Below are 69,989 nucleotides of genomic sequence, written 5' to 3' on the forward strand. Positions count from 1 at the left end.
GTGATAAGAGCTATATCTGTACACCATGGCTAAGCAGTGACAAGAATACAGAGAGGTGTAAATGCCAGGGTGGGAGATAAGAAGCAAGGAGATTGGGAAAAAAGCCTGTGCCGGAAATGGTGTGTCCTTGTCCTGTGTCGTGCTTTCTGAGAGCTCAGCATGACAACCAGCTTCTCGTACAAGCTTCCCCTTTTAAGATGGTGATCCACAGAGCTAGCAGGCCTTGCTGAGCTAGATATGGCAAGAGTAATAATAGCAAGTACCGTTTTTGAGCCAGACTGGGGAGTAGGTTCGGTCACAGCCACACTGTGCAGTGTTTCTGAGAAGAGTCCAGGGCCCAGGGGTTGGTCAGTACCCTGCTCCTCCATCATTCACTCCTTTTGTACTCTGTCTCTCTAATGAGATGGTAAACTCCTGTGGGAGCAGGGCACTATCTTTTGTGTCCCTGCCCGCCTGTGCCTGGCATAGTGCTCTGAACATTGGTGTTTAGTAAACATTTAAGCAAAAATAAATGTATTATTCTGGAGCACAGTGTCTTCTATTCATTAAGTGCTTCCACTGACCTAAAATTTCTTTCCAAGACAAGTCTGGACAGCTCCTTTGGAGGAGGAGAGTGCTGACTCTGAGAGGGAGTCCTATAGGACTGTTGCTTCCTGCCACAAAATAATTGGGCTAAAAAATGTAAAGCTATTAAAAATAGGGCAATGTGGTTTTTCCCATTTTACAATTGAAGAAGGTGAGGGTCAGTGAGGTCACACAGCTTGTATATGGACTCTTGGTCCAGTGCTCTTTTCACTCCCCTGACCCAAAGATCTGCCTCCTGGCCAACTGACAAGCCAGTCTCCCAAGCTGGGCGCCCATTTGTGGGGGGAGGGTGGGGGAGGGGAGGGCTCGGCCATCCATCGTTCTGCACTCCTACCCTGAGCACCTGCTGTGAGAAGGCAGAGAGCTGGGTGAACCCGGTCAGATTCCCCAGGAGGGAAGGGCCGACTTGCATTTTATGGAGCTCCTCTGGTGCCTGGCACTATGCTGGGCACTGTAACGCCTGTGTTACACAGGAGGCGTCCTCGCCCCCTTTTCTACCCTTAGAAAGAGGCTCAGAGGTGAAGGAACCGCTCGTTGGCCGAAATCCGTTGAGAGCGGTGAGGGAGGGCCAGGGGAGCCGGCTTTGCCCAGGTCCCCAGCTTGAAGGTGGTGGGCTTGGGCCCGAACGCCCTGAGGAAGCGGTGCCCACGTGGGGTTAGGAGTGCGGCCGTGCGGGCTGTGGAAGGGGCCCCTGACCGAGACCCCCGCCCAAGAGCTGGCGCGGACAAGAGGGTCGAAGGAGAGCGGAGCAGGGGCGGCAGCGAGCGCGCCGGGGGCGGGCTCTTCGGGGCAGGCTCCGCCCCCAAGGGCGCGGATTTAAAAGGAGGGAAGCCGCGCGTCAGGGACCTGAGCCGCTGCTAAGTGCACCTGAACAGAGGCGCGGCCGGCACCCAACCATGACCCTGCGGGCGCGGGGCGCTGGGCTGCTCGGAGGCCTTCTGCTCTTCGCTCTGCTCGCTGCCGGCGCCGCCCCGTTTAGCTGGGATCTCCCGGAGCCCCGCAGCCGGGCCAGCAAGATCCGAGTGCACCCGCCCAATCTCTGGGCCACCGGTAAGTCTTCCCGGTACGGGCAAGCGCCCCCCACCCTGCTCTGACCCCATTTTCCTTCTCTGGCCTCTCCTCAGCCATGGACACTAGTGTCCAGGCTAGAGGGGACCCTGGAACTCACCTAACAGATGGGGAACTTGAGACCCAGACCCAATGACTTGGTTAAATCACTCACCCAGCCAGTTTAAAGCAGAGCTGGGGCTGGATCCTAAATCTACCTGCCAGCCCGTGCCCCTTCTCTTAGACAAGACTCTACTGAATCTTCTAACCTCTGGTGTGTGTTCTCTCTGCACCTCCACCTTCCAGACACCTCTTGTTCTCCACTTCCTTCTCTGCCGTTTCCCATCCCTCTTCTAAGCAGACAGCACAACTGGCAGAGTTTCTTCCTGGCCCTGGGGCATCCCACCCTCCTTCCAGCTATGCCACCCCCTCCATCCCACCTACCTGCTCAGGAAAAGCTGAGGTACAGGCTTTGCCACCACCCGTGGTCTTTGTGGCTCCTGGTGACGAGGAGGAGGAAGGTTGTGTATCCTCCTGCCATGAGAACTGAAAAGTGGGAGAGATGGGGAGCTTTCCCACTGGGATAGGATCCTTGCTCCCTGACTTCCTTGTGCCTCGGCATCTCCTTTCTAGGTCACTTCATGGGCAAGAAGAGTCTGGAGCCCCCCAGCCCATCCCTATTGGGGACAGCTCCCCACATCTCCCTGAGGGACCAGAGACTGCAGCTCAGTCATGATCTGCTCAGGATCCTCCTGCAAAAGAAAGCTCTGGGCATGAGCCTCAGCGGCCCAGCACCTCACACCCAGGTGAGCCAGGCCCCCACCTCAGGCCCGGGAGAGGCTCAGCCAGGGCTTCCCCTGGATCCAACGTTGGGCTTACGGTGTGAGTGCTCAGCCAGGGTGTGATAGGCCCACCCAAGAAAGCCAGAGATTCTAGGCTCTCCCTGTGATCTAGAGCTCAAACGGAGAGGATTCTGAAGAAAGAAAGCTGACCTTCCCAGCAAACCCCATGGAACAAAAAGTAGGGGAAGACATTCCCCTCACCCATTGCCCAGTCTAAAGTCACAGCCTGCAATTATCCAGCTTCTTCCAGCAGGACCTTCCGCTACCTCCACCCCAGTCTACACAGACTTGCCCCACCCCAGCTGTCCACCTTTGCTGTGCCCTGTATGTGCCTGTTGGGACCCTGAGGCTCAGAGAAGGGATGAAAAGAGTTAGTCAGCAGCCAAGACAGAGTCTAGACCTTGTTCACCTTGACCAGTGCTCTTCCCAGTCTCTCGTCTGCCTCAGTGACCAGTGGCAGGGTTTCTCAACGCCAGCACCTGATATTCTGGGCTGGACAGTTTTCTGTTGTGGGAACTGTCCTGTGCATTGTAGGAAGCTTAGCTGCGTCCCTCGTCTCTATCCACTAGAGTATGGATAGATACTGTTAGGACAACCAAAAATGCCTCCAGACATTGCCAGAGGTCCTCTGGGGAGGGGACAGGGGAGGGAGCCAAAAATCACCCTTGATTGTAAACCACTGACCTATGGGGTTCAAGGCCCCAGAGTTGGAGCCAAGCCAGCTTTCATCTCCAGCCTGGCAGAGGGGCAGCTCCTCCATTCTCTGTTCCTGGCGCTGTCCCCATCCCACACCACCTTCCCTGGTACTTCGTTGCTATGTGAAGAAGGCAGTGTGATGTGGTAGAATGTGAGCTCTGGTGACAGCATGCTGGGCTCATAAGCTAGCTACTTAGTAGCTAGTGTGACCTTAGAAATGTCATTTAACCTCTCCAAGCCTCATCTTCCTCATCCATAAAATGGGAACAATAGTGCCCCTCTCCTCTTAAATGAGACCGTTTGTGTCACATGCTGAGCATGATGCCTAATGCATAGAAAGCGCTCAGTAAACAGGAGCTGTTGCCAGTCTGTGAGCTTCCTGGCAGCACCAGTGGCTGACTTAACTTTGTGTCCCCCACCGTGCCTAGCATATAGTATGTACATTTTGAAAGAAGGGAGGGGCATTCCCTACAGAAGGTTCATCCCCAGCCCCGTGGGGAACTAAGATCCCACATGCCGCACAGTGTGGCCAAAAAAAAAAAAAGAACCACCAGCCTCTGGAGACCTCAGATGTAAGGGCCAGGTGCTCGGGCTGGCTGAGTCTGAAGGCAGACAATGTCCCCTCCGGGGCCACTGGTCTCGAAGGCCTGAAACATGAAGACCAACTAGAGAATCTCAGAGGAAGCAGTACTTAGCCCTGGGGGGTGGGACTTCAGAAGTGAGGTCTTGGGCAGAGCTGGAGGTGGGGGAGTAAAAACACTGTCCGGCCCAGGGCCAGGCATGGTACTTGGACTTTACTTCTATGATCTCCTTTGACTGTCATGACTACTCTGTGAGGTTGAGGCTGTTATTCTGAGAAAACCACTACCCTGACCCCTCCCAGGCCCTTCAGGGAGAAAAGCACTGGGGGGGCCTGCCCCTGCCTACCTCTGTGGATGCCTAGCACTTAGGAATGGCAGGATGCCCCTATCATCTGTCCCCCTGACCAGGCCAATTCCTCTGTGTGTTCCTCTTCAGTACAGGAGGGTGCTGGTGCAAATGCTGCAGAAGTGATGCCATTCATCAGGAAGACAAGATGACATGGCTTAGATTGTGCCCACCCAGGGAAGGTGCTGAATGGGACCCTGGCAGCCCCATCTGCATGTAAATCATGGGCTCACATCTCTGATACTGTGATTTCTGGTTGGGTTGCCAGGAATATCGCCAATGCAGATGCAGATGATGTCCCTGCTGTATTTCTTGCTTCCCTGTTGAAGTTGTGAATAAAACCCTGCTCTTTACATAGACTGTCTGGTCCTCTCTTTCTACCCATGTTGGAGGGGATGGGAGGGAAAGGAGACTGAAAGACCCAGTGTTCAGTGAGATGGGGCTGGCCCCAAAGAGCCCAGGACACTCCGTGGCACCAGTCTGGCACTGACTGTGGACTCCTACTCATTCACTCATTCAGGAAGCAGGTACTCAACGCCTGCTGTATGCCAGGTCCTCTGCCAGGCGCTTTTCTACTCTCGCCTCTGCCACCTACCGGCAGAGGCAAGTCTCTCCTGTTTCTCACCTGTAAAAGCTCCCACCTACATACACTACGCGGTAGGGCTTTGCTTACCTGATTTCATCCTCACGCCAAGCTTTGAGGGGAGTGCCCAGCACATACCAAGGAGAGAGCTGAGCTGGGATCCAGACCCGAGGTCCCCTTACTCTTTTCTCTAGCCTTGTGGGATTGCCAGTTAGCAAATAAAAATACAACACACCCAGTTATATTCGAATTTCAGATAAACAATGAATAATATTTTCGTATAAGATATCCTAAATATTGCATGGACATACTTAAACGAAAAAAATTATTCGTTGTTTACCTAAAATTGGAATTTAACCGGGCGTCCTGTATTTTATCTGGCCTTTTCCTCTGATCTGCAAATACCAGGTCATAAAACGAGCGTGTATTTGGTCCCTCAGGCCCCGCCCGGAACTGACATCCTGGGAATCCCTGAATTTGCGACTTGTTTCCAGGAGAGTTTATCCGGAGAATCCCGGACCTAGCTAGCTAAGGGTACTGCATGTCCACGGCGGCACTAAGGCACCTTTAAGGCCCCGCCCCCGGGTCAGAGCAGGCCGCGCCCCACTCCTCGCGAGAGGGCCGCGCTTGCCCAGGAAGGTTCAGAGGCGGAAGTGGGGTACCGGAAGCGACAGCTGCCATGGAGCCCGCGGAGGACTGGCTGGTGGAATCCTTGAGCTTGTAAATCGTGTGGGCTTGGGACGTGGAATCCGGGCCTGGAGCTGGCTTGGGGGCGGACGGGCGCGGCATGGAGCACGCAGGGAACTCGCGGCATGTGGGGCGGGACCTGTACGGAGGACTCCGCCTGGGCCTCGGCTCCCGCAGCTGGGAAATGGCACCTTCCTGTGTGCGCAAATTGTGTGAAGTACTAGTAGGGGCAGTGCTTGTGGAGGATAATAATAACATAAGTGACTGTTTATTTTGCGCCAGGCTCTGAGTTAAACCTTAAACAAAGATTATCTCGATTCCTCACGTCAACCTTGGGGAGTCTGAGTACTCTAGGAGTTGCATTTTACAGATGAGGACGAGGCTCAGGGAAATTGTGACTGGCCTGCTCCCAGTCACACAGGGGATGAAATGTGTAACAAGACTTGATCCCGGTTCTGCCTGATTCCAGAGCCTGGGCCCCCAACTGCCGAACCATGCTAACATCTCAGGTTCTTTAACAGCTGTAAAGTGCCATGCATTGTGTGACGTTGTGTCCCTATCATGCAGGTACCAGGATTTCCATGCATTCGACCTCTCGGGAGCCACTCGAGTCCTTGAATGGATTGGTGACAAAGGTGATATGCCCTGCCTGGCCCTGAAGAACCACTCCTCAAGCTGGAATTCAGGAGCTCAGCCCAGAGGGACCCAACCACTCTTCTGGGAGCTTGAGGGCCTCTTGGTCACTTGTAGCAATTTCATGCCCCATCAGCATTATATTTCTCTTATGAAGATCTAGATCTCTTCCATCCCTCAGTACAAGGCTGCATACCAATGGCAGAAGAGTTTATCTTTGCTTTGGAAGATTTGGCAGAGTGTCTGGACCCAGCTGTGGTCCAGAATCTTTCTAGCACTTTGTCACAGCTTATTCTGCTTTTTCCAGGAATCTTGGTTGCTGGCTATGAAAGCCTGAAAAAAAATGAGATTCTTCATCTGATATTACCTCTCAGACTTTCTGTAAAAGAAAACCAGGTAACTTGAAATATTTACGCTAAGTATATGTGTCTACTTCTACTCATTTATTAAATCTTTATGGAGCTCCTATTGTCTACTAAATATTGTCCTGGATACTAGAAAGAGAGAAACTGTAAGCACTGGGCCTGCCCTTATAGTCTAATAAAGGGAGGCAAATGTGCACAGAGGTAAGTTGTACAGAAAGTCCTGTGATTTACAGAGGGCTCCTAGAGCAAGAAGTCAATTATACTTTATCAAGAATAGATTTAGGGGGAATTCCCTGGTGGTCCAGTGGTTAAGACGCCACGCTTCCACTGCAGGGGGCCTGGGTTCGATCCCTGGTCGGGGAACCAAGATCCCATAAGCCGTGCCACATGGCCGAAAAAAAAAAAAATTTAGGGAGCAATTAGAGTATGAAGGGTGGTTGAAACCTTAGAATGGTTAAGATCACCTAGGATGAATGTGTAGTATATAAAGAATAAGAGGAGAAGATGGCTAAAGACAGAACCTCAGGGAGAACATTTAAGAAATGGGTAGAGGAAGATGATGAACCCACAAGGAGTACTGAGAAAGAATAGTCTTTGAAGAAGGAGGAGTCTCAGAAAAGGCCAGTGATCCAGAAGCCAAGAGAAAAGAATGTGTCACGAAGAGTTGATAGCTGCCTAATGTTAGTATAAAATCACTTCAGGCTCATTGGCTAGATCAGTCTGGCCTTTATTGCCCTTGGGTAAATTTCCTTCCTAATATTCTTGATCTTCCTCATCCCTACCCCTGAAGCTAAGTCAGGAGCTCACCAAAATTGAGCCTTGATGAGAGACCTGATTTACCTCCCACCTCACCCCTGGCTTTCGCTCTGTTCTCTTGTGGCCACCTCCTCTTCCCCTGCCTCTGGTTCCTCACGTGGAGATAGTAGAGTCTAGTGGCTAAGAGCATGGACTTCGGTTAGACAGACTTGGGTTCAGATGTATAACATAACCCCTGTGACCTTAGAAAAGTTGCTTAAGCTCCCTATGCCTTGGCTTTGTCATTTTAGAACAGGGATAATTATAGTGCCCAGGTCACAGGATGGTTGTAAGAATTCAACATGATAGAGTAAAGCACTAAACAGGGTGGCTGACACAGTGAGCACTGGATAATTGGCAGTTGTATTTTTTTTAATTAATTAGTTTATTTATTTATTTGGCTGCATTGGGTCTTCGGTGCTGCGCTGGCTTTCTCTAGTTGCGGTAAGCGGGGGCTACTCTTCGTTGCGGTGTGCGGGCTTCTCATTGCAGTAGCTTCTCTTGATGTGGAGCATGGGCTCTAGGTGCGTGGGCTTCAGTAGTTGTGGCTCGCGGGCTCTAGAGCAGAGGCTCAGTAGTTGTGGTGCACGGGCTCAGTTGCTCTGCGGCATGTGGGATCTTCCTGGACCAGGGATCGAACCCGTGTCCCTTTCATTAGCAGGTGGATTCTTTTTTTTTTTTTAATACCATGCATTTTCTTTTTTTCTTTATTTTTTAAATTTTATTTACTTTTGGTTGCTTTGGGTCTTCGTTGTGGTGCGTGGGCTTCTCATTGCGGTGGCTTCTCGTTGCAGGGCACAGGCTCTAGGCACACGGGCTTCATAGTTGTGGCACGCGGGCTTCAGTAGTTGTGGCACGCAGGCTCAGTAGTTGTGGCTCGCGGGCTCTAGAGCACAGGCTCAGTAGTTGTGGTGCACGGGCTTAGTTGCTACGTGGCATGTGGGATCTTCCCGGACCAGGGCTCGAACCCGTGTCCCCTACATTGGCAGGCGGATTCTTAACCACTAGCAGGTGGATTCTTAACCACTGAGCCACCAGGGAAGTCCTGGCAGTTGTATTTTTATTGCTGGAAGAACCCACCTAACTTCCAGTGTGAGGTGTGGGGAGGAATGGGGCTGTGTTAGTTGGCTGATACATTCCACCTTTCTCTGTTAAGCCTCTGTGACTCCTCTAAGAAGACTTGGAATATAACACTTGTGCTGTGGTGAAAGGTTAGAAGAAAGGTTCTGGATGTGCAGGAAAGAAAGGAAGCTATCTGTGTAGGCAGCTGAGACCAACATTTGCAAATAACAGCACCCTGAGGCCCTGCCCAGAGAAGCATCATTGCCACCTGAGCGGCTTCCATGGCTTCCTGCTAGGCTGGGAAATGGCTCCTTACCTAGAACTTGTCTGAAACGTTCCTTTGGAGAGCGGTCCCCTATCTGATTGGCCACCTCTTTGTATTTTAGGGCTTATTCCCTGAAAGAGATTTCAAGGTACGCCATGGAGGATTTTCAGACAGGTCTGTCTTTGATCTGAAGTATGTGCCAGACACCAGGTATGGTCAGCTCTGTGACCCAGACCTTCCATTCAGGATGGAGTGGCTGGAACTTTAGGGGTATCCTGTATCTTTATCACCACTCCTCCCCGTCCCGCCTCAGCACAGGGGCACATGGGAGGGCACGTGCACACACAGATCTGGAATACAAAGAAACCAGTGCTCGGTGGCTTTACGGTCCCTCACGGACCTCTTGACTATGGTAACCCACAGATTGCTGGCGTTGCTCTAGGGAATAGATATAAAGTAGAAGGGATGCTCTTAGTTTCTCAGAGAGCTGGTGGTGGGTAGTTGGGGCTAATAGCTCAGTTGGCAGAGGCCAGAGCCTCTGGGTGAGGGTTCTGTATTCAGGCTGCCTGCTGGGTCCTCTAGAACACGTCATGCCACGTGGAAGCCAGGGCTCAGTCCCACGACTCTCTGTGAGCTGTGGACCTGTCCCTAAAGGCAAACAAGCCTGCTCCTCCTCTGTTAAATGAGGGTGACTGATCTTGAGGACCCCTCCCTGCGTAAGCTCTCCTGATACGGGGAGTGTAGGAATCCCAAGCTGAGTGGGCTGGAGAGGGAGAGGCTGAGGGCTATGTGGGTGAGCTCCCCGCTGTCTGGGCTGAGATTTCCTATCCATCCTGAATAGGTTGCTGGTGACCAGTGGCCTTCCCGGTTGTTACCTGCAGGTGTGGCAGATTGCGGAGGACAGCGGTAAGTGACTTTGACTTGGCACGGTTGGGTTTGTAGGAAAGCCTGTTACTCTCACACTCCCAATCCCTAATCTGAGCCAGTTAAGAAACAGACTCAGAGCCAGTGGGAATTAAAATGCAGTATCTACTGGGACTTCCCTGGCAGTCCAGTGGTTAAGACTCTGCGCTTCCACTGCAGGGGGCACGGGTTCAGTCCCTGGTCGGGGAGCTAAGATCCCACATGCCACATGGCGTGGCCAAAAAATTCTTTTAAAAATGCAGTATCTACTTCAATGCAGCAAAGGTGAGTTAGCAGCCACAGCAGTGCACACAAGCCCCAAGTGGAGCTTCCTATAGCTTGCTTCAGGAATTGAGTTTACCAGCCCAGCCAGAGGCAGAGCACCTGGTGAACTTCGGGCCTCTCCCACCCCGGGCAGGGGCAGAGCGAGGGCAGCAGGGAGGTCACCTCTCATTGCAGCCATGCTGCTCTCAGGGAGGGAAAACAGTGAGTGAGCACGAGCCTGGGCTGACCAGTCTCCCACTCAGAGACGTCACTCTGCTGCCCAACGGGAACAGGAAAGTTGGGAAAGGCGCAGGAAGCGTTAGTCCTGTTCCTCTGGGAGTCGGGGGAGTTCCCTCATAGTATCCCCTCCAGCAGGAGGTTTGCGGTTCCCCTGTCAGGCAGGCACTGGAGCCTGCAGCCCTGATCCAGCCCCTGCCATCCCTCCTTGGGTTAGAGCATTGCTGACCAGCGTGGAAGCGGGCCTCAGAGGCAAAGACAGCCGCTCTTGGAACTGCCCCTTGGCTTGTGTGGTCCTCTGCCTCACTTGGATGCTTCCCAGAAACCGGTAGCAGCTGTTGGCTTCTCCCCAAGCTTCACTGCTGCAGGAAGGCGCTTCTGGTCCTCATTTGGTTTTTGAGGTCGCTGACCCTGTGGACTTTCCTTTGTTGTTTCTTCCTTGTCACTTGTCTCATGCTGTAGCTTCCAGGTGTGTGTATATCCTTATTTGTAGTTATGATTGTTTATTTTTTCATAATTTTATTGAAAGTCACCCATTTTAAGTATACAGTTCAGTGATTTTTTTTTTTAGTAAATTTAACAAGTTGTGCAACCACCACTATAATCAGTTTTAGGATATTTTCATGAGCCCAGTAAGATCCATCATGCCAATTACTATTAACCCCCATGCCCACACCCTGCCCCAGGCGACCACTAATCTGCTTTCTGTCTCTATGATAGATTTGCCTTTTCTGGATATTTCATATCAATGGAATCATACAATATGTGGTCTCTTGTATCTGGCTTCGTTCACTGAGCATAGTACTTTTGAGGTCCACCATGTCGTACAATGTCATAACGTGTATCAGCAGTTTGTTCCTTTTTATGGCTGAACAGTATTCCATTTATGGATGTATCACAGTTGTCTATCTGTTCACCAGTTGATGGATCTGATTTTTGGTTATTAGGAATAATGCTGCTAAGAACATTCATGTACAAGTCTCTGTGTGGACATATGTCTTCATATGTCTTGGATAGACATTAGGAATAAAATTGCTGGATCATGTGGTAAATTTATGTTTGATTTTTTAAGAAACTCCCAAACTCTTTTCCAAAATGGCTTCATCATTTACATTCCCACCAGCAGTGTATGAGGGTTCCTGTTTCTCCATGCCCTCACCAACATTTTATTGTCTGTCTTTTTTATTAAAGCTGTCCTAATGGATGTGAAATTGTATATCATGTGGCTTTCATTTGCAATTCCTTAATGACTAATAATGTTGAGCATCTTTTTATATGCTTATTAGCCATTCATGTATCTTTGGTAAAATGCCTATTTGAATCTTCCTAAGGGTGTTTTGTTGTTATTTTTTTTCCCCCAGCAGGCTGAGATAACATGCTGTCACAGGCCCTTTGATATTCCAGTTTCACTGTATATTTTAATAGATACTTGTTCGGATTAATTAACAATCTATAAGATGTAACAGTAATATTAATGAGTGTATATTATATTCCAGTCACTGTACTAATCACTTTCCATGTGTGATCTCATTAAATTCTCATGAGTCTGAGAACAAACTCTTTCCCAGAGAGGCTAACTTGTTCAAAGTCACAAAGATGGTCGCAGAACCAAGACTTAAATCTAGTCTGACTTCAGAGTCTGCTTATAACTATGCCTGGTGGTAACTATAGTTAGATAATAATAATTGATCTCAGTATAGTATGTAAGGGCTCTGAAAAAAAGGCCGTAGGGTATTTACTGACTGGCAACATAGTCTGTGCCACCATTTTGCTTAGATCTGGTTCCTGGAAGTAAGATCTACTTATGAAAGGGCACATAATAATAATAATTATTATTATTATTATTACTGTTATTTGTAGCAGTAGCTAGCATTTCATCATTCAGTCGTTATTCATTGTGTGCTTCCAGTGTGCCAAGCATTGGGCAAGGTTCTGGGGATATAACAGCAAGCACTCACATAGATGTTCCATGCTTTCTTGGTGCTTATATTTTATCAAATATTTTGCCCACTTATTGATTGGCTGTTTTGTCTTCATTGACTTGTGAGAGTTCTTTGTACATTCTAGATACATGTTATTTATCAGATATATGTTTTGCTAATATTTTCTCCCTGTCTTTTCATTTTCTTAATAGTGTCCTTTGAAGCATAAAAGTTTTAAATTTTGATGAGGTCCGTTTTAATAATAAAACAGTGTCATATCTAAGAAATCTTTACTTAATCCATAGATTTTCCCCAGTGTTTTTTTTCCCAAAAGTTTTATTGTTTTAGCTCCAACATTTAAGTCTGTGATCTCTTTAGAGTTAACTTTTGTGTATGGTAGGTATGAGGGAAGGGTCTAAGTTCATCTTTTTGCATGTGAATATCTGGTTGTCCATTTGTCAAAAAACCTGGCCTTTCTCCACTGACCTGCGTTGGTGCCTTTGGTGAAAATCGGTTGATCGTGAATATAAGGATTTATTTCTGGACTCTCCGTTCGGTTCCAGTGATCTCTATGTCGATCCTTATGTCAGTAACTTATAGTTGTTTTTTTTTAAATTTTATATATTTATTTATTTATTTATGGCTGTGTTGGGTCTTCGCTTCTGCGCGAGGGCTTTCTCTAGTTGCGGCAAGCGGGGGCCACTCCTCATCGCGGTGCATGGGCCTCTCACTGTCGCAGCCTCTCTTGTTGCGGAGCACAGGCTCCAGACGCGCAGGCTCAGTAGCTGTGGCTCACGGGCCTAGTTGCTCCACAGCATGTGGGATCCTCCCAGACCAGGGCTCAAACCCGTGTCCCCTGCATTGGCAGGCAGATTCTCAACCACTGCGCCACCAGGGAAGCCCTTATTGTTGTTTTTTATCTTTCCCTAAAAATAGGCTGCATGGGGCAGCAATGGTTTAAAGATGAGGGGGCGCCTTGGAGCTCTTTTGCCCTGACAGTGCTTGGGGTACCAGGTGCCATGTAGAACCTGTAGCCCCAGGCCCAGGAGAGCTAGGCCCAAGGAGACTTGCTCTGACACCCATATGAGAGTAGGAAATCAGATAGTTACCTTCCCCTGGATATTAGTGCAGAATATTCCAGAATCTGGGGAAGGCTGGCCAGCTGTTTTCCTAGACGCCTAAAAACGTAGCATTATCTTGGTGAATTTTCCAAGGTCCAGGTTTGACCCACAGCTTTGGTATCTCAGAAACCTGATTCTGTCAGCACACTCAGAACAAATCTAACCTGTTATTAGGGGCAGACGCGCTCACCAGACTCACAGGACTGCTGTATAAACCAGAACGCAGATTTATTAGTTTATAATGAAAAAATAAGTATCCCTAAAAGTGGAATATTCCAGATCCTTATTCTTTTCCTATAGAAGACCTAATCAAAGCCTACATGATAAACATAACCATAACAAGAGGAATCAGCTCCGAGGCTTCCAAATGGTGTTTTCATAAGCTGTCTTAGGCAGAGAGTATAGAACTTGTGAAGGCTTGGCTCCCCAGGCCTAGGTGCTGCCCAGGCCCCTGGAGGGAGGGCCTGTGGCCTCCCCTCTCAGCTCTGGGGCTGAGGAGTCCACTGAGAATGTCTTTAGATGGAGACATACCTAACAGCCTCAGCTGAATGTCTCCCGCAGCCTCTACTTGGAAGTTAACTTCAGTCTGGAGTGGCTCTGCCGTGGACGGGCCCCAGCATTTTCTTTGCCGTTGTGGCTGAACAGCCCCCTCTCATGGCCACCACTTTTCCTTTCGACGTGGTAATATGTTAGCTCAGTACTGCAGGTCTGGAGCCATTCTGACTCCTTAAGGAGTGTGCCTACTGCAGCTCTGACCCATTCTGTTGGTTTAATCTTCAGACAGCCTTTCTTTTATTGCCCAGTTCTTGGAGGTGCCTCACTGCATCTTTTGCTTTGATTTTGTAGTAGTTTTTCTTTTCATTTGGCTAGTTGGTGTGGATTTCCTAAAGGGGGCATTTTAACACTGACAAGAGAGGGGATGAGGAGGAACCTGCATTTCTTTCCTGTTGTAACTACGGAGCACAACCCTCCAGTAAGGAGCTCTGAAGCCTTTGTCTTCCAGTGCATCTTTGAAATAGGTCTTTGAAGGCTTTCCCTTGACCTCCTCCTTCCCCGCCATCAGGGGACAAATCATATCTGAGAACCACCCCTGGCTCAGAGCAACAGGTCCTGGGGAATCTGTTCCAGGCTCCTCAGAGTCTGTGGAAAGGGAAGAGGGAGCCACTTAAGTGGGGCCCGGAGGAGTGAGGCAAGCTATGCTGGGCTGGTTTGAATCGCAGCCTCACCGGCACTCCCCGGAGACACATGGTCCTGAGGCTCAGCTGTTTTGTCTGCTCCGACCTCTGCGGCTCCTAGGGTAGAGCAGTTATGTTCAACAAGTCTAGACGAAGTGCACTGAGAGTCTGTGGCTTGGGGAGCAGGACTCAAGGGGCCTCTGCATCCTAGCCCAGTCTGGCCGCACCTTCTGTGACTCCTTGTATGTGAACTGTCTCCAGGGAGCTGACTGCCACGTGCTCGCTTGATAAGCCGTGTTAGTGTTCCTTCTCTCATCCGTCCCTTCCTCATCCTCTTACCTATCCTCTAGAATTTAAAAATACCTAGATCTCCATTTTCTTCAGAGAATGTGAAACCAAACAGTGAGCTCCCTCTTGGAGCAAGAAAATATAAAATGGAAAATATGCATCTCCCTTTAAGTAGTTTGTACAGCAAACTACTTGTTCTGAACTATGTTATAAATGGAGAATGCAGAGACGGGAACCTGTCTGCTGTCGAAGCAGACTGAGGTGAACAAAGCTAAAATTTGATTTAACCTGAGGGCAAGTATGTCTTTTTAACGTTCAGTGTAAAAAAGATGTGGACTTTCTTGCCCTGTTTATGTTTGAAGACAAAGACATCTGTGTTATAACCTTGACCTGTTAGGATTCGGCCAATTGCTTGAGGTCATGGGACATTTTTTTGAAGAAATAATATTACTTCATGAACTCCGTTCCTGTTATTTTCAGTTAAGGTGTAAACAACATCATCGGCGTGTTCTTTCCTTTTCTCTTCCTTTATTTGTTCTCCGCAAAACTATAAAAAGCCAGAGTTGCTTGGGAGGTTTTGAGATGGCTGCTGTGATTCATTATCTCCCATGTGCGAAACAGTTCATAAGACAAATTATAGAGAAACTACAGTGCTTCTGACAGTTTCCAAAAAGTAAACACAACGCACAGTGATTATGTCTCCACATCCTCTCTCGCCAGCTGTGAGCCCCTGTCTCCCCTGACTTTCTGGCAGGCCTTCACCATGGAATGTTTCAAACCTGTTTCAAAATTAACATTCTGGACTTTAGCTGCTTCCATCTTCCCCCAGATGTCATTAAGGCTGTCAGCACCATTGATGTGTGCGAGAAGGAGGGGTGTCTCTGGCCCAGGGTGGCCATCTTCTCGTCGGCGGCACCCGGGGTCCTCCACGGGGCCAGGCTCAGCAGTCTGAAGGTGGTGGATCTGGAATCACAGAAGACCACGTACAGCTCAGGTACCGCAGCCCCTTGCCGGCTCCTCCAGCCCCACCCAGCCACGCTGGAAACCGAATCCAACCCTGTGTGCCAGCTGCTGGGGAAACGAGATGAGTGAGAGGCAAGGCCAGGCCTCGGGGGCTCCTGTTCCGGGGCTGCGGAAGGCAGTCCGGAACCAGCACCCAACCAGCCGGGCGGACCGTGTGAGATGAGAAGGCGGCAGGACGTGGCCAGGGGCTGGTGGGGAGGTGCCCAGAGGAAGGGGCTTGGACCAGCCAATGCCACCAAACCGCTGGACCCATCTGACTGCAGCCACTTTTCTCCTCTCGCCCCGCCATCCAGGTGTCAGTGACGGCGAGTTGCTGAGTAGCCTGCAGGTCCTGGACGCAGACACCTTTGCTTTCTGCTGCACCTCGGGCCGCCTGGGGCTTGTCGACACCCGCCAGAAGTGGACCCCGTCAGAGAACCTCAGGCCCGGCTCTGGGTCCGCTGGAGGGAGGTGGTGTGCAGAAGCTGGGGGCCGGGGCCCTGGGCCCAGCATTGCCAGCCTTGGCTCGGACGGGCAGCTCTGTCTTCTTGACCCCCGGGATCTCTGCCAGCCGGTGAGCTTGGTCCAGTGCCCAGTGTCCACGCCTAGCCCTGACCCAGAGCTGCTGCGAGTGACTTGGGCTCCAGGCCTGGACAACTCCTTGGCCATTTCAGGTACTGCTGAGAGGATTTTGTGTCTGTCACTTGATCTCTCTCTTCCGGGGACACTTGAGTGCTCAGGAAGGAGCCCGTAGTCCCGTAGTAAATCTGGCCCCAGAAGTTAAAGTTGCTCACAGAAAAGCTCCAAATTAGCTCTCCAGGTTCTTCAGCGGCGGCCCTTCCACATCCTGGCTACCAGACTTCCCCACGTTGGTAGCAGGCCTTTCCTGTCCCAGCAGGAATTCAGTTCTGAGGTTGGTGGAGAGGCTGCGGATGGTAAGACACTAGGACAGCCACGGGCTGCACCAGGGAGAGGTGATAGGGTCTCAGCGGTGCCGCTCAGTCTTCTCGCTTTTAGAATTACAGCAAGCTAGCTAGGTCAGCAAGCTCCTGGGTCTGGCCCGGCAGTATCTAGTTGAATGAGGGTGTGTAATGAGGTATCTGAAAGCCGATGGAAGGATCCTCTGACGGGGGGAGAGGTTGAAAGAACAGTTGAGAGAGCAAGAGAGGGTCATTGGTCATGGCGGGATCCAGAAAGAGCAGAAGAGCAGAACCAGGCTTGGGTAGTTCTCTCTAAAGGCTTCTCTTTCCCCCATCAAGTAGGAGACAAGGCCATCTGCTGAGAGGGACTCACATGTGGAGGGATTAGAATTGGGGGCAAGTGGAAGAGGTTTGAAAAGTCTCTAAAGCCTCTGTTTCTTGGGGAAAATAATAGTACCTACTTCATACAGTTGTGAGGGTTAAAAGAGAGAATGCAAGATTAGCCTCGGGCAACAGATGCTTATTGTTATATGCTCCAAGGAGTCATCAGCCGCCGACATTGACGGCAGATGTTACATGCCCTTCCGTTGGCCTTTAATTTTATTTATTTATTTTTTTGGCTGTACCGCGCAGCTTGTGGGATCTTAGTTCCCCGACCAGGGATAGAACCCACGCCCTCAGCAGTGAAAGCGCAGCGTCCAAACCACTGGACCGCCAAGGAATTCCCTCAGTTGGCCTATAAGTATCTTGTGGCTATTTGATTCCTCATCCTCTAGCCTGTTTTGGTTCCGTAGAGCATTCAGAGATTCAGCGTCAGTGCTCTCTTTTCTTGTTCTTCCTCAGGTTTTGATGGGACGGTCCAGGTCTATGACGTCACGTCTTGGGGTGGAATGGGGCGCCAAGTAGAACCTCTCTTCACTCACAAAGGTCACATCTTCCTAGACGGCAATGGGATAGACACTGCTCCACTGGTCACCACCCACACCTGGCACCCCTGTAAACCGAGGACTTTGTTGTCCGCAGCAAGTGATGCCTCTCTGCACGTATGGGACTGGGTGGACCTCCATGCTGCCCGCTGACTCCAGCATCTTTCCGCCCAGTCCCTAGGAAGCTGCTGTGTAGCAAGGATATTGATTCAGGATTCAGGTGACCACAGAGCCCTGTTACCAGCTGAGTGGCCATGGGCAAGTTAACCAGCCTCTCAGTCCCAGTTTCTTTATTTGTAGAATGAGACTGGTAATAACTACCTGGCAGGACTGTTGGGAAAGTTAGAAGTAACATATTTAAAAATAACTGGTAAGGGGACTTCCCTGGTGGCACAGTGGTTAAGACTCCGTGCTCCCAGTGCAGGGGGCCCGGGTTCGATCCCTGGTCAGGGAACTAGATCCCACATGCATGCCGCAACTAAGAGTTCGCATGCCACAACTAAGGAGCCCGCCTGCCGCAACTAAGACCCAGCACAACCAAACAAATAATAAAAAATAATAATAATAACCGGTAGGATGCATGGCACAATAAATATTTGGTAGCTACTCTTAGATCTGGGAGCCCCATTTCCCCCAAGTGTAAAATGGCAGCGTTTTACCCCTGTCTGCATTCACAGTATCATGGAATCTGAAGAGCCAACGGATGTAAACAGGTTTTGTGAACTTTTTTACAGAAGTGAAAATGTATAGTGACAGATAATCATGAAAAAAGTCAACCCCAGTAGCAATGAAGGAAATAGCAATTAAAATAAGATTATGCCATTTTTATCTACTAAATTGCCAAATTTTAAAACATTTTTGCCTTGAACAGCTGATAGAGTGTACATGGTACACAATTCACAAGGTACAGAGGAGCAGCTTGGTTCTTTATCCCAGTTGTATGATGTACCATTGTTCAATTGAACCATAATTTATATATCCAGGCTTCTGTTATGTGGCAATTAAAATTTTCTAATCCTTTGAAATTACACGTAGTGAGTACAACTTTTGTATCCATGAACAATATGTCTGTAGAATACATTTCTAAAAATAAAACTGCTAAGGCAGAGGATGTGAGCATTTTTCAATTTTATAAATACTGTCAAAGTGCCCTCCATAGAGATTGTGCCACTTTATGATGGCAACGATGATGATTGGTCTGATTCTCTTACCTCACCACCACTCTCCTTAGTGGCTTTTTGACCTTTGCCAGTCTGATAAATGAAAAATCGTTATTTGTACTTTTAGTCTGCATTTCTCTTATGTGTGAAGTTGAGACTCTTCACATATTTAAAAGTTTGGGGGCAGCTGTTTTTAAAGGTGGTAACAGCCAGGGTGGGGAGCTAGGCATTCTCATCAGTACCACCTGCAGCTGGCGTTCAGGCAGAGACTGGCCACCCTCCTCTCGGGTGGTTCTCACTGGAACACGGCCTTCACCAGGGTGATGCTTTCCAACCCCTGCCCCCCAGGGGAGTAGGCCCAAAGGACATTTCTTTTTGGTGGCCCGTAGCAGATATGAAAGTGTACCTGCATGTGATTCCTCACTGTCACATTTGTTAAAGGATTTTCAGCAACTTTCTTATTGAAATTATTTGACTACTAGTCACAGTTTGGGCTCTGCTTTTTTTTAAAAATAGCTTTATTGAGATATAATTCACATACCATGCAATTCACCTATTTAAAATGTACAATTTAATGGGTTTTGGTATATTACTTTATTAGTTTTTAAAGATTATGGTAAAATATATCTAACAATTTGCCATTTTCCCCATTTTTAAGTGTACAACTCAGTGGCATTAATTACATTCACAGTGTTGCATGACCAGCACCACTATTTATTTCCAAAACTTTTCATCACCCCAAACAAACAGACTATTGTGGGCTCTGGTTTTTTGGCTTTCAGTTGGGCCTACTTGGTGTATTCTTCAGCTCGGCTCCTATAACAAAATGCCACAGACTGGGGTCTTAAACAACAGAGATTTACTTCTCACAGTTCTGGAGGCTGGGAAGTCCAATATCAAGGTGCTGGCTAGGTGGGTTTCATCCCGAGGCCTCGTCTCTTGGCTTGTAGGTGGCCACCATCTTGCTGTGTGCTCACATGACCTCTTCTCTGTGCTCATGCAGAGAAAGGTCTGGTCTCTGTTCCTCTTCTTATGACACCAGTCCTTTCAGATTAGAGCCTCACCCTTATGACATCACTTAACCTTAATTACCTCTTAAAAGCTCTATCTCCAAATACAGTTACATTGGGGGTTATGGGGGTGGGAGGGGGTATAATTTAGCCCATAGCACTTAGGAATTATTTTGAAGTAAGAAAAACCTAACAAATTTTCCAATGAAATGATTTTTTTTAATTAATTTAACAATTTAACAAATGTAATGAATGAGCATTACATTTTGGAGAGGTGTAATTAAAAAATTTCAGACTCAAGATGTGATCCTTCTTACCATCGTCTGGAGTCTTCTTTTTAATCCTTTTCTTCCCCTCCATCGCCCCATGAGAACTGATTCTATAGATTCGTTTCCAGAAAAAGGTAATTTCTTCTTTGCTGTGTGCCATTTCGGCTTATTAAGCTTCACAGGAACACTCTGCTTTCAGATAGAAGAGGAAACCTGTATGACAAATCAGGGATTTTTTTTTTCAGGAGAGTTGGATTACCAGCATAGCACTGGCTAAACTATATTGTTTCACCAAGTAAAAGAGATGAATAATTTAGAAAATAGTAGAATTGTTACATGAATTGAAAAGCTGCTTTTCTAGGGACTTCGCTGGGGGCGCAGTGGTTAAGAATCCGCCTACCAATGCAGGGGATGCAGGTTCGAGCCCTAGTCCGGGAAGATCCCACATGCTGTTGGAGCAACTAAGCCCGTCCGCCACAACTACTGAGCCTGTGCTCTAGAGCCCGCGAGCCACAACTACTGAAGCCCGCGCACGTAGAGCCCATGCTCCGCAACAAGAGAAGCCACTGCAATGAGAAGCCCACACGCAGCAACGAAGAGTAGCCCCTGCTCGCCGCAACTAGAGAAAGCCCACGCGCAGCAACGAAGACCCAACGCAGCCAAATTAAAAAAAAAAAAAAACTTTAAAAAAATAAAAGAAGAAAAGCTACTTTTCTGAAAAATACTGATACATCAGTCGGTCATGGTCCAGCCAGGAAGACTGAATCCACACCAGATAATTCAGTGGAGGGAATTTCATTATGTGGTATCTGAAAGAGGATGCAAGGGAAGGTGAGGCCCTAAAGGAGGTGGTGGGTGTGTTGCCCAGAGCCCAGGAATGGGGCCTCGCAGGGGGAACTGAGCACAGTGATCTTGCCTGGCTGTGGCTGGGGCCGTGGCAGGATCTGAGACTGCAAACAGCTAGACTGCAGGAAGTACAGAGAAAGAAGTCCCCAGGCTTCTCTCCTTCCACCCTCCAACATCCTGCCTGTGCCATGGACCAAACCTGGCAGGAGCTTGTCAGCAAGAGAGCCTGGGAAATGCAGCAAGCAGGGAACAGGCCCGGGATGGATCTGAGGACAAACAGGCAAATGACTGGCACCACAGCCAAACCTCCTCAAGCAAGAAAAAGGAAAAAACTGAATAAAGAAAATAGAACAAGGATATCACAACAGATCTAGAGAACAAGAATTATAAGAGAATATAGTGTGCACAATGATATTAATTTGAAAATCTCAAGATAAACAGTTAATTTTCTTGAAAATATACATTGATTTTTATAAATTTCTTTTTTTAGTAGAAAATCTGAACTATCCAATAAGAAAGAAAAAACTACTCAAGGAATAACACCAAAAAGAATATTGGCGGGTGGGGGGGGGACAATTTTGTAAATAATTTTTTTTCAAACTTTTAAAGAACAGAAAATTCCCATGCTATAGAGACTATTTCACATAAAAAATCTAAAAACTCACTTTATGAAGGTACTATAATCCTAATAACAAAACGTGGCCAAGAAACTGCTCGAACACAACAGCACACTCTCTCAAGCTCAGGTATCCACACTAGACAGTGGCCTCAACACTATACTCCACAACAGTCCTTTGATGACCAATATACATATTTTTTTCAGTGGGGAGAAATGTACTCATTTTAATGGAATTCCAAAAGATAGTATAATTTTAAATAAAATAGCCTAACAGGCATAGGTTATTAGAAACAGACACAAGCTTCAAGCTTTTGTGTATTCTTCAAAAAGACTAAAAAGAAAGGATACACAAATAGCTTTTAATATATTGGAAATAAATGGCTTCATTCTCAGTTTTGTTTTTTTTTTTTTTATGATTACAAACCAGGAACATTTCTATTGTTTATTCCCCATAGACAAACAATATTAAGATTTTGGTGAAAACACTTATTTTTTTTTAACATCTTTATTGGAGTATAATTGCTTTACAATGGTGTGTTAGTTTCTGTTTTATTCACAAAATGAATCAGCTATACATATATATATATCCCCATATCTCTTCCCTCTTGCATCTCCCTCCCTCCGACCCTCCCTATCCCACCCCTCTAGGTGGTCACAAAGCACCGAGCTGTGCTATGTGGCTGCTTCCCACTAGCTATCGGTTTTACATTTGGCAGTGTATATATGTCCATGCCACTCTCTCACTTCGTCCCAGCTTACCCTTCCCCTTCCCCGTGTCCTCAAGTCCATTCTCTAGTAGGTCTGCGTCTTTATTCCCGTCCTGCCCCTAGGTTCTTCATGACCCTTTTTTTTCTTTTTTTTTTAGATTCCATATATATGTGTTAGCATACGGTATTTGTTTTTCTCTTTCTGACTTACTTCACTCTGTATGACAGACTCTAGGTCCATCCACCTCACTACAAATAACTCAATTTCATTTCTTTTTATGGCTGAGTAGTACTCCATTGTATATATGTGCCACATCTTCTTTATCCATTCATCCCATCAATGGACACTTAGGTTGCTTCCATGTCCTGGCTATTGTAAATAGAGCTGCAATGAACATTGCGGTACATGACTCTTTGAATTATGGTTTTCTCAGGGTATATGCCCAGTAGTGGGATTGCTGGGTTGTATGGTATATAACCAATATTTTAAACACCCTTTACTATCCTGAAATAAAATTTTACAGGGAATATTGATTGTTTACAAACCTAATATCAAAATCACTATAAAATATAAGGGAATAAAATACAAAAGATTCTGTATTTCAATATAAATGTTCATTCTTTCACATAATGAGGTAATCAGATGCTTGCATATATGTAGTAAAATCATCAAGGGCAGGACAGCCATGATTATACACCCAGACCGGTGTGCTGCATTTGTGACTAACACCCAAGAGTCAAGGACATGATTTTTCTGAATTGGTGAACAACTCTTTGGAAAGTTCTAAACAAAAGAAAGTACTGTTTTCTCCAATTTTACACAGTAGTTGAGTTTCTGGGAAATTCAGGTGTATTAAAGCTGTGCAAAACTTTCCTTGTGTATTTGTAAAAAGTTAGGTTCAGAAAAATGGTACAGATGAACTGGTTTGCAGGGCAGAAACTGAGACACAGATGTAGAGAACAAACGTATGGACACCAAGTGGGGAAAGCGGTGGGGGGTGGTAGTGGTGGTGGTGGGATGAATTAGGTGACTGCGAATGACATGTATACACTGATGTGTATAAAATTGATGACTAATAAGAACCTGCTGTATAAAAAAATAAATAAAATAAAATAAAATTTTAAAAAAGAGAAAAAAAAAACGTTAGGTTCTAGGCACACATAATTGTAAAAAGGTTTTCCCCTACATCAGTGGTTCTCAAACTGTAATATGCATAAGAATCACCTAGGGGACTGGTTAAAACACAAACTGCTGGGCTCCGTTCCCAGAGTTTCTGATCACTAGGAGTGTTACCCAGGGTGTTGTGAGGGAAGCAGACCAATAGGAGTTATTTCACACACACACACACACACACACACACACACACACACACACACACAGAGTACTTGTGGGAGCTGGGCCCACAGTCTCTCTAAGGCTGCTGTCTTCCCGTCCATCTGCTGCTGGAGCTTGGGGCCCACAGGGCAGGCAGGAAGGGGACGGCAAGGACCAGCTGGAACCTGTCAACTCTCGCTGTCTCCAGTCTTGATGCAGGTCACCTGCACGATTCATCACTGAGCTAAACACGCCCCCGGCCTAGGAGTGGGAGAAGCTTAAGGAAGATCACGGTAAGGTGGAGCAGCTGCAGGCGGATAATCCACACTGACCGTAAGTCACAGCCGCACCTGCCCCATCGCCCGAGCGTGAAACCAGAACGGCTGCGGCTTCCCTTCCACCCACCACATCTCGCTCAGAAACGTCTCTCGTGGCCCACTCTACCCGGAAACACACAGAGGAGTGAATTCTGGGGCATGTGGTTCCGCCCAGCCAAGTCACCACATTAAAAAACCACCTCAAGTTTGAGGGTGGGGCTGGAGAATTTGCACTTCAGACAAGCTCCCGGGTGATGCCCACGCTGCAAGTCTGTGGACCAGGCTGAGGATCACCGCCCTCCACGAATGCGCGGCAGGACCCTCGTGCAGGACTGCCTCAACAATTGCATTGCATCTACGTGGCCCCCGTCACCGCACACCGGGTGTGCCCCCAATTTTTATGACAAGCACAAACCCCCACCTCCAACTGCCAAAATGCTTCTTTGAGAACGGACATATTCTACAGGGAGGAACTCCTGGGGTTCTCTCAGCAATTCTAGGAAGATGCCCCAGAGAACCCCTTAAGGGACCGAAAGAATATCAGCGATTCACGTTGACATCAGCACAGGATCCACTCTGGCAGCGGGACAGAAGACTCAGCAGCATGGACAGCAGAGAAAGTTCAGGAACTGTTTTGGCCTCACAAAAGCTCAAGGATACAAGAAAGACCAAGCAGCTATTTAGAGAGGATGAAAGAGGAGCGAGCAAGAAACCCTGCAAATAGCAACGTAGAGAAGGTGAGTAATTCGATTTGGGGCAGCTCTTGCATATGTGTGCTCAGAAGGATGTGTTCCAGAACAGAATGTGTCAAGGTGAGAAGGGTGTCACCAGGCCAGAGGAGGAGGCATGTTGAGGCGTGTCCAGGGGAGCAAGGGATACTTTTTTTTTTTTTTTTTTTTTTTTATGGCTGTGTTGGGTCTACGTTTCTGTGTGAGGGCTTTCTCTAGTTGTGGCAAGTGGGGGCCACTTTTCATTGCGGTGTGCGGGCCTCTCATTATCGCGGCCTCTCCTGTTGCGGAGCACAGGCTCCAGATGCGCAGGCTCAGTAATTGTGGCTCACGGGCCTAGCTGCTCCGCGGCATGTGGGATCTTCCCAGACCAGGGCTCGAACCCATGTCCACTGCATTGGCAGGCAGATTCTCACCAACTGCGCCACCAGGGAAGCCCAAGGGATACTTTTAAAGGCTGTGTCTTTAGGGCCTCAGCCCAGGCCCTTCTCTGGAACTGCCTCCCACTCTTCCAGGTCATCTGAAAGTGTGAGTCAGCCATCCCCGCCCGGCCACAGCGGCTTGGCCCAGGGAGGGACATGTGACCCAGGGACCCAAATCCTATCACTAGGATGAGCCAATCTGAACTTCTCTCAGAGAATTTGAACTACATAACACAGAGCTCCAGTCCACCAGGGAGAGTGGAGTCAGGGCCAAGGTCGGCTCCGTGTGGGCGGGGCTGGGTTTCTGGGGAGCAGGAACAAGGGTCTGTGGAAGAGGCCATGCCTCCGAGACTGGGACACCTGTGGAGAAAAGCAGAGGTGAGAAAGAAACTGGCCGGCGGAGACAGGGAGACAGAGAGAGCACAGCACAGGTTGAATGAATGAAGGAAACATGAATCGCCCCTCCCACACGTGATCTCTGTGACTGGTTATTGTGAACGAGTCGAGTCACTGGAGGTTAGGGTGGGAAGCAGGTGTTCCCACAGCCCTGAGAGGAGGTGATGCTATAGGTTCTGATTCTCTCAACTAGCATTTACTGAGCATTGCTGTGCACTGAGCACCATGCTGGATGCTGGGATAGGAGATATAGAGATATAGAAATATAGCCCCACTAGTGGGGGATTTGGGGGGAACACCCATAGAGGGAAGGGGTCGTGTGTTCTAGGAGCACAGAGGGCTGAGTATCTGCCTCCCCTTGGCTAGAGACCAGGTGTGATCAGGGAAGGTGATATTTGGGTTGTATCTTTCCTTCAGGCCAAGGAGAGGGTAGGGTGTTCCAGGCAGAGGAAACAGCAAAGGAAAGGACAGAAGTGGGAAAAGGCAGAGCCCCGGGCTGAGGAGCAATGGAAGTTGGAACTGCAGCTGAGAAAATGGGCCGTAGCCGGTCAGTATTGGTCCTGCGTGCTGTGCCCAGGCGCTGAGCTGGGAGTCCCTCAAGGATTCGGAGTGAGAGGGCGGGTAGCCATGGCCATGGTCTGGATGAGGGGGTGTAGGCCTCCTCCAGGCAGGAAGAGCGAGGGCCTGTGATACAGCGTTCACACCTGCGGCAGCCTGCCTTTATAGCTCATCTGCTGTTCTGGATTCATTTCAGTGTAACAAGCCAATGAGTGGTTTAGATCTTCTCTGCCCAGTGCCACCCTTAGACTTGGGCAAAATGGATGCCATGAACTAAGCCAGACCCAAAAGGACAAATATATGATTCCACTTACATGGGGAATCTAAAATAGGCCAGTTCATAGAGACAGAAAACAGAATGGTGGTTGCCAGGGGCTGGGGGAGGCGGGCATGGGGAGTTCCTGTTTAATGGGTACAGAGTTTCAGTTTGGGATGATAAAAAAATTCTGGAGTTGGATAATGGTGATAGTTGCACAAAAGTGCAAATGTACTTAATGCCCCTGAATTGCACACTTAAAAATGGTTAAAAGAGTAAATTTTACGTTATGTTTATTTTACCACAATTTTTAAAAAGTGGATGCCAGGGTTCCGTGCTTTAGAAGGCCCGGCCCCCCTCCAACCCTCCTCTGGCTGCGCCCTTGTCCTATGGGCTTTCAGCATTCAAGCACCTCACAGGCCTGAGAGAGGCTGCCCTTCCCTAATGGGCTATGGAAGGGAGTCCACACACTAACTTTGACCATACACAATCATTCCCTTATGTACTGACTTCACAGCCCGACCCCACATACACTGTAGCTACCAACAGTTTGCACGGTTGGGAGTCAGACAGATCAGGGCCCAAGTCCCAGCTCTGTGTTCAGTTTCCCCCTCTGTAAAATGGGCCTAATTATAGTAGCACCTCATGAAGTGGCTGAAATGGGTAAATGAGCCCCTGCAATAACGTGGTTAGGGGCCTGACACACAAGAAATGTCAGGAAACTTGGCTCTTACTAGAATATTCACTCTGCGTTCTTGACTGGAGGACTGATTATAGCTGTGTTGAAGAGAAGTGAAGGGAGAAGGTCATGTTCTCTGAGGGTAGTGCAAAGTTATCCAAGCAGGCGAGTGGGAGCCCCCTGCCCTGGGCTGAGTCAGCTGGGAGGCCTGGGTCACGCTCACCAGACAGTGGTGTCTGCAAGTCCCATGTGGCTTATTATACTCTTTGGAGACATCAGTCTCACACAGGTCTCCGCCCTGGGGCTTAGAGTCTCATGATAAATTTGATTAAAATGTCTCTCCCTTTGACCATTCCACTCACAGGATTCACTTAGAATTCATTTATTTAATGGGTTAATATTTTGCATCAGCTTTGGCTAAGCAGGATCAGTGCCCTGAGACCCAACTCCAGTGTTTCTTGCTATCTGTAAATGAGAATAAGGACAGGTATTTTTGCTATGAGTTTCTTCGATAAAAATTTGGCAATGCATAATTTGTCTCACCTATTGCAACTTTCATAATAAGTGAATTTTATGCATCCCCAGTTACAACTTTTATTGTTTTTTTCTTGAGGGATTTTCAAGTAAATAGCTTCCAAAAGCCACCCTGCTTGTCTGGTTCGGATACTTTAAAGCCATAATTATGAGTTTGAATTGAGTTAAAAATTAGAGCCTCCAGAGCTTAGCTCATGCTGAGCACAGTGGTAGGCAAAAAGGTAAATCAAAACACTTTTGAGCAAGAGAATGGATGGCTACAGTTTCAAATAAAAAATTAGAACACTGTAAAAATCATATTACATTTGGTTCACTGGGAAACATCTCCATGCGACTACTAACCCACACTTAACTCACTGTTGTTAAGTACTCCATGTAGGAGTACTAACAGCAAATGTTACTTAAAGCAACTAACATGTCACATTGCTCTAAGGACGGTAAAATACATATGAAATATCTACAATCTCCAGCTCAACTTTCCCTTATTTTGCTAAGGGGAAAAACACATGTGAGATGAAATTGTATGGATATTATATTTGAATCTTCTGGATCATTCCAAAGTATGACGGCAAATTTTCTAAAAGGAAATCTGGTTATTTCCAAAGTATTTTTATAATGCAGAGCTACACTAGGTTTTAGTATGATGAATTTCCACCTAAGTGAAGACTTTCTCATTGAAAAGAGTGAAATTATTGAAAATATTCCATATCAGATTTATTTCCTGGCTATACAAAAAACTCTAAGCTCAGATTTCTGGGATACCTTTGTTGCTGTTGTTTGTTTGGCCATGCTGCACAGCTTGCAGGATCTTAGTTCCCCGACCAGGGATTGAACCCGTGCCCCCTGCAGTGGAAGCATGGAGTCCTAACCACTGGACCACCAGGGAACTCCCAGGGATACCTGGAAAAACCATCTCCCAAAATAGGCTCTTTGAAAAGTCTCCTCGATGGCAGCAGATTGACATCCTTTGAAGGGATGTCAATCCCTTTTTGGAAAGGAGATACTGGGCAGAGTCGCCTGTCATGGATAAGGGAGGTGATCAGGCTAGACAATAAGCAAGCTGTCTTTTCTGTCGGTGTTTATCAAGCCTTCCTCATGTGTATCTCTGTGTGCTGGAGATACATGGACACGAGGCTTTCTAAGGCGGCTTGAAGACAGTTCTTAAAGGAAAACCCAAAGGATGTCTTCAACAATGGCAATAACATATAAAGTCCACAGTGCATCAAAATGACTACTTTTGACAGATACTTATTTAGATAAGTTCTTTTATGTTTTTTTTAAAAGAAAGACTAATTACTTCATAATCATACTTTATAAATCTACTTAGATAAAATTGTACTATGTGTAGATTGTGCTTTGTTTTATAATTGATGGGTTTCTGGAAAGTTGTGGGAAAATACTTTAAAATCAAACACACAAGGAAATTATTTTAAGAGGGAGAAACTGTGTTCCATTTATTTCCAAGCACCATTTGCTGTGTATGTCAGAGGCCCTCCAGGGACTCTGCTCCCACAGAGATGCCCAAATCTCCAGAACCTGTTGACCTGCACTCGGCCTCCCCCGTAGGACCTGGACACCTGAGCACACACGGGAACTAGTGAGCTTGTCAGAGGCAGGTGACATAGCGGTAAATCCTCCAACCAGGAGTCTTCTTAATCAACGCCATGGTTCCTAGTTATTGCTCTGGACATACTGACAAACAGAAAAGACTTTACCCACTTTATTACCCTGGTTCACGATCTTCTAGACCCGGTCTCACATTTTTAGGGTACGGTATGAGCTTTAAAGCTCTGCAGCAGTCCTGCTGGCAGTTTGGAGTAATTCAACCATGCAAAAATTCGACTTCGGGTGAATCATGAAATCGCTAGTTTTATAGACCAAAAATGGCAATCTCCCATGGTTCAACCTAATATGTTGGAGGAAGAGTAGGGTATGGTTTAGAAAGTCAGCCTTTAGCATTGATCTTTCCTCCTTTTCCCTCCTCCAAATAACCCAATAGAATGCTTTCCTCTCAAGTAACTCCATGTAAATCTAAGACAGGGGATGTAGGGAAACACAGACAGTTCCTGGGCTCCAGTCCTCCCCGAGGGAGAACAGGGGAAGACCTTTAGAAATGTATTTAGTTCATAAATAAATCCTTGTCTAGCTGCCCAGTGCTGGGAGGAAATTGCTCAGCCACTGCTGGTTCTACATTATTAATGCCATCACCATTAATGAGGGAGGGCAGAGCCACCTCCGTCCTGGAAGGAGGATAAGGATAAGGATCTCACCCTCACATTACCATGCTGTGAAAATTAAGGCACAGAATCACAGTGAAGACTCATTGAGATGGTGATACAGTCAGATTCAGAACTAGTCTCTGAATCCTCTGGAAATCAGCTTCCATTTTAACAGCATGGACAGGAAAGGCTTGAGTGGTATTTCATAAGCCCAGTGGGTACTGAGTGAGAGAAACAAAGTACAGCCTGTCCGACTGGGATTTGAGCTCTCTCTCCTTCTTCTGTGGGTGTCGTGGTATAGAATCCAGGGCCATACAAACCCTTTTTTGGGGTAGATTCTGCAGTGTTTTCAAGATAGGTCCCCTACCCCTGGAGTCTCTCCCTGGCGTGGGCTCTCCGACGTGCACTAATACGTGAGCTATTGTTGAATCGGCTCCCACACTCAGCACATCCATAGGGTTTTTCTCCCGTGTGCATTCTCTGGTGAATAATAAGACTTGAGCTCTGACTGAAGCTCTCCCCACATTCCCCGCATTTATAGGGTCTCTCTCCAGTGTGGATTCGCCGGTGGGTAATGACATTTGAGCGGTCTCTGAAACGTTTCCCACATTCCAGACACTCATAGGGTTTCTCTCCTCTGACGGCTGGTGAGAGCGGAACTCTTACTGAACTTTTTCCCACGCTCGGGGCACCGGTAGGGTTTTTCGCCAGTGTGCGTTCACCAGTGTGTCCCAAAGTGCGAGCCGTTGGCGAAACTCTTTCCACACTCACTACACTTACGGGGTTTCTCTCCTGTGTGGATCCTCTGGTGCGTAATAAGGCCTGCGCTCTGCATGAAGCCTGTGCGGCACTCCCCACGTTTATAGGGCTTTTCTCCTGTGTGGATTCTCTGGTGTGTGATGAGGTCAGAATGATCACTGAAGCCTCTCCCACATTTGGGGCATTTGTAGGGCTTCCCCACCGTGTGGATTCTCTGGTGGCAAACCAGATATGAGCTTTGGCCAAAGCTTTTCCCACATTGGCCACATTTATAGGGTTTCTTTTCTCCAATGTGGGCTAATCCGTGGATAGCTAAGTGTGAGCTCAGGCTGAAATATTTTCCACATTCACAGCATATATTGGGTTTTTCTCCAACATAGGCTCCCTGAGGACCTATGAATTTACCTAAGTCTCTTTCTGGAGGAGAGAGCCACTCTTGTCCATCTTCTAAGGATATTTCTCACTGCTTCTCTGCCCCATATTCACTTTCCCAGTCTTTCCTCCAGTTGAGGTATTGGGAAACATCCATGTTGGATCTTCCTAATAACACCCCAGGTAGTTTTACTGCCTCTGAAATGTCCTGGTTTGGATCCTCCTCATTCTCTGTCCTTGTTTCAAGATCTGAAAGAATGAAATGAAACTGCAAAGGTTACCTATTTTCTGATTCAGAAGAATGGAAACAATGTGAAAGAGGTCCTTACTGGTCACTTAAAAACAAGTTATTGGTGGTGACAGACCTTAATCAATTTTCCATTAACCAGGAACAAATAAGCTGGAATATGGCTGAACCATTGTCAAGACCAGCAGACATCCAGGCCTCACTCACTCCCCCAGCTTCTAAGCAGGAAGGTCACGTGGAGAAAGGCTGGAGGCAGGTCCAGGCGCACTTCTTCCTCTTCAGTCAGAGCGGCTCCCCGCTCCTCAGAGGCTCTGTCCCCAAGCTCAGCTCCCCCCCTCCTCCCATCACCTACGAACTGGCAATCGGTATTAAAAAGCCACCTTTCTCTTCCTGATACTGCCTTCTGGGTAGAGGGACGTGCCTTAGAATACTTCTCCTGGCCATTCTCCATCCCCTTCCTTACAGGTGGGAGGAATGACTTCCTTGGTTAACAAGCAGTTGGTGCACGTGGCTCAGAAGATCAGCAGTGAAGGCTCTATCCCTGCAGGGCGAGGCGGTGGTTGTCCAGTGCTGCCTGCAGCTCAGTTCTGGGGCTCTGTGCAACCCCACAGCTTAGCCCCACCCTCAAGAGCTCCACCATTTAGAAAGCTTCCATTTTTTTTTTTTAAAGCTTTTTTTTTTTTTAATTTTATTTATTTATTTATTTATTTTTGGCTGTGCTGGGTCTTCGTTTCTGTGCGAGGGCTTTTCTCTAGTTGTGGCAAGTGGGGGCCACACTTCATCGCGGTGCGCGGCCTCTCTTGTTGCGAAGCACAGGCTCCAGACGCGCAGGCTCAGTAATTGTGGCTCACGGGCCTAGTTGCTCCACGGCATGTGGGATCCTCCCAGACCAGGGCTCGAACCCGTGTCCCCTGCATTGGCAGGCAGAGTCTCAACCACTGCACCACCACGGAAGCCCCAAAAGCTTCCATTTTGATCTCAATGTCTTACTCATGTCTCTCTCAGTCGGTCTAGAACCTGAGCAGGAGAAGAACAGTTCTATTTATCAGATCACCTGAAATTCCAACAAAATGACGGAGCCCCACCACGGAAGGGAGCTCATCTTAATCATGAGAAATTCACCCCTCCAATAATCTAAGGTTGACTGTAGTTTTAGTTTGGGGTCATCCATGTTCCCTTTTTCTACTAACCTGGTTAAGTGACAGTTAATTAAAATTATAATTCAGATAGAAATTTAAGAGAGAAATCATAAACACTAATACTTTGTTTATAGCTACACATTCCAAGGTAACTAAAGAGACCAGGCTTTCTTTTCTGTTCTTCTCACAACTCCTGTGGTTTCAGCACCACAGAACAATAACCCGGGAAGATCAAGTGCCTGGGTTCCTCTCCCGCCCTTGCCCAGTGCTGGCTTGTCCATGTTCAGAATTCCAGGTCTGACTTCTTTGTTGGTGAAATACTAGCTTTCACTCATTTCCCACCTGCACAGGAAGTTTTCCGAATTTCCTTGAAATCCTGGAGACTGTCCTTCCAAAGTTCTTCACTTCCCTCCAGACTTGAGACCCCATCTGACGGGGGAACTGGAGGTCCCGCCCAAGAAAAAGCAAGAAGGGACATGGGGTTCTTATGTAATTTGCCTTCCGTTCTCATATCTGGAAGTGGTAGGTGGGATGAGAATGGAAGCACGTCTCAGAAAGGTCTAGTTTTCAAAAGAAAAAGTTAATGACTTAGGAAATTTTCCCCCCTAAGTTCAGCATACAGGGCAATGTGCTTATGTATTTTAACAATAATTATAACAATGATGACAATGAGAACTAACATTTGCTGAATGCAAACAATGTAACAACCCAGGGAGGTAGATACCATCACTGTGTCCATTTTGCAGATAAGAAAATGGGGGCTCAGGGTGTTTAACCAATGTACCCGGGAACAGACAAGTCTTTAAAGTGGCAGACTGTTATATATAATATATGCAGAGTTCACATCTATGGGGCACTTTAGGTGGAAACAAACAACTGACACTTTAAGTAACTCTCCTGTTTCTCTAATATTGTTTCTAAAAGCAGGCAGGGAGATCCCTTTGCTGTCGAGCAGAGCAAAACCCTCAAAATCATCTTCCTGAGTCACCCTGGACTATTGGTTTCTATCAGTATTTAAAGATAGGCTGTAAATAGTGTTCCTCTATAGAAATCAACAATTTTCCTCCTGACAAGGCCATTCAGATACAGACTAGTGATAGCAGAGTGACAGACGATAAGCATGTCTCCTGATTCACGGTCCCTAATCTTCCTGCGGGGCTTCCTCTCTCCCACTGTTCTGAAGTGCACTTCGGGGAAGAGAGCTTAACATTGGGGTACCCCCTCAAAGCCTGGGGGCTGAGGTTCCTGGGTTCCTCTGTCATCTCATTAGCATCCCCTGTCACTGCCTTCTGCTTCTCTTTGGAGTCCCCTCTAGTCCGCAGAACGCCTCCTGCCACCTCAAAGGCATCAAAGGTGTTGGCCAGGGTCCAGGGACTCATCAGGGCATCCATCTCATCGTAGAAGGGGCAGGTGCCTGGAGTGTGGGTGCTCCTGGCTTTGCGGTAGTTATTCTGGAGGTTTTTGAACCGGTAGCAACACTGCTCCAGGGTCCGCAGGAAGCCCCGTTCCCGCAGCCGCTCAGCCACAATCCAGTACACCTGGCGGTTCGAATGGCAGGTGCGGAGCTTCTCATGAATGTAGGGCTCACCAAGAATTCCCAGGAAAATTTTAGTCTTCTCATACCCCCAGTGCACATCTGGGGAAAGGGACAGAGCTAAGCTAAGCTAATGCTGCTGGTTTTGTAATGAAGATAGCAGAAGATCCCCTCACTTCCTACAACAGCATTTTAGTGATTTCCCGAGAAGTAATCAAGTAGGTTTTTCCCTCTGTGACAGGACTGGATCCAACAATATGCACACGCATATTTATTTTTATGCTGATGATCATCATACTTATATAGTGGTTCTTCCTTTTTTTCAGTTACACACATGAACAAAGCGCTCCACCTTTTGTATGTAAAAATAGTCTTTCCTTGCCCTTTCCAAACTATTATAATATGCCTTCAATCCACATAGCACCTCTGAAATAGCTGGTTGCGATGAGGCCCTCCCCAAACCCTGCTAACAACCAGAGCCCTCCCGTCTTGCTGGTGATAGGGGCTTACCAGTAGGACTCCAAAACAGGGCTGGGATACCAGGGCTTCCAGACGCTTCTTCAGTGCCCAGTTCTTCCCCCTCAGAATCCTCCATCATGGCTCCTGAATGCCCTTCTTCTAAAGATGCTGCTGTATGGCCTTGGTTCCACCCCTGCTTCTCTGACCCACCTTCTAACACGGCCTCGGCCAGCATCGCCTCCTCCTGCTCCCAGTAAGCCCTCTGCAGTTCTTCCTGCTCCACATCACGGTACCTCTGCCCAAGCAGACCCCCGGCCACCTCTGGAATGGGGGTGGCGGCCTGTGGACACATCAGGGCATCCATCTTGTTGTAGAAGGGGCAGGTTCCTAGCACGTGGGTGCTCCTAGCTTTGCGGTAGTTGGTCTGGAGGTTTTTGAACCGGTAACGACACTGCTCCAGGGTCCGCAGGAAGCCCTGCTCTCGCAGCTGCTCAGCCACAATCCGGTACACCTGGCGGTTCCGATGGCACGTACGGAGCTTCTCACGAATCCAGGACTCATTGAGAATTCCCAGGAAAATCTTGGTTTCCTCGTAGCCCTAGTGCATCCCTGCCACCTTCTCATCCTCCAGGCCCTGCCACTCCAGCTCATCCCCCGTCTTGGCTTTTCTCAAGATGGGCACCTGGCCAGGCCTGACTCTTCCCCAACCCACCAGGGAGTCTCACACTCTCCTTCTCTCTGGAGCACTGAAGATCTGGGCTCTGTGGGTTTTCCTCCTGCTCCACGTGGGAGCTCACACAGGGTCTGTGGGTTGGAAAGGCTGTTTGCAGGGAGACAAGAAGAAGACATAATGGTTGGGTGAATCTAATAATCCCAACCACTTTATATGCCAGGGAGGGGAGATATTAATTTTTTTAAAAAAGTCCAAGGGAGGGCTTCCCTGTGGCACAGTGGTTAAGAATCCACCTGCCAATGCAGGGGACATGGGTTCAAGCCCTGGTCCGGGAAGACCGCACATGCCAAAAATAAATAAATTAATTAATTAAAATAAATAAATAAATTCAATGAGTGGGACAGGGAGGAGAGAAAGCAAAGGAAGAACTAAGCTACCATTTACTGAACACCAGGCACTGCTCTGGAAACTTCACATTTGCTCAAAATTTCCGTTAGTATGCGGCAGAGCTGGGATTTGAACTCAGGACTGTCTGAATCTGAAGCTTTTGTTTTTCTCCCACTACACAATCCTGCATACCATGAGGGCAAGATCCAGATACCGAAAGAAGGAAGTAACCATTACTTTTAAGACAAACAAGCAATCTTAGAGTCAAGGAAAAGAATGACTTAATACAACCCCTCACTACCTCAGCTGTGGCGCTGCCTTACACAAGGAAGGAGATTTGGGCAACATTTTGCAAGCTGATGAAATTTTGGAGCCTAATCTATAAAGTTACTGGGCCTGCCTGCTGGGTAAAATTCCTTTGGAATTTCCGATAGGCAAGAGAATTGGTGGAAAGGGCCCCACTCAGTAGTAGAAGGTGACCTGAGTAAGAGAAATGTCTGGCCCACCTGGGAGCTGCTCATGGTCCCCTGGTCACAGCTGTTCTCCATAGAAAGACCCAGAGCCTGAGGATCAGGCAGGCCTGGGGGAAGAGAAAGGAGCCATTAGAGGAAATACTTCTTGGCTCCTCCCAGGGACCAGCCCAACTGGTTTGGAAACAGAAGAGTCTTCCTCTTTCTCTCAGTGTCTGCTTTGTCCCATCAAAGAAGGACTGGTGAAAAAGCAAAACAACACATTTCTCAAAGGAGAGTTCCAGATTTCCCTTCCATATCCATCCACATTACTGTCAGCGTTTTATGCTTTTATTCTTCAGTTTTGATAACACATGTGAATCATCTGAATTGGTCTGGGGACACGTACCTGTTTTGAGAATTACTGCACTTTAGTTTAGCCCTACCTTGTGCCTTTCCTACCACCCAGGCCTAAAATTGGTACCCACACCTTACCTACTGGGACCAGTAAGGTCTCACTCACATAAGGAGAGGCGCCACCAGCTCTGCTGTGTAGTTTTACAAAACATGCCGACCAAGGTTCTTCTTCCCTTTGGAGGTGCCTGTTGAGGATCCCACAGATTCACGTGGTCAGCCTCAGTTTACATGCCACACCCTCCCAGGGAAAGGAGCTGTACCCGCTACCCCACTTCCTGCACTCAGAGCGGGTTTCACGCCCTCCCCACAGAAGGGTCCCTTCTCCCTCCCTACACTGCTGCTGCTTACCACTCTCGCGGAAGCATCCAAGTTTTACTTTGGGGCTGTGGTTCATTTGGTCTTCTGGTTCTGGCTGTGAGTTCTTCACCACTGCCTGGAACAGATACATGGATTCTGTCTGTGCTTGCTTCAGATGGATGTTTAGGGGACCTAGTACCGATCCTGAGGGTTCCTTCTCCTCTGACAGCACCTCCTGTCCCTGTTCAAGGACTGGAAATGGTCAGAATTCTGTAGGCACTAAAACTTAATCATCCCCAGACATAAAGAAGCAAAGGGGGAACTCAGTCTTACGCAAATCACTGCAGGGGCAGTAAGGGGTGTGGATGTGTGGGAGATGCCATGGAGATAAGATCTGGAACCCAGGCCCACTGCAATCTGCCCACCCAGCTCTCCCAGGGCTGCTCCTGTCAACCTCTAGGCAAAACTAACAATACAGAGAGAGCAAGCAACAAGGCAGCTATTTTGCAACAGGACCTAAAGGTTCAATAATGTTAATAAAGACCAGTGAAACCCCTTGCTTCAGGCTGGCTGCTGCTGAATGAGAGCTGTTCTCCAAAGAGAAAATAGGTTGTATCTGCTCCTCCTGGATCAGAGTGGTGCTCAAACTATTTTAAACAATTCTCTTATTTACTGGTGCGGACCAACACTCAGAGCAACCAATGTTGTGCGTCCTCTGAAAAGTTAGCCTGAAAATGGAAGGAAAGTTGCAGCTACCAGGCCCAGGGAATAAGCAAATTCCATGCTGACACCGACAGCAAAGTGTACACATCACCCATACTGCTGGCAACCCAAGGTGGCTCTGTCTCTCACATTCCTCTATTTTAACTACTCAGAACTAAGTTTCCATATCTCACCTGCAGCCCCAGTCTTCCAGGTTCTTTCTGCAAGTCTTCCACCAGAGCCACTGCCTCCTCTCCACTCTCTGGATGTTTTCGTCTAACCCAGATCTGGATCTCCTGGGGAAGGCCAGCCAGGAACTGTTCCAGGACTAGCAACTCCAGGATCTGCTCTTTCGTACACTTCTCCGGTCTCAGCCACTGATGACAGAGCTTCTGGAGTTGGATGAGTGCCTCCCAGGGTCCTGATGCTTCTTGATAGTGGAAATACCAAAAGTGCTGGCAGGAGGTCTCTGGTCCAGGGATACTCCCTTGAAAGAAAATTTCCTGCTCCCAGTGGGAATCTTCTTCCAGCTTCACTATTTGGAGCTCTTCTTGTACTTGAGGAGTCTGGATTTGTTCATCCACAGCTACAGCCATTGTTCAGATCAGAGAAGAACCCTGCAGCTGTGCTCTGAAGTTCAAACCTCTTCCTTTACTTCACTGGGAAGCCACCTTTAGATAGGAGTCTAAGTAGAACTTGAAATTCTAGAGCCAGAGACATACATTACAGAGTGAATTCTAGTGAAAATCACAAGGGTTAGCCCAGTGGGATTGAGGTGAAGAAAAATCTTCCTGTTCCTCCCTCCCCATGTCCTGATGCCCATGGAGTCTGGCCCTCTGTCACTGGGGAGGCAGCTCCAGAAGTCTGACAGTAGGGGTCAAGGGCTGGTGGTCTGGTTGGAAAGCAGAGGAGCGTGAAGCTGTGTTTGCATAGCGATTTACTTAATGCCAAGAAAATGCCAATGACCCATACTGAAGAATGAGGATGAGCTGATGGAGATAATGGGGACAATAAACTGCCCATTCTCCGAAGCCACTGGTCTTCAGAGTGTTGCCAAGTACACGCAGTACAAGAGCCAGATGGCACACAAGGTAGCAGCACCTTGGAGAGCAGAGCCTGAGTGGAGCCCGCTCGAAGCTTCGGAGATTCAACCGCTCCAACCCTCAACTGTCCTCGCCTCTGGGTGGGTTCTCAGATTTGTTCTCTCTGGATTCCTCAGTCTTGGCATCATAACTCTCTCCCAAACAGGGAGATTCACCCTGGTTAAGGTTACAAGATATAACAGCAAGGCTAATAAGATCACAGACTCACAGGATGTTACAGTTGGAACAGAAGTTAAGAGATATTCAGGCTTCAACTCCCTCAAAGCTGAGGCAGTCACTGCTCAGAGACCCCCAGGACCTTGCCCAAGGTCACAAAGCTGGCAGGAAACGGGCAGTGTCTCAGCCCGGTGACGGTGGACCGGGTGACTGGCCCGCAGAGCGTGACTTACACTGGAAGGCTACTCTGCTCCGCGGGCGACCTTCTCTGGAAGCTTTATGGGGTAAACGCGGGCCCTGGGGACAGGGTCGCCTCGTTGGCTACGGGGCCAGGGTCATCCCCGCCGGGCCAGGTGGGTAGGGAGAAGGAGGACGCCGCCAGCATGAGGGGCGCATCCTGCCCCGGGGTCTGCTCGCGGGGACGCGGGACCCGGGGTCTCCGCCCGGTCACGCCCAGCCTGAGCGGGCCCAGGCCCGAGGTGAGAGCCGCTCCCGTCCGCCGAGGCCCTGCGACCACTGGAGGGCCCCGACTCCGCGGTGCCTTCTCTGTGGGCACGCAAAGTCTCCACACGACACTCCCACCCCGAGCCCAGACCCCAAGTCCGGACCTTCGGACAGCCATAAACACCGGGAGCGGAAATGCGAGCCCCAGAAAGACTGGGGCTTGGCAGGACTACATTTCCCATAGGCCTCCACCAGGGCCTGCAGACTGACAGCAGGATTAACCAGTAATCTATGCGGATGGCTTGGGCTTCCATTTGTTTCAGACGAATCATTGACGATGGGTGGGACTTTCCTACACGCCGGATTTGGGGGTGCGGAGCCGCAACTATAATCGTCGCACGTGGAGCGGGTGTAGTCCTGCCTCGCTTCTTCCACCCCCGTGAGAATTTGGGGAGGTGGCGGCTTCTCGCCTACTCCGCCCGGGGACCACTGAAAGACCCTTTCCAAAGCGTTTTCCCTTACAGCTGAAAGCGGGTGTTTATCCCTGTTAATCCGTATTTAATCCTATTATACAGGTGAATAAACCCAGGCAGCTTGGACCCCAGGTCTCTCTTAGAGTGGCGCTGAGACTCCAATTCAGATGTTTTGCCTCTTAAAGTACTTTTCTGGCATAGTTGCCCACTGTGGTAATGCTTCACCACTATCCTCCCCCTTGCCTAACACACACACACACACACACTTCCTCATTTCCTGCGTGCACGGTCCTGGGTGATTCAAGATGAATATCATTGACGCTTATTCATTTAACAATCAATTGTAGAGCATATACTTTGGGACAAGCGAAACACTTCCTCCTCTTAAGGAGTGCAGTCTGGCAGAGGATGCATTTTCTAAAATGAAATGGTGAACAACTCCAATGCAGTGTGGTAAGTGCTAAATGGAGGCGCTTTCAAAGTAAATGACTGCAAGGAAATACTGGAGAGCAGCTGGGAGAGCCCAGGAGGAAAGAAGGTGCACCCTCAGGGAAAGGGGGCAGGAAACTATACTTCACTTTTGCATATTTTATTTGGTTTGCTTCTGACAACAAATTTTGCGTAGTTAGGTCTCACTCCCTATTAAACTGATAAAAGGTCTAAAATTCAACAGAAGGTGGGTGAAGCTACAATTCCCCCCAGGAGGGGCAGCCTGCGGTGGGGCAAGGGAAGGACAGAACAACAAGGACTCTCTCCGTAGAGTCCTAAATCCAGTTACAAGTCTGGGCCATGGAGATTCCTTCTAGCCTCTTGATTTTAGTTCCAAGAGGGCTAATGTGAAAAACTCAGGCCAGCGCTTTCAGCATGCACACACAGCTAGCTTTCAAACCAGCCCAGCCCAGAAGTTCCAGAGAGCTGCCTCAGGGACCAGTGAGGTGGGGCAAAGACCCAGCCGGGAGAGCGCTTTGGGTTCTCACCATCCAGTCACCAGAGCACCTCTGCTTTTACATGTTTTCTATTGTTGCAAGATTTCACTTGAAAAAGTGGTTCCACTGTTACAAAAAGAAAACTGAAAATGACTAATCCAAGTATTCCATGTGCCATTCCCTTAACTCAGGGATCTCCTGAGCCAATAGAACTTTCACTGGAAGCGAAATCAAACCTGGAAAGGGACATCCCAAACCTAGCTCCTATCACCTTCACCGTCAACACCACATCCAGTCCTCCAAACGAGAAGACTTGCATACGTGCCCTCGAGCTGCAAGCCACACTCCCCAAGGACTGGGACTAGAGGCCCCCGAAGAGTCTACACAGATGAGATGTTTTCCCAGCTAAAGCCTTCTGGTCCCTCAGAGGACAGCTGGTCTCAGAAACCTAGAAAGGTCCATTCTTTGGTGAAAGCAGGTTCCATTTGATCTGAGTTATCAATATTACCACAGACAGTAGGATTTCGACGTTCACCGCCACACCGAGTGATTTCGAGCAGCCTTCTGGAATGGGAAGGGCAAGCACAGGCATCAGCTGAGCAGGTGAGGAAAAACGAGACCTCCAGAAGTGATTTGCCCTAGTCATGCTGCTAGTTAGGGGCACAGGGGTGTCTAGAACCAGGCCTGTCAGGTCCCTTTGGCTCCCAATACCCCATCCGCTGCGCCACAGATCTCAGGACAGGAACAGGAGGGAGACAAGCAGGAGCTAGTGACTCAGAAAGGCGGTATCACATGGGACAACTGAGAGAGGCAGGTGACAATAGTGCTGAAACTCTTCAGCAAGAGTGTGGTTTCTAGACCACTGATATGTTTAGAAAAACATGGCACAGAGGGATTTACAAGCAGTGTGTAAGGAGACAAGGATTTTGAGATGAAAGAAATAAGCGTATCCTCTAAGAATTCAACTAATTACAGCCACGTGTACTGAGGGGAGACCACTGTCTCCTAAGCCCACTGGATCGTCCACTTAACTCCAACTTAACCAGTGACACTAACCTGTCTGTGGAAGGGGGTGTGTTCATCAGGGAAACCTGGAAGAAAGTGTTAACGAGGGCTTCCCTGGTGGCGCAGTGGTTAAGAGTCCGCCTGCCAATGCAGGGGACACGGGTTCGAGCCCTGGTCTGGGAGGATCCCACATGCCGCGGAGCAACTGAGCTGGTGCGCCACAACTACTGAGCCTGTGCTCTAGAGCTCACGAGCCACAATTAGTGAGCCCGCATGCCTAGAGCCTGTGCTCCACAACAAGAGACGCCACCACAGTGAGAAGCCCACGCACCGCAACGAAGAGCAGCCCACGCTCGTCGCAACTAGAGAAAGCCTGCGCACAGCAACAAAGACCCAACGCAGCCAAAAATTAATTAATTAATTAATTTAAAAAAAAAAGAGTTAATGAGGCAATCTTGGGCACGGAGCCGACAGCGCTGGGGGGCAGGGAAGAGAAGGGGATTTTGAAGTGCAGCATTCATCACCTGAGGGGGGTGCGTCACAGGACCCCTTTCTTTCAATCCGTGCTCACCAGCCACTGTCTGATCACAAAGCCACCATTTCAGTTTTCAGTCACTGGAGACCAGGAACAAGGGGTGCTCTGAAAGTGGCTTGGGATTGGAGATCCCCAGTGTAAATGAATAATAACTGGGCTTCTGGAGTATTGGTCTCTTGGAAATTTAGTTACCAGGAGCCTCCCACCCAGTGTCTGGTCATCTCCGGGTGCCTGCACCACGAAACCTGGGGACTGGAACTCGTGAGTGGTAAATCTGCCAAGATGTGCCACCCCCTGAGGCATCCTGGCAGGCCTCCTACCCCGCCACCGACAGCGTAAACAAACGGCAGAGACACTGTGCCTGCCAAGGCCTGTGAGCTGTGAGGGGCCTGGGCAAAGTGTTTCCTTGGAGCCAGACCGTCCTCCTCCCAGCAGCCATTCTTCTACAGCTGCCGTGGGCCTTTGAATGGATGGAAAAGTCACAGAGTTGGGACACTGGGAAGACTGAGCAGGGGAGAGGGAGTGAGGGGCAGGTAGGCCCAGGAGCCACAGCCTCTGCTGATGACAGAGGCAAGAGCTCAGGTGCACCAGTGACTGGGTGGAGAGCCGAAGGGAATTAACCACAGGCCCTACTCTCCACCAGGCTCTGCAACCTTCTGTCTCAAAATCTGAGCATCATCCGTGCGATTCTACTTTCACTTCCTCTGTGGCCATGGGCTATTTTATCAAGTCAAGAGGGTGAGAGAAAGGAAAGACTCTAATATTCTGTCCAGAGATTTGAAATAGCTTAACAGGGCCAGGCAGCAGGGAGGTTAAAATGGCCCTGCATTTGAAAAACTCCAGGTCTGTGAGAGACTGTGGGAAGGGCAAGCCCAGCACACCGGGCCCCTGCACAGCTCCCTGGTTATGAGACAGGACTCCCCATCAGGGATAAAGGGTTGGGGAGGGCGACCATCAGTCACGTGCAAGGAAGGACCAGTTACAGTTGTGGATCATCTTGATACTAGGGGAGTAGCCAATATGCTGTTTTTATTTTAATGTTTTGTTATTCTTTCCATTTGTTCCTTAGGTGTTTCTCGTGGCTGTAATAATGCAGCGGGGTTAATTGACTTCAGGAGTAGAGTGGTTAAGCTACAGGTGCTGGGCAAGGTACATACTGAACCTCTCCTCTGAGTCTCCACTTCCTTATCTGTAAAGTAGGGATACTTACCTACCTCATAGGGTTGTTGTCAGGATTGAGACCCACATGGAAAGAGCTTAGCACAGTGCCTGTGCAGAGTAACCCTTCCATAAATTGTGTTACACTAAGCTACTATGGCTTATTGTAAACCAGAAATGCAACCCAAAAGGAAATAAAATTCCATGAAAAACAAGAGGAAGTCTCATGATGACCTGCCTCAAAATGTAAAATCTCTATTAAAAGTGAGGGTGTGTGGTTAGTGGCACAAGTATGTCTAGAGCCAGGTCGGTTCAGCTCCCAACACTCCACCTGCCCCACTGCAAACTTCAGAACAGGGTCAGGAGGAGACAAATTACTGACCCAGAGGGGACCTGACGGGGGGACTTCGGGGTGCTGCTAAGTTGCTTCTTGACCAGGGTGCTGGTTACACAGGTGTATACAGTTTGTAAAAATTATATGAGCTGTACACTTATCTATGTGTTATATTTCCTTTTTTTTTTTTTTTTTGGCTGTGCCGGGCAGCTTGTGGGATCTTAGTTCCCTGACCAGGGATTGAACCCGCACCCCACGCATTGGAAGCGCGGAGTCTTATCCACTGAACCGCCAGGGAAGTCACTGTGTGTTATGTTTCAACAAAAAGTTAAAACAAGAAGAACTGTCTCAGGATATAGTTATACAAATACCCTGGGATTAAAAGGGTAAGAGTAAGATAAAGTCTCCAAGCTTCACTGCTTGCCCAGAGAGAAGAGAAATAGATGGTGTACTATGGACTCAGCTATAAGAAAGGGGATGCATGTTTTTCACTGACTTTTGATGATCTGTGACATTTTGAAAATAAAAGCTTTTTCGTTAGGATGCTGGTTGGTGGGTCGGTTTTTATAAATGTCTTTCGCTGTGTCTCCATTCACTGATACCAATAAATTGTAACTGAGGTGAAAGGTCACTGAAGTTAAAACTAACTTAATCATCTTACCAAAGGGAAGTGTAGGAAACCTAACCCATTTTCCGGGTCAGAATTTTGGGCTCCATCCGCCTCTTGCATTTACATACACCTGTATGGAGAGACCCAATTGGCAAATATTTATTGACTTCCTATCACATGCCAGGCCCTGCTCTGAGTGCTGGAGAGAGAGTTTGGAACCTCAGTATGGGTGTCAGCATAAAAACTCGAAGAGGGACAGGGCAGAATCACGTAACAAGTCAATGCAATGAGAGTCACAGGCACCGAAATTGGAGAGCTCAGGGGTGTGGTGGGCGGGGTCACGTCTGCCAGGCAAGTGCAGGGAAGACCTCACGAAGGGGTGGTACCCAGGCTGAGTCTTCAAAGATGTGCAGGTGTGCCCTGGGCAGACAGGGCAGCCCAGCAATCCACAAGAGGGAACAGAGTGAGCAGAGACGAGGCCCAGCAGGGCACATTGAGGGGAGCTGCCAGGGGGCCAGGATGGTCAGGCATAGAGGTGTGGTGACGAGGGCAAGGCCAGGCATGAACGTGAGGTTCCACAGAGGCCCCCATCAGGAAGACCTCATCTACCCTCCAAGGACTGTGGCCTCCTTAGGGGGATGGGGGAGCCCTGGAGGGTTTAAGCTAGGTAGTGACAGGCTCAGTTCTTTGCTGTGGAAGGATGCTCACTCTGGCTACAACATGGAGGATGGAGTAGCGGGAAGCAGGGCCAGAGGGAGCTTGGGGCACCAGGAAGGGGGCTTTTGCAGTGTCGGGCAGGGGTTTGAACTAGGCCAGGGGGGTCGGGGCTGGGAAAAGTTGAGAAGGGCTTGGTTCCCAAATGGCTCTAAGGGATTCGAGGGAAGAAGAGTCTTGGACGACTCCTAGGTTTTTGGGTTGGGTGACACCGAGTGGATGGCAGTGCTACTCACAACGAGGAAACACACCTGTGGAACCAGCACCCTGATCAAGGGAGGCAGGTGGGGGACTTGAGTTCTGAACATGCAAGTTTGAGGCTCTAGGAACAAGGGCAGGAGGTGAGTAAGTTGCAGGAAGAAGCCGTAGAGAGGGATAGACTGGAAATCGAGAGAGGAAATAGCAGATGAGCAAGGTCCTGGGTCCTGGAGGGAGGTGGAGGCAAGTGACTGGTGGAGATAGATGACTATTAAACCGAAAGCACACATCTAGGCTGAGCCCGGAGGCAAGGAAGTGACAGGGTTTGATACACAGAAGTTTGTTGGTTGGGACACTGAGGGAGGCCACACTTGGCAGGTTCAAGGTTCTCAGAGGTGAGCAGAGCCTGGGGGCTAGCATGGGTCTGAGGGCCAGTGGGTACAGGGCGGCCACTGCGGGGCCTGGGAGAGGGAAGTGACCAGTCACGTGAAAGACTTGCTGAGGTGGGCCTGGGGGCCACACTGAGGGTAAAGCAGATGCCTTTAAAAAAAACCATTTACTGTAGGTTTTTAATGGTCCCAAGGCTATTCCCATGAACTTAGAAAGAAACTGGTAACAAAAACTCAGTCCCTAAATATATGTACCTTGAAGGGGAAATCGTCTTTGTTACAGAGACACAGGTGTAATTGAGTTGTGAACAAAGATGTGGCAGAGGTAGATCTGCCGGGGGAGCTGGGGCTTCTTGACCTTTTTTTAGGGGAAGAAGGCCGTGTCCTTCCATCCAACACATCCGGCATGAAGACCCCTCCTTGCCTCTGCAGACCCCCTCTAGGTGCAAGCAGGACAGGAAGCAGTGGGCTCGCAACCTTTCTAGAACCACCATTTGTCATTTCCCCAACGTGGTTCCAGTCTAATTCTGCAATTTCAGCTAATCTGGTTTCCTTTTTTTCCAGGACATTTTGTGTTTATACCAGGTAGGGAGGAATAAAAAAAGAAATTTAGTTAGAAAGGTTTAAAAACCTTAATATCAATTCTTTTCTCAAGTTGAGCTTAAGGGAAAGAGAAAAACCACTATCTTCTACAACCCAAATTCCAGAACTGAACGCCACCTAGGAAACCCTCCTGTCCACTCTCCCTTACAGGCAGGGCAGCTCTTGTATCTTCCCAGACAGATGGAAATCTTTCTCCTAGTAAAGCGGCATGACGACGGGTAACGGAACTTCTTGTTCACAACCTTTCTCCAGCACCTAGCATGGTGATGGTACACATGCCCTCAGTAAATGTTTGCCCTGTAAGTGAAGGAATGGAATCGGTGACAGGGATTTCACAGCCTACATGGTTTGGTGTAACAACTGCTACTGCCCAGAGCTTCCTTGTGTCTAACTTAGTTGATTCTGGATGGAGATGGCCTCCCAAGGAGACCACTGGGAATCATCTGGCACCTTAGCCAAAGCTGCCGCTCCAAGTGTTGGCTGACAGACTGGATGCAGAGTTAGCAAAGAGCAGTGGAGAGGTGTGTGCACTGGTCAAGCACACAGGACTAGGTTCACCCAAAGGTGTGCTCTTTGAAGCAAGTGATTTTTTTCCCCCTAAAGGTCTTGGACCACTTCCAGCCTGGGGCAGGAGGTGGGTGGGGTGGGGAAGTGAGATATGGGTTTGTCAAGTTTGGGTTTTTAACACATGTGAAAAGACAGACTCAGGAAAAGAATGGGACTCTACTTTATTAGGCAATTTGGAGCATCCACCCTGTAAGAACCAAGGTGCCTTCTGAGTGCAGGCCCTATGTGTAGGAGAGAAAAGCCTATTTACCCTCCTCTTCCCTCCTAACAAACCCCTTCACCTGCTATCATCCAGTCTTTACTGTTTCACAGCTCAAGGACCCAAGAACAAAGCCCTGGTAGCATCCCAAGATCAAGGGCAACATCTGTAGGACAACTCTTGATTCAAGCCCAAATCTCTCCAGGGTACAGGTGATGTGTCCTCAAAATCAACACTTCCTTAAAAATAACGTTCTTTGTATACAAAAGCTACCAGACAGAATTCTAGATCTGTATATGTAAGATAAAATCGACAAGTGCACAGAGTGATTACGGGGCCATGTATCTGGGGGGTAAAGACACAAGGTGACCCTGCAGAGTGCAGGACGGTTTCACCCTGAACAAGATAGAAATACCATCCAGCGGGGGAGGCAGCTGGCGGCTCTGACTTCACCTCACACTCAAAAACTGAAACCCTGCAAGAATAAATGTGTCCCCGCCGACCCACAGCCGACTTACCCCAGGACAGTAAGCAGAGACAAGAGCAAACATATACATCTCCTCCGTTTATGGCTTCCTTGGCAGGCCCTGGGCAACTCCTATCAATGGAAAGGTACTGGGACACTGGTTCTGGGCCAGACTCCCTCGTGTTTTGGTGTTCTGACACTTTCTAGAACGAGAAAAGGGCTTTAGCTTCATGTGGATGACTCAGAATTGGAGAAGCCCCTCCACCTTGACCCGAAATCAAACCCCAGGACACAAAGGCAGGAAGGGCCAGTTCTGCCATGGCAGGGGCCCTGGGATGCTAGCAGCTCGGGTGAAGGCACCTTAGCCCAACAACTGGCAGCAGAACGACCAGCCAACACAAACAGGTTCCTGGTATTTCTCTAAAATGCGGGCCATGCTGTCTTCCGTTCCACACGGAGAAATATCCCCCCTGTTCTACCAAAGAGGAAACTGGGGCACAGAGGATCAAGAGCGAAGGAGCCAATCAAGTCGAGAAAAGTGACAGAAAAAGCCCCAGCTTTCCGACCTTCCATTCCTACGCTCTGTTCTCGGGGTTTGACTGACCACTAAGATGATGGGATCCTAGAAATGAGGGTGAGCAGGGGTAAGATTCTGGCAAAGATCCCCAACAAGCCTTTAGGAAGAATGGCTCTTCTACAGACACATCCCTGTCTGGGGGCAGAGTGGCAAGTGCCCTCCTGGGCCAGTCCCTCACCTTCCCTCTATGCCCCTTCAGTAAAGTTTCTCCTTCATGTGAGTTCTCTGATGTGTGATAAAATTGGAGCTGTTGCTGAAGCCTTTGCCGCACTCGGGGCATTTGTAGGGCTTCTCTCCGGTGTGGATTCGCTGGTGTATGATGAGGACTGAATTCCAGCTAAAGCCTTTCCCGCACTCGGGACACCTGTATGGCTTGTCTCCCAGGTGGGCTCTCTGATGCATGACCAAGATGGAGCCCCGGCTGAAGCTCTTGCCGCACATGAGGCATTTATAGGGCTTCTCACCCGTGTGGGTCCTCTGGTGCACCACCAGCTGGGAGCGCTGGCTGAAGCCTTTCCCACACTCACTGCATTTGTAGGGCTTCTCACCCGTGTGGATCCTCTGGTGCTTGATGAGGTTGGAGCTCCAGCTGAAGCTCTCCCCACATGTCAGGCACTCGTAGGGCTTCTCACCCGTGTGCATCCCCTGGTGTGCAATCAGGCTGGAGCTCTGGCTGAAGCTCTTCCCACACTCCCCGCACTTGTAGGGCTTCTCCACCAGGTGGGTCCTCCGGTGCGTGGCCAGGTTGGAGCTGCGGCTGAAGCTCTTCCCGCACTCGCTGCACTGATAAGGTTTTTCTCCCGTGTGAGTTCTCCGGTGGGTGATGAGGGCCGAGCTCTGGCTGAACCTCTGTCCACAGTCAGGGCACTTGTACGGCTTCTCTCCTGTGTGGATTCTCTGGTGCCTGATGAGGTTGGAGTTGTAACTAAAGCTTTCGCCGCATTCTTTACATTCGTAGGGCTTTTCTCCCGTGTGGATCCCCTGATGCGTGTTCAGGCTGGACCGGTTGCCGAAGCTCTTGCCGCACTCGGGGCACGAGTATGGTTTCTCCCCCGTGTGAGTCCGCTGATGGGCGATGAGGTTGGGGCTCCTGCTGAAACTCTTGCCACACTCGGCGCACTGGAAGGGTTTCTCTCCCGTGTGAATCCTCTGGTGGGTTATGAGGTTTGCACTCCGGCTGAAGCTTTTCCCACAGTCCCTGCACTTATAAGGTTTCTCCCCGGTGTGAGTGGTTTGGTGTCTACTGAAGTTGGAACCATCACTAAAGCTTTTTCCGCACTCGTCGCATTTGTAGTATTTCTCTCCTGTGTGGGTCCGCTCGTGCGTGATGAGGTGGGATTTCCGGCTGAAGGTTTTCCCACACTGGGGACACTCATAGGGCTTCTCACCCAGGTAGGTGCCCTGAAGGCCTATGAGCTGTCCAACTTCCCTGCCCTGGGGTGGCACCTCCCCATGGTCCTCCCCTGGGGTGTTTCCCCGGGGCCCCCGGGAGCTGCAGTCTCTCTCCAAGTCACTTTCCCAGTCAGATTGTGGAATGCCTTCCCCTTCAGGCATTTCGGAGAACATTTCATGTGATTCAACATCCTCAAATATGTCTTGGTTAGAGTTCTCCCCATTTTCACTCTGGATCTCAAAATCTGAAACAATGAAGAAAATTGTACAATTTGTACTCAATTTCCTGTAATGATGAGAAAAGAAAACCAAAGGGGAAATTTAAAATGAATTAAACTTGGAGTGAAAATAAAAAGGCTAGAGAACCCTCAAAACTTAAAAAAAAAAAACAGGTTTATTTCCTTCTAACTGGTTATTCAGTTGCCAGGTCTCATATCTTTATGATGATCACCCAGAATTTCTAAGTCTTAAAGATGTGGGTTCCAGGTCTCTACCTGTTTCTCAACTAGGAAATGAGATCAGGTGGGAATTTCCAAATTCCTGATCAAAGGAAAGCAACAGGGTACACAGTCCCTGATACTCACCATGGTGCTCGATGCTTAGTAGGTGCTCTATTAAATTTGATGAATGAATGAATGAGTTTCTTATTGGTACCACAGATATTCCCCTAAAGCTCAGTCTCCTTTCAAATGGAGCTTATATAATAATTCTGTGCATTAAAATGTCTGATGCTTATAATATTATTAGTTGGCATTTAAGTAAGACACAGACAAGATGACAGGGCACCAGCAACAAGGACTCTAGGTGTCTATACACATGACTGGAAACAAGTAAGTGGGCAGTTAAAAGAGCCCTCAAATTTGGGGACTTCCCTGGCGGTCCAGTGGTTAGGACTCCGCACTTCCACTATAGGGGCACGGGTTTGATCCCTGGTCAGGGAACTAAGATCTCACATGCTACGCAGCCAAAAAAAAAAAAAAAAAAAAAAAGAGCCCTCAAATCTACCTGCAATGAGAGTCTACAGATAGATCTCCCATCGGTAATACAAAATATCTACCTTCCAGAAACTTGCCAAACTACTGCCCAATACTTAGCAAACGTTTGGGTGAAACAAATCATGAGGGAGGACTGCTGGAAGAACATGCATTCCCTTCCTTAAATGAGAGACTCTAAAGTCTATCCCAGGATTAAGCCAGCAGAGCTGTGGGCCTGGATCACACTGCTCTGACACCAGCAGAACTGTGTTCACTGAACTGCGTGTTGGTTTAATGGCTCTGGCTGACACTGATGAACACTCTAAGAAGGGTAATTAGAAATTAATCACGGACTTCCCTAGTGGTCCAGTGCTTAAGAGTCTGTGCTGCCACTGCAGGGGGCACGGGTTTGATCCCTGGTCGGGGAACTAAGATCCCACATACCGCGCAGCACAGCCGAAAAGTAAAAAATTAAAAAGAAATGAACTTCTATCAACTAACACGACATTGTTAATCAATATAAAAAAAAGTAAAAAAAAAAAAAAAAAAGAAATTAATGGCTGTGTCAGCTACAAATTGGCACTTGCCATCTACCTCTACAAGGACTAAATCACATGCTGCTGCAGCTGCTGACTTTCAACTCCCCCTGAAAGGAGTTCAGGGTGGAGAGCAGAAATGAGGCCCTCCGTGCTCTGGGAAAAACTGGCAGAACAGGTCTTCAGATAGTTACATATTTTCAGGAGACCATTTTATGAGCCCGATTCTTGCATCTCCTCGTATCTGGAAAAGCACTCAATTCCTTCATGGTGACGTCTGCTCCTCGGGACTAGCAGTAACCTTCACGAGACTAGCAGAAACCTTCTGCAAAAAAATATGTGCTTGATTGCATATACTCCCCCTTCACCAAAATCACATATATACTGACCTCCCCCATTACGTCTTTGGAGCAGTTTCTCAGAGCTACCTCAGATGCTGTCTCCCGAGCTATAGTTCTCATTTTCTCCCAAATAAAACTTAACCCTCAACTCTCACACTGTGCATTTTTTTAAGTCAGCAGCTGTCAGGAACATTAATGCTGCCAGGAAGTTGTTGACGACATTGTTTATACCACACAATATCCTCTTGATCGGCCAGAGGAGGAAATTTCTCTCTGATGGAAATATCAAAAGGAGCTGCTCTTCTGAGTGATCTGTGTCTGCCTCACGCCCCAGACTGTGGCTCCTTCTCTGCCTTGCCTGCTTGGAAGCTTGAAGCCAAAACCTCAGAGCAGGAATACTGGATGTTTTTACAGCATGCAATTTGTGTTCTTTCATTTCATTTTTTCCTTCCCAATATTTTCTTCTTTACTATAATTTCTTTGTGCTCTATTTCTGTAAGGTATCTTCAACCCTTTTTAAAAATTCTATAGAGTATACAGAAGTCAGTCAATGCTTTTATTGATAAAGGTGATAGCCTGATTATTACTAAGACCTAACATCACACATTAGACCTCATAAGAAAGTAGTTCCATTCATAGCAAGGAAGACAATTACCAAATAATTACACAAAGATCTAGTGACATTTCCATTGTTAATGCTGATAAACTGTTTAAGGTTAGATGCTCAATTCAGTGATTATTAGTCTCTATAAGTTAATGTATATTTCCATATATGCACATGATACAATGTGGCCTCCATCTCTCAGGTTGAACCTAGGTTCCACTCATGTCTTTAGTCAAAATAAGATCTACTTAAACTTGCAATTAAGCATATAATTACATTTCATGCTCACACTGACATATATGCTGCTGGTAATCTGTGGACTCCTATAATTGCCCTCTGGCCCCCCTCCCCCAGATCTCCAGGGGATGGATACAGGAATGAGGGGCACCATGCAAGCTCCTGCCTGGCTAGGGCCAGGAATTCTGTGCTTCCTCAACGTCCTGCAAGACTGCTCTTTTGCAAGTTTCTATCACAGAGCTCTGCTATTATCTCTTCTATAAGAACCTCCAGGCTGAGGCCCTGATTCATTTTCTTCAAGCTAACATGACCCAAAACCCTTTTGTGATGACCTTAGTAGTTGTTCTCTTCCGAATAAGGACAGTAGTTAATAAGGTTTTTCATTGCCCTAAAATCAGAACTGGTATGTTCCAGGCTGAGCTCAGAAGCAACAGGGAAAACAAAAACTCAGACTTCGTTTTCAGTGAGATAAGGAGGGAGATTAATTTGCAGACAACAAAATACATGTAAGGGCTTCCAAAAACAGCAGAGACCGGGCAGAAGCCAAGGAGGGAAAAAGTGAAGAGAACAAGCATGGAAAGTAGGAGGGGGGCGCTCTTGGGGGCAGTGTCTCAAAAAGCTCAGGCAGAAAATCACTTCCTGAGGGTCAGGGACTCACCCTCAAGTGCATCGGTACACTTGGGAACTAGGGTGAGCAGGGCTGGCTTCCTTGGTTCGGAGAAGCAAGGGAGGTGAGGCTACAATTATATAGAATCACACAGATGAGCTGTGTGTGCAGGAAGCTTTCTGTTTCTGTAAAGCAGCGGAGAGAGCCTTGACTCTCCCAAGTGAATCATGGGAATTTTTGTTATTGAGAAAAGTGACCATTTTTCATCCCTAAAAAATGTTAAGTGAAGCAACCGCCTCTATGAAGGAAGACCACAAAGTAGAAGTTGAGGAAGAGACAACAGGAAGAGAGGAAATGTGAGCTGGGAAGAAGGGGAAAAAATCCAGAGAAATGAAGACAAAACGGGGAGGAACACAAAGGAAAATAGGCACCTTGGAAAGCACAGGAAGGGAAAAGGAGAATTGAAGTGAGATGGAAACAAAGAAAGAAGTTAAAAAGATTAAAGACCAAGGGGGGAAAGTGGGGCGGGGTGGTGGTGGTGGGATGAATTGGGCGATTGGGATTGACATGTATACACTGATATGTATAAAATAGATAACTAATAAGAACCTGCTGTATAAAAAAAAATAAAGTTCAAAAAAAAAAGATTAAAGAGAATGACAGAAACCAAAGTGAGATAAAAGGAGAATCAATAAATATATAACTAGAGTTCTCAAAAAAGGAAACTAAGCCAAAGGAATAGAACAAATCCTTCAAGTATAATCTATAAAGATAGAAGAACCCTTGATGGGACTTTCCTGGCAGTCCAGTGGTTAAGACTCTGCACTTCCAATGCAGGGGGAGCAGGTTCGATCTCTGGTCGGGGAACTAAGATCCCATGTGCCCCGTGGTCAAAAAATTAAATACATAAATACATTTAAAAAAAAAAAAGAGGAACCCTTGAAAGGTACACTGTGTGCCAAGGAAAACTAACCCAGGTTGGTTACTAATGAGACAGGGGACAACAAGGCAAAAAGATCGAATCACTTATATGGGGGAAGAAAATCAACCAGTCTCAAATTTCTCTCCGGTAACATTCAATCCCTGCAGATCATACAGCAAGAGCTACAAGACATGCAAGAAAAGAAAACGGATGTCAAGGATTTTACGTTCAACAAAACTGTCCTTCAAGCATAAAGTTTACAGGCCAACAGCTTTGAATATACACAAGTTCGCAGAATATTGTTCCTATGACCCCTCTTGAGGAAACTATTGGGAGATGAATTTCGGTCAACCACGAGACAAAGGCAATGCTAGAGCAAAAGGACTGGGGCTGAACAGATACATTTAACTTTAGAACAATGTCTAAAACTACTGTGGCGATTAGAGTGAAGAAAGAGAATGTAAACGTTACACAGCCATGTAGAAATGACATGCTAACCAAAATTGGGGTTGTGGGGAAGAAACTGGGATACAGGATATATTCATTAACTGCCTCATCTGTATACCTGGGAGTTCAAAGGTTATCATTTAAAACTGGCAAATCATGTAACTGAAGTATAAGAGTCTTTAACAGTACAAAAATAAACATTATTGTAGATAAGATTACTGACTGAAATCAGGGGAGTAAGGCGGGGAGCAACTATCTCTGTCAAATGTTAAAACATAAAACCTCAATACAGTAAGTCCCCTACATACGAACCTTCAAGTTACGAACTTTCAAAGACATGAACGTGCCCCTGGATGCCAGCTGTTGTACTGTACTACTGTACTTTTCAAGGTACTGTACTTTAAAATTAAAAATGTTTTATTTTTTGTGTTTATTTGTTTGTTATGTATTATTTGTGTGAAAAGTATTATAAACCTGTTACAGTACAATACCACATAGCCGATTGTGTTAGTTGGGTACCTAGGCTAACTTTGTTGGACTTAATGAACAAACTGGACTTAACGAACATGCTCTCGGAACAGAACTTGCTTGTATGTAGGGGACTTACTGTAATTAAAACATTAATAGACAATCAAACCAATGAAACAAAACCAAACCTCCAGAAATAGACTCAATAGACATGTGAATTCAGAATTTAATTCAGGTGGCTCATGAATAGACAGACCAGTGGAACAGAAAAAAAAAATCTCTATGACCATGGGAATTTAACATATGTTGAATATAAGGGTAGCCTCTCAAATCCATGGAGAAAAGACACCACATCCAAAAGACACCAGCATTCATGATGCTGGGAACAACCAGTTAAGTCAAATGGAAAAATTTCAGTTGGACCCATACTAGGACAAATCTCAAATAGATCAAAGATTTAAAGGGAAAAAAATTAGTACTGAACTATTAGACAAGAATATGAGAGAATTCCTTTATAATCTGGAGGCCTTTAAACATGATGCTTAATTTGTGTGATTATCTTCCTCTGTCACCTCACTGCAGAGGCCCATCTGAGCAGAATCCAGACCCAATAACCCCCTCACTGTCTGCTGCTTAAGGACCAGTCCTATCCTCCTTTACGTAGACAAAGATTCAAGACTGTTATACTCCAGGGAAGGCCAAAGGAAGATTGAGAGTTCTTTTAAGGTTGATCTCTGATAACACAGAGGCACGGGAGCCTTTCTAAAGGACAGAAAAGAGCACCCTTCCGGCGATCTGCCTTAACAAGGGCCTCCAAATGGGAAAAAAAAATCACTGAGCTGGGAAGGATGAGGGATCCTGGTTCCTCCAAGCTCCTCCTCAAGAAAAGCTGGCACTGGTGAAATCAAGAGTATAGAGTACATTCAACTGCAGGCAATTCTCTCCTTTTTTTGTTGGTGGTCAATTAAGAAAGTGAAAACTCAGAAGCTGATTTGGTCAGATAAAAGGGGAATAACTTCATCAACATGTTAATGAGTAGAGATGGGATGAGATGGTAGGAGCTGGGAATTTTCTTTAAAAAGGAACTTCACCAGTAGAAAGAGTGTTTGCTATTTCAAAATGAGCATATTTTGTGGATGAGACTGGATACAGGGAGGCAGGCTTCTGAGGAAGCAGGCTTGTGAGCAAGCGGTTGGACGGCCAGATCTCCAGTAGGGAAAACTCAGAGATGAGTCAGGCATTAAGGAAATAGGAAAGAAGGGGTCTCATTTTCTAAATGTTTTGATCTCCCCCGAAACTACTAAAGCAAATTCATAGAGACAGAAAGCAGAATGGTGGTTGCCAGGGGTTGTGGGGAGAGAAGGGGAGTTAGTGGGTTTTTTTTTTAATAGATTTTAGTTAGTTAGTTATTTTTGGCTGCGTTGGGTCTTCGTTGCTGCGCGCGGGCTTTCTCTAGTTGTGGTGAGCAAGGGCTACTCTGTTGCGGTGTGTGGGCTTCTCATTGCGGTGGCTTCTCTTGTCGCGGAGCACGGGCTCTAGGCACGCGGGCTTCAGCAGTTGTGGCGTACAGGCTTAGCTGCTCTGCGGCATGTGGGATCTTCCGGGACCAGGAATCGAACCCATGTCCTCTGCATTGGCAGGCGGATTCTTAACCACTGTGCCACCAGGGAAGCCCGGAGTTACTGTTAATGGGTATAGTTTCAGTTTGGGAAGAGGAAAAAGTTCTGGATATGGATAGTGGTGACGGCTGCACAACAATGTGAACGTACTTAATGCCACTGAACTGTACACCTAGAAATGGTTAAAATGGTAATTTTATGTTATATATTTTACCACCATAGCAAGAAAAGAGAATTTATGGCTCTTATATATCATTTTATGTACTCTTACCAAATTTAAAATAGTTGATACATTACTTACAAGAAAAATTCTGGAATTAATTTTAAAAGATGAAGTTAATGCTCAAAAAGGCAGAGAATTCTTAGAAACACTATTCAATTTCTGATGGCCTAACAGGAAAAAGAATAGTATCTTGCTTTAATGGGTATTTCCCTGGTAATTTGTAAGGTTGAACATCTTTTCATATGGATATAATTTGTTTTTATTCATTTCTAAATTGCCAGATCATATCTTTTACCTTCTATTCTACTGGGTTGACAATTTCTTATGAATTGTACATGCTCTTACAGAGCAAGATTTTGACTCTTATCTGCTACACTGCAGACTTTGTTGCAGATATTTCCTCCCAGTCTGTGCATTGTCTTTGAACTTTGTTCATAGTATCTTATTTATTTATTTATTTATTTTTGGCTGTGTTGGGTCTTCGTCGCTGCACACATGCTTTCTCTAGTTGAGGGGAGCAGGGGCTACTCTTCTTTGCGGTGTTCGAGCTTCTCATTGTGGTGGTTTCTCTTGTTGTGCAGCATGGGCTCTAGGCATGTGGGCTTCAGTAGTTGTGGCATGCAGTCTCAGTAGTTGTGGCTCACGGGCTCTAGAGCGCAGGCTCAGTAGTTGTGGCGCACGGGCTTAGTTGCTCCGCGGCATGTGGGATCTTCCCGGACCAGGGCTCGAACCCATGTCCCCTGCATTGGCAGGTGGATTCTTAACCACTGCACCACCAGGGAAATCCCCACCGTATCTTTTTAATATAAAAGACTTTTTTTCTGTTTCCATGAGTCCAATTTAGCTTTGACGATTTCTGTCTTGTTTACAAGATTAAGAAGTCCCACCCCACTGCAAGATTACAAAAATACTCTCCTATAGGTGATTCCAGATCTTTTACAGTATAGAGCTATAACTCATCTGGAATTGATTTCTGTGTAACTTGTGAAGTAGAGATCCAGTTTTAGTTTTTTCAAAAGGGTCAGACCACTGTCCAAATACCATCCACTGAACGGTCCATCCACTGAACGATTCCTGAATTGCCATAGGGCCCTTATTGGTTACTAGACAATTGCAAATCGGTCTAAATCAATGGATCTTGTATTTTCCTGCCCTCGACATGGGCTCTAGACTCACATGCACAGCACATTCCCATGGAATGCACAGGGCCACGTGTGTCCCCCTGCCTGGCTAGAGGCCTCTGCTTTCTCTCCCATCCTAGAAAGCGTACCAGAATAAGTGTAAGGAAAATTGCTGTCAATATGGGGATAAGCCTGAATTTGCTGTAATTTATCTATAACAATGAGATAACTGGTCACAAATTTTGGTGCTTTAATGTGTGTTAAGCTCAGAATTCTTGTAAGGTCCCTCCCCCCTGATTGTGACATAACCGCTGTGTCTCAACACCATGGTCAGAGCCACTGGTCTAAAATGCAGAAATGGGTCTGTAATTCTGATACAGCTGATGCCCAAGTGGGGCTCTCCCTATCAGGGCGCTGCCCTGGCAAGACTGGCGGGAACCTGATAGCACCTGAGTGACTGGGACTGTTGTTCCCCCCTGAGCTCTGACTGCCTGAAAGACAAAGTGCTGGTAAAAACAGCAAGGAGCTGTTATCAGTTTAAATGAATTATTGCCAAACAGTTACAGTTATAATGTTACATCTCTCTGAGAGTTCTGTATGGTATACACTTCAAATATTTAAGTGAATTGAAAGTGATTTTGTTTGGAAACTGAGAATCGTGGCTTTAAAAAGACATATACCTTTACAACCCTGCACCACTCTTCACTCCCCTTATTAACAAAAATGAAAGTATTTGTTCATTTGCTGTCACCAAGGGAGCATTTTTGCTGGGCCAGCAAACTCAAAATAGGTAAGCTGCTGCCTGTGCCCACCAAAAGCCAGGTGTGATGCTGAGGATGGCTGGAGAGGTCAGCTGTGACTCTCAGCTCACCTGTTGGACAAGAGTAGGTTTGAAGTTGATAATCTCCATTCCTGACTGGTCTAGAGGAGTGCTTCTCGAACTTCATAGTGCATATGAATCACCTGCAGATCTTGCTAAATGCAGATTCTGCTTCAGTGGGGCTGGGCTGAGACTGAGGTATGCCTTTCTAGCAAGCTCCCAGGTGACACCTATGTTTTTGGTGCATGGACCACATTCTGAGTAACAAGGCTCTAGAGCAGTGGTTTTTAAACTTCACTGCATCTTAGAACCACCTGGGAAGCTTTCAAAACTCCCTTGCCTGGGCCACACCCCATGCCAACTAAATCAGAAAATCAGAATCCCTGGAGTGGGTTCCAGGACCCCAATGAGAAGTCTGAGAACCAGAGGTCTAGCACAGTGGTTCTCAAACTGGTGGCTGAATCAGCATCACCTGGAGGGCTTGTTAAACCCATAACAAGCTGGACCCCACCCCCAGAGTTTCTGGTTCAGTAGGTCTGAAGGGAGGCCCGGGGATTTCATTTTTAACACACTTCCAGATGATGCTGATGGCACAGGGACCCCACACTAATGGTCAGAGGATTTATATGTCACGAATCTATCAATTTTGAGCCCCATAATTTCCCCTTTGCTCCCCTCTGATGGCAGCAGTTTCTTTTTCGGGTGGTGGGGCTTCTATGAGATAAAATGAATCTGTTAGGGACTTCCCTGGCGGTCCAGTGGATAAGACTCCAAGCTTCCACTGCAGGGGGCTTGGGTTCGATCCCTGGTCAGGGAACTAAGATCCTGCAAGTCGTGCTATTCGGCCAAAAAAAAGAAGAATCTGTTAGGAGAGGAGCATTTCCCCTTTCAGCCTGATGCTGCAATCACACTGGTCTGGGGTTATCTTGGGGAGGCCGCTGCGGCATGAGTCCACTGGTCTCCGGGCTCTAAAGGTATTTTTCCGCTTACTTCATACAGAAAGTGAGATGAGGGTGGGTAGAGCAATTAGAGAACAGTTCAAGGACAAGCTGTCTCAACTCTAGTGACTATACTTTCTGAACCGAAAATTAGGCCATACAATTTGAGAAATGACTTCTGGCCCCAGGGCCCAGGCCTCTTACAGACCGATGTGAAACATTCTGAGAGGTATGGTTTGGCTGCCAGCTATTGGAATTTGAGACATTTTGATGCTTTACAAGGACAAATATTTTATACTCAAGACTGCCCTGGAAAATTGGGGTTCTCATTCTCCGAATCACCAGAAAAAAAATGGAAGTGTATTGGGTTTTACATCAGTAATTTGTAACCAGCAACACAGGTAACTAGTGCTTTTCATAAATGGTCTTTCAACAGGCCTGTGAAACACAGGCTAAAAACACAGCTGCCAGGCATGAACCATGTGGGCCAATCTCATCTAAAAAGAGAAAGCGTAGGACTTCCCTGGTGGCGCGGTGGTTAGGAATCCGCCTGCCAACGCAGGGGACACGGGTTCGGGCCCTGGTCCAGGAAGATCCCACATGCCGCGGAGCAACTAAGCCTATGCGCCACAACTACTGAGCCTGCGCTCTAGAGCCCGCGAGCCACACCTACTGAAGCCTGCGTGCCTAGAGCTCATGCACCGCAACGAAGAGTAGCCACTGCTCGCCGCAACTAGGTAAAGTCCATACACAGCAACGAAGAACCAATACAGCCAAAAATAAATAAATAAATTTATTTTTAAAAAAATAAAAAGAAAGAGCACATCACTGGATGGATGGTCTCCACAGGACCAGTGATGCCCTACTCCGGCTTCCACGTCCAGCCCACAACAGTTTCATTTTCTCTGGCATTTGTGCGCTGGTGGCTACCTCCAAGACCAGCTCCCCGGTGCAAGAGACCTCCAGGCAAATGTCCTCCCTGGGGTGTGGATTCACCATACCTTAGGCTTCCAAATCCAAAGCTTGTCCCTTCAAGTAAATGCTGCCAGTCCCATGGACTACTCCTACCTGTTTGGCTGGATAACAACAGGTGAAAAAGGCCACCTACTGGTTTATTCTCAGGCCATGAAGGGAGGTACCCTTGAGCCTTTGGAATCTGAGAAACGGCAATAGCACCCACCTCCATACTCAGAAACATGTTCTCTATGTTTAAAAACATCTTTGTTAACAGCATAAATATGATAATATTCACTGAGTTTGCTGAATATAAACAAAGGATTAATCACTGAGTTTGCTGAATATAAACAAAGGATTAATACAGAGCTTCCAAGAACGAAAACCTAAGAGTAGGTGCTCTCTTGCTGGACTAAGCTGCCTGACTTGTCTACCGGCCTGAGAATTCTCCCAGGTCTAAGCTGCAGTCCTACCTAGTCTCCCTTTCTAGATTTGGAAATATCCCTGGCTACGTTCTGCCAACTTTGGGCTTGACCTTTTTTTTTTTTTTTTTTAAGATATTTTTTATGTGGACCATTTTTAAAGTCTTTGAATTTGTTACAGTATTGCTCCTGTTTTATGTTTTGGTTTTTTGGCCACGAGGCATGTGGGATCTTAGCTCCCCAACCAGGGATTGAACCTGCACCCCCTGCATTGGAAGGCGAAGTCCCAACCACCGGACCGCCAGGGAAGTCCCGACCCCATTTTGTTTTACAACAAAACTTAGCTTGGCTTTCTCAAGGAGAGGCAGATAAGCCTGGAAGGAAGCAGCTATCTGCCTCCTTCATGGACCCAGCAGGTGAGCTTCTCCACACCTGCAGGGAGGCTGGAAGGATTCATTTCCTCATCCCGACAATACCTACTGGGTCCCCACTATGTATAGGGCACTGTGCTGGGTACTGTGAGAGCTTAAGAAAAAGATAGGTTCCTTGACTTTGGGGATTTTATAGGTTCCTAGAAGAAATAAGATGAGTATTCATACAAATAGAAAACAAGACGGAATATGATACAAAGCCAAAAGAGGAGGGGAATCCAAATGTTCTGAGGGAGATGACTTCTAGCAGAGGTGATCAGAGATGCTCTCAGATGGGTGGAACTGGGGACAGGAAAGAGGGGCCGGAAGTAAGGACAGCTTTATGGAGCAGGTCTCCAAAGGTGTGCACTCAAAGGAAGACCAGGATTTTATCACACAGGGATGGACAAGGCCACTCCAAGACAAAACTCAGGAGCACAGGTGAATGCCAGCAAGTACAGGTTATGTTCAAGAAACAGCAAGATCTGGTCTGAATGAAGCAAGAGCTGTCGCAAGGGGATCAGAGGAGGACCAGCCATGGGCACCTGGGCCAGGTCACACAGGGCCATGGGCTGCAAGCAGAACAAAGAGGTCATGGTTGATTTGGAGACACTGGGAAACTCAAGAAGATTTTTAAGCAGGAGAGTGCCCGATCACTCAGGTAGGAGTGGAGCAATGCAGGGGAAAGAGGCTGAAGGCAGGTTCCCTTTGGAGGCTGCTGCGAGAGTTCAGGTGAAATACCAAGAGCCTGAAATAGGGCTGGGTATGGGGATCAAAATGCCCTTGGGAAACACAAAGAGAGATGAGCTTTACCACTTAAACTATTAATATAGGTCCAATCTCAACTGGAATTATAAAATATTTTAACTGTGAACACCTAGAGGTGCCTGCTAGTCAAATATTAAACAACCACTGTCTAACCAGGCCTTGAAAATGTGCTGGGTAAATGTGACCAAAGGTCCCGAGCTGGACAAACAGACTAGAGGTCAAGTGGTCTATGTTGAGTAAATGTTTGAGAAGGGATGGAGATCACTGCAGAGGTTCCTCTGAGTAATCATAAGGCAGGTCAGGAGCATGTGTTAGACAAATTAAAACCAACAAAGACGATCTCAATGGCAGAAATGAGAGCACTGACAAGCCCACTCAGTCTGGGACAGTCCCCATCCGGGATGACCCGTGAAAGATGAAAGGCACAAAGCCCCTCCAGCAAGCCAGGTGGGGAGGGCTGTCACAGTGGGAGCCTGTCATTGCCTCAGAGACACCTGATGAGACTTGATGCCCTGCTTCGTGACTTCCCCAACTGAACAGTAACCTCAGAGGTTCCTCCTCAGCCTTCCACCCCTCTGGCCTCTCTTTGGCATCTCACTGAAGAGCCTGAGGTTCATCACAAACTTGTTACATAGTAAACAAGGTTTTTAAATAGGATGAGAGGTTTTTGCTTTTTTAAGTAGGAAGAGTAAAATTAAAAGCTATTTTTCAGGGCCAAAGAAAATCAGGTATTTTGCTTCAAATAAAACCTGGGATCTACCAAACACACGTGGAAGCAAACAGACTGGAGTTTGAATGCTGGCTCCACCACTCACCAGCTGTGTGACCTCAAGGAAGAGCTTGATCTTGCTGAACTTCCATTTCCTCATCTGTAAAATGACAGTTCCGCCCACCTCATGGGATTATCAGCGAGATGGACATGTAAGATGCTCAGTGAAGGCCTGGGCTCACAGGTGGCCCTCCATGACCGCCCTTTTCTCCAAAGGACAGCTTTATACTCACATCTCCCAAGTCCCTGGGCATTGTTACAACTCTGTCCCCAAACCACCTTCCCTTTCCAGCCTTCTGAATCCTCTAGACTAGATGCCTCTGAGTTAGTCACCTTTGTCTTAGTCCTCATCTGCAGCCCCTCTTTCCAATATCCCACCAGGAACTATGACTTTGCATCAGATGTGACGAAATGCTTAAGAACATGAGCCACGTCCTCAGACCCCTGAGCTGGCATCCTGGTTCAGCCTCATACTAGCTGCGCGATCTTAAGGGAGTCACTTATCTTCCCCGGTGATGATAATTCCGCTTGTCTCCAAGCTGCAGCACAGCTTCCTGCACCCAGGAGTCGTCTTCCAGGATCATGGTGGCGACCTCCTCCTCCTGGTCATCTTCCTCTTGAGGGGCCTGGACTAAGGGGCTCAGGGGAGTGGTTACTCTCGGCACCTCCGAGGCCATCATCCACGTTCTTGGGGGAATCACTCAGGCTTCTAACCTTGACCTTCAGTCTTCTCCAGCCACGCTCTCTGAGAGTTTACGTGAGTTTTGCATATCAGATGCTAGGCACACTGGCTGGCCCACAAAAAGGATCCATCAGTGCTGGCTAGGGTTACTATTAGTTCTTTCTCACATGCGTCCAGTCTCCTCCTCTTCCCCTGCAGTCCCCATCTTGGACCCACCCCTATCACTGCCCACCCAGCATCCAGACGGCTTCCTGGCTGCTCTCCTCCCTCCGGCCTCTCCCTCCTGTAATCAAACCTGCATCCTGTTGCTAAGCTCGGCTTCCTCCCATGCCCCTGGGGCCCTAGTTTAGAACTTGCTGAAGCCAAAGACATTTGGTCTAAGCCTCACCCAGTCTTCCCCCAGACCCTACTTCCTACCGCTTCCTAAAAACACACTTTCCACTCCAATCAGCCAGCCTTCCTTATGGTCATCCGAACGATCCCACACCGGTCCACCCTTCTGAGCCTCAGCTCCACTGGGATGCCACACCCTCCCCCTGCCCCACGCCTTGCCAAACCCCCCTCCAGCTCAACTCCTGCTCAAGTGTCACATCCTCTGTGAAGCCTTCTCTGACCTCTCCTCTCCTCTCCCCACTCCTCCGTTCCCTGAACATTCTCACAAAGGCAGCCATTGGTTCCCAGGGGTCCTGAAACAGTCCTAGGGGCACAGGTAGATCTGAAGTAAATATCTGGTAATCAAGGCAGTCCAGTTTACAACTGAAGACCAGAATGGAGGCAGAGTGGTTGAACGGCGTCCATGGGTCCCACAACGTATTAATAACACAAGAGACAAACATATTAACTGTTGCAAAAAGCTCAGGTTTGGAATTACTCTTTTAAGAGCCTGGGATGACTTTATACCACAGATAAGTCCCTAGTTATTAGCTGGCTTACTCGTCATTCACCTTGATTTCACAAAAATAATCACTTTTTTAATACAGGACTTGGTTTTTCTAATTGCTGGAACTTAAATATTTGGAAGTTTATTGCACAACCGGGTGAAAAGTGCCAAGGGGTGGTTTATGGGGGTCTTCAGCCCCTCACCCCATAACCTCCATCAGCTTCCCAACCGCTCCAACTACACACAAAAAAACTGCTAACTACGTAAATTTAGCTCTGAGAATAGTCCTCTAAGCCCCTCTCATACTGAAATTCTGGAACTGTCACTGCACACACCAGGGCATTTTGGGGTGACAATGTGCTGATCACCTGCAGACAGAGTAGAGGGATGGGGCTGACCCGAACTCAGACCTGGATACCACCTTCTCCTCCTCTGCAAACACCACACTCTTCCATCTCAGAGGGGCGCTCCCACCCTCTCCCTACGAGGTTCTCCATCTCACCACTGTCCCGAAGGGTCTGGGTCAAATCTTCCACCAGGGCCACCGCCTCCTCGCTGCTCTCGGGCCGATGCTCTTGCAGCCAGGCCTGAATTTCCCTTGGCAGCACGGTCAGCATTTGCTCCTTGGTGTGCACCTCTGGCCTCAGCCAGCGCCGGCAGAGCTCTCGAAGACGGCCAAGGGCACCCTGTGGCCCTCCGGCCACCTCCTCATGGGGGCTGCCCTTGCCGGCGCTCTGGGGAAAGGGCTCCGACTCAGGGCCATCCTCCTGCAGCACAGCTTCCTGCACCCAGGAGTTGTCTTCCAGGATCATGGTGGCGACCTCCTCCTCCTGGTCATCTTCCTCTTGAGGGACATGGACTAAGGGGCTCAGGGCAGTGGTTACTCTCGGCACCTCCGAGGCCATCATCCACGTTCTGGGGGGGAATCACTCAGGCTTCTAACCTTGACCTTCAGTCTTCTCCAGCCAGGCTCTCTGAGAAGACAGCACCCTCCTCAAATTTCAACAAGGAGTCTGGCTAAGAATGAGAAAGAGAACTAGAATCAATAAGTAAACTGTCCTAAAACAATCTAACTCACAGCAGCCCAGGTCAGGCCACCAAATGATTCTTACATCCGCAAATCAACAGAAGTTTCCTGTCCCTCTTAAAGGAAAAATGGCTTATTCCTGAAAACATCTCTATGGCAAGAGAAGTTAAGAAGAATCACAAGAACAAAAAATAGAGTATTTTTCTTTCCAAAAGACCAAAGCATGAGTATCAGAAATTCAAAGTCCTCGCAAGAACCCAGGACTGAGTTATCCTGCCCTAAGCCAGTTCAGACTTGCTGCAGAGTGACCTTGACCTAACATACAACTCAGTCACACAACCTCACTGACCACCTAACAAGTAGAGCTAATAACACCTATCCTTCTTATCTGAAGGGGACCTCTCAAGGATTTGCAAAGGATCAGATGTCAAGACACTTTGACGCTCACTGGAAGGAAGGAAATACCTCAACTGCATTATTACCATATTTTAAAATATGAAGTTTTAAAATGTTTGTACTCTTAGATCCAGCCTTGGCCTCTCAGGAATTTATTTTTTAAAATAACCATCTTTGTAAAGAGAAATTTATTTGCAAGGACACACAACCATAGCATTGTTTCTAATTGCAAAAAAAAACTTGACACCTTAAAAATCCAGCAGCAGGAGAATGGTTAATTATGGCACATTCATACCATAAAATGTATTAAAAATTATGCTAACGTGGAACTTCCCTGGTTAAGAATCCTCCTGCCAATGCAGGGGACACGGGTTCGAGCCGTGGTCCGGGAAGATCCCACATGCCACGGAGCAACTAAGCCCGTGCACCACGACTACTGAGCCTGTGCTCTAGAGCCTGAGAGCCACAACTACTGAGCCCGTGTGCCACAACTACTTAAGCCCACGCACCTAGAGCCCATGCTCCCCAACAACAGATGCCACCCCAATGAGAAGCCCGCTCACTGCAACGAAGAGTGAGTCGCTTCGAAGCGACTCAACGAAGAGTCGCTTGCAGCAACTAGAGAAAGCCCGCGCACAGCAACAAATATCCAACACAGCCAAAAATAAATAAATTAAATAAATAAATAAATAAATAAAATTAAAAAAAAAAACTATGCTAATGTAATAATGGCTACCCTTTGAGGGACTGTTACTGAGAAGGGGCTCAGTGGAGCTGTAAATGTTCTACATCTTGATTTGACAATGGTTGCATAAGAGCATACATATGAAATTTAAGATTTGTGCACTCTGCTCTATGTATTTTTTAAAATTTTAAAATTATGCTGACAATTATTATTAATTATTTTAAATAATCCTCATAATATGAAAATTAATGGATAAAAACAAAACCAGCAAGGCAGAAAAACCATAGACACAGTATGACCCCAATTCCTTTTAAAAATGAACACATACACAAGGAAAAAAAAAAACCTGGACAGAAATTCTACAAAATGTTGAGAGCAGTGAAATTACAAATTATTTAAAATAAAGACTAAAAGGCAATGAAAAGTTATTTTTAAAAATCATCACTACATTGTAGACTCAGATAACCCACACAAAAAAAATAGGCAAGGAAAAACTTTTTTTTAAAAGAACAAAAAAGAAAAGCTAGTGGAAACACTGAAGCTCTCAATATGTATTCACCAAATGGCTAAAAGAAACACAGGTATAACACAACTCTTAACTGGGAGCCCGGGAAAACCGTTCCTAGTCAGTTAATTTACTGTCTCACCTGGGGCAAGCCACGCCCCCTCTGAAGCTCAGTTTCCCCATCTGTAAAATGAGCTGCTCGGGATGTCGTCCACTGTGCCTTCCAGTCTAAACTCTGCGCCCATGGTTGGATGTACACGGAGCTCACCACTAGGGAGAAGAGTCCATGTCCGGTCGCTGAGCCAACCGAGCGCCTAAACCGAGAGAACGGGGGCCCGCGGGACAGGGACAGAGCCCCCGACGCCCCTCCCCCAACAGGGCTGCCCGCACTGGCTCCAGGCCCGTTATCCCCTTGCCTCGGGCTACTCTCCCGGCCCGCGCGGCTCCAGCTCTGGCTCTCCGGGCTCACCTCTCCAGAGACCAGATGCCAATCCCGCGGTCGCTCCGCGCGCAAAAGGGCCCCCGGGCACTGCCCGGCCCCTCCGGAGTCAAGGTGGCTCAAGCCCGAGGGGCACCGAGAACAATGGACGGGAGAGGCCCGCCCTCCGCCGCGCTCATTGGCCACCGAGAACTGCACCTGGAAACTCTGCTTTCCTATTGGCGAATACGGACCCAGCCGGGCGGAGGGAGGGAGCCTGGGCCAAAGCATTGTGGGAGATGTAGTCCATCGAGCAGACCCTGACCGCGGGGGCAGGGAGCAGAGTTTGGGATTGATAGCCTGCGCAGTGCGGGAGGGCCAGAGAAAGGAAAATCTGACGACTGGCAGTCAGGACCCCAGTGTGGGCCAGAGCTGTGACCTGGGACAGGTCATTTCACTTCTTTAAGTCCTCCATATAGTTGTCTATGAAAAGGGAAAGTTGAATGGAAGCTCCCTTTGAGCCGTGAACTGTGAGGCAAGTAATTTTGTCAGGCCCCTCGACGGCCGAAAGCAGTCCCTGAGCAGGAAAGGAATCCGCGCGGGAGAAGTCCCTTCCCGCCGAGCTCGGCGCCCCTCCCACAGCTTGCAGATACACACTTGCACCTGGCTTTTGCACACCCCTTTGTTTTCGCACGTGGTGTTTCAGGGTCTGGAGGAAAGCCCCGTCCCGCCTCTTCTGCAGCAGAACTCCCATTCTTTCGTCTGTCTCCTCTTGCATGGAACCCGTCCCATCATCACCTCCCTCGGCAGGGACACCGCCTCTAGCACACATGCTCGAAGTCTCCATTTTAGTATCAATACTACCCAGTGTTACTTATTGTCAGTGTCGGCACTGGGAGGTGAGAGTGGGAGATTGGCCTCTACTGTGGGGTTCCCACGGTTGGCGCTTTTAAAGAAATGGCTGCCCCATGACAGCAGGTGAGTAACTGCCTGGAAACCCAAGGGAGAAACATAAGAAAAGAGATAAAGACACTCTCAATGGCCTGTGATAGAACAGTGGTGTATTTTTGTACAGAGCAATTATTGGGGGCATGCACAATTAAATGACTACGTTTGTTTTAATTTTCATTTAAATTTCATTTTCATGAAAATTTAATTTTCATTTCATGAATGTTTGAGAAATGTTTCATGATTATTGGTGATTTTAACCTCATTTTCTATGAACTGACTGTTCCTTTCTTCTTCCCTTTTTTTAAATTGAATTTACTCGTAAAAGCTCTTAGTATTATTAAGAAAATGATTCCTTTGTTTGTCACAGAAGTTGCTGCTAGTTTTCTCACTTTGCTGTTCGCTTTTTGCTGTTTTTTTTAAATATAGAAATTTGACATGTTTATGCTGTCAAATTTGTCAGTCTTGTCTTTTTATAGCTTCTGAGTTTTGTGTCACTCTTAGAAAATTCTCTGCACCACTCTAAAGATTATTTGAATTTTACCCATTTTTCAGTAATCAACCTCTTTAAGTATAAAAATGCAAAGTGAGGTTCAGCTGTTGAATGCTACATCCCTGGTAGGGTAGCATCTTAATTTATTAGCCCAAAGTGACCACATGCAAACAGCCCCACCTCCAGGCTGGCCTAAGAGGTCTGCACTAAGTGCCGGGATGCAGAATTTCCAGCCACCACCTCTCCAGTGGTCAGCATTCCTAGAAAGCAAGATCTCCAAAATGATTGAGGATGATAATTCTTGGACATGATCTTATATTAACAAAGTTTGTTTCTCCACTTTTTCTTCCTCATGAGGAATGGAAATTTACACAAAAGGGAAAATATTTGTTTGCTTGGGGTGGGGGGTTAGAGGGTGGGATACAGCTGAAACTTCCCAGCAGCCTAAGGGTTCATTTTTCTCTGCTTCTATCCCAAGCCAACTCATGACCACAAGAAACTGGCACCATCTTGTCACAGGAGAATCCTGGACCCAGGCATCTCTGTCCTGTGCCTGATTCTCTGAGAAGTTGGTCCTGGCCAGTGTGAACTTCCCCACATTTAGATAGAGAGCAAGTCACATTTAAGACCAAATTCCTGGCATAATGGTTCTGGTACCCAAGCCAGTGCCCTAAGACCAGCCTGGGGCAGCAAGGAAGCCCGGAAACACAGCCCAGTTCAGTGAGTAGGGTTGGTCCTCCAAGTGATTCCTTTCTCCATCCACCAAACCACAGGGATGACAGAGGCTCCGTTCTACTAGTGAGCACTCTTGATTAAAAGCTTCAAAGGACAACTCTGGCTAACTTAAAAGGGACTTACTGAAAGAATATCAGGGAACTTACAGAGTAAATGGGAGGTGAAGTATCAGGCTTGAAAATAGTTAGGGACCAAAAAAAGGAGAGTAAGGCCCCCCAAACCACAGCAACAATATCTTAGCACAAACAACCCAGTCTGCCCACCCCATGAGCCCTAGTGATGCTACAGCCATCTCTGTTTGCCTGCCTTCTTCTCAAGGTTCCAGACCAGGGAAAGAGAATTTGGTTGGCTGAGTCTAAATCACATGCTCACTCCCTGGACCCACCAGGGGAGAGGGGATTGGATCTGGCTCCTAGATTTCCTTACTGTTATCCCCACACAAAGGTGAGTTCTCCAATCTGGAGACTGAAGGCCTCTAGGAAAAACTGGACAGGCAGAAACTACATGTGTCACTACTTGTCTTTAGATGTTGAGCGAGAAGGAAACTCACCCCAAGGAATGCTTGGCCTAAGGCCTTTTGGGAGCTCCCAGCTCATCTCAAGTTGATGGAGGTAAAAAAGATGGGGATGGGCAGATCCTGCTTTCTGTAACACCTAGTTAAAATCAGGGCCAATGGGGACTTCCCTGGTGGCGCAGCAGTTAAGAATCCGCCTTTGCAGGGGACACGGGTTCGATCCCTGGTCCGGGAAGATCCCACATGCCACGGAGCAACTAAGCCCATGCGCCACAACGGCTGAGCCTGCGCTCTAGAGCCCGGGAGCCACAACTACTGAGCCCACGTGCCACAACTACTGAAGCCCGCGTGCCTAGAGCCCGTGCTCCGCAACAAAGAGAAACCACCGCAATGAGAAGCCCGTGCACCACAACAAAGTAACCCATGCTTGCCGCAACTAGAGAAAGCCCACGCAGCAACGAAGACCCAATGCAACCAAAAATAAATAAATAAATAAATTTATAATTAAAAAAAAAAAACAGGGCCAATGACACCTGAGCAGGTGAGGCAGAGGGGCCTTTGGGCCTTGAGGATGCAGGAAGTAACTCCCCCTAGCCAAGACCCCCATCACTGCTTAATCTGTCTTCTGTGACAGAGTAAGAAGGGAGACTGCTCTGGTTGTGCGAAAGGTGTGTCTCATTTTTGCTAGTTGTCTCGTTGTTGCTTAGTGGCCACAGAGCCCGGCCACTAAGTGTGATTGGGAAAAGATCATTTAAAGGGACAGTTTTGTAGGATGCTGTAAGACCAGCCTAAAGAAAAAGAAAGGGCTAAAGAGGGGCTCCATCATAGGAATGCCCAGACAGGAAGAGAAACTAGAGAATGGGATCAGGGAAACGTTTATTTTAAAGAGAGAAAGGTGAAATTCGGTCCAAGGAAGTGTTACTGAACAATTGTGAAATTAAGTATCGCATGACACATACCTG

General features: G+C 47.6%; 4 protein-coding genes across 8 annotated transcripts; 2 read left to right on the top strand and 2 right to left on the bottom strand.

Moving 5' to 3' along the window:
* Positions 1–1,444: 1,444 nt before the first annotated feature.
* On the top strand, positions 1,445–4,439 carry NMB (neuromedin B). 2 transcript variants are annotated; one of them, XM_061181757.1, is made up of 3 exons: positions 1,445–1,635; positions 2,266–2,438; positions 4,188–4,439. In XM_061181757.1, exons 1-3 carry the CDS (start codon positions 1,482–1,484, stop codon positions 4,221–4,223), a joined length of 363 nt encoding a protein of 120 aa, XP_061037740.1. In that variant the 5' UTR covers positions 1,445–1,481; the 3' UTR covers positions 4,224–4,439. The 2 variants fall into 2 exon arrangements, with proteins under 2 accessions (XP_061037740.1, XP_061037739.1); XM_061181756.1 differs by having other exon boundaries at positions 4,193–4,439.
* Positions 4,440–5,336: 897 nt separating this feature from the next.
* On the top strand, positions 5,337–18,837 carry WDR73 (WD repeat domain 73). Its single transcript, XM_061181758.1, has 8 exons — positions 5,337–5,400; positions 5,935–6,002; positions 6,308–6,396; positions 8,609–8,697; positions 9,329–9,393; positions 15,227–15,391; positions 15,714–16,073; positions 17,163–18,837. The coding sequence occupies exons 1-8, from the start codon at positions 5,360–5,362 to the stop codon at positions 17,396–17,398; spliced, it is 1,113 nt and encodes a 370-aa protein (XP_061037741.1). The 5' UTR covers positions 5,337–5,359; the 3' UTR covers positions 17,399–18,837.
* A 10,604-nt stretch (positions 18,838–29,441) lies between these two features.
* LOC133084582 (zinc finger and SCAN domain-containing protein 20-like) lies at positions 29,442–37,311 on the bottom strand. Its single transcript, XM_061181414.1, is given in 8 exon segments — positions 29,442–29,917; positions 29,919–30,483; positions 32,885–33,433; positions 33,842–34,328; positions 35,357–35,430; positions 35,875–35,901; positions 36,065–36,149; positions 36,910–37,311. Coding segments are annotated over 8 exon segments (2,463 nt in total). The 3' UTR covers positions 29,442–29,643.
* An 8,628-nt stretch (positions 37,312–45,939) lies between these two features.
* ZSCAN2 (zinc finger and SCAN domain containing 2) lies at positions 45,940–66,501 on the bottom strand. Of its 4 annotated transcripts, none has more exons than XM_061179896.1 (4): positions 66,389–66,501; positions 66,062–66,189; positions 63,809–64,323; positions 45,940–48,809 (listed from the first exon to the last, which is right to left on the bottom strand). In XM_061179896.1, exons 3-4 carry the CDS (start codon positions 64,212–64,214, stop codon positions 47,368–47,370), a joined length of 1,848 nt encoding a protein of 615 aa, XP_061035879.1. In that variant the 5' UTR covers positions 64,215–64,323; positions 66,062–66,189; positions 66,389–66,501; the 3' UTR covers positions 45,940–47,367. The 4 variants fall into 4 exon arrangements, with proteins under 4 accessions (XP_061035879.1, XP_061035878.1, XP_061035880.1 ...); XM_061179898.1 differs by lacking the exon at positions 66,062–66,189 and having other exon boundaries at positions 46,777–46,798; positions 47,351–48,809; XM_061179895.1 differs by lacking the exon at positions 66,062–66,189.
* Positions 66,502–69,989: the final 3,488 nt, after the last annotated feature.

The sequence above is a fragment of the Eubalaena glacialis genome, chromosome 2 (assembly GCF_028564815.1).
Source record: "Eubalaena glacialis isolate mEubGla1 chromosome 2, mEubGla1.1.hap2.+ XY, whole genome shotgun sequence".
NCBI lineage: Eukaryota > Metazoa > Chordata > Mammalia > Artiodactyla > Balaenidae > Eubalaena > Eubalaena glacialis.

Coding starts and splice junctions, on each gene's coding strand:
- NMB (XM_061181756.1), top strand. CDS start 1,482: ATGACCCTGCGGGCGCGGGGCGCTGGGCTGCTCGGAGGCCTTCTGCTC. Junction 1,636..2,265: donor GCCCAATCTCTGGGCCACCG/GTAAGTCTTCCC, acceptor TCTCCTTTCTAG/GTCACTTCATGGGCAAGAAG. Junction 2,439..4,192: donor GCCCAGCACCTCACACCCAG/GTGAGCCAGGCC, acceptor TCTTCAGTACAG/GAGGGTGCTGGTGCAAATGC.
- WDR73 (XM_061181758.1), top strand. CDS start 5,360: ATGGAGCCCGCGGAGGACTGGCTGGTGGAATCCTTGAGCTT. Junction 5,401..5,934: donor CTGGTGGAATCCTTGAGCTT/GTAAATCGTGTG, acceptor CCTATCATGCAG/GTACCAGGATTTCCATGCAT. Junction 8,698..9,328: donor AAGTATGTGCCAGACACCAG/GTATGGTCAGCT, acceptor CATCCTGAATAG/GTTGCTGGTGACCAGTGGCC.
- ZSCAN2 (XM_061179895.1), bottom strand. CDS start 64,214: ATGATGGCCTCGGAGGTGCCGAGAGTAACCACTGCCCTGAGCCCCTTA. Junction 48,810..63,808: donor CCAGACCCTTCGGGACAGTG/GTGAGATGGAGA, acceptor TCATTGTTTCAG/ATTTTGAGATCCAGAGTGAA.